General features: G+C 36.6%; 1 protein-coding gene, 2 long non-coding RNA genes and 2 pseudogenes across 3 annotated transcripts in view; all 5 read left to right on the top strand.

The window, feature by feature from the left end:
- LOC140523388 (uncharacterized) overlaps positions 1-1,257 on the top strand; it is a 3,694-nt gene extending 2,437 nt beyond the window's left edge. Inside the window, exons 2-3 of the long non-coding RNA XR_011973377.1 lie at positions 1-23; positions 161-1,257. The exon at positions 1-23 is cut by the window's left edge and continues 142 nt beyond it. This is a non-coding gene — a long non-coding RNA (uncharacterized lncRNA). The remainder of the gene's footprint in view (positions 24-160) is intronic.
- An 11,358-nt stretch (positions 1,258-12,615) lies between these two features.
- On the top strand, positions 12,616-15,320 carry LOC140524304 (bromodomain testis-specific protein-like; annotated as a pseudogene).
- LOC140522085 (bromodomain testis-specific protein-like) lies at positions 14,593-22,730 on the top strand (annotated as a pseudogene).
- A 4,733-nt stretch (positions 22,731-27,463) lies between these two features.
- Positions 27,464-29,226, top strand: LOC140523387 (uncharacterized). Its single transcript, XR_011973376.1, has 2 exons — positions 27,464-27,613; positions 28,929-29,226. It is a non-coding gene; the product is annotated as an uncharacterized lncRNA (long non-coding RNA).
- Positions 29,227-54,468: 25,242 nt separating this feature from the next.
- On the top strand, positions 54,469-62,422 carry LOC140522084 (uncharacterized). The gene is made up of 6 exons (XM_072637121.1): positions 54,469-54,728; positions 55,306-55,420; positions 55,572-55,745; positions 57,279-57,385; positions 61,181-61,318; positions 62,248-62,422. Exons 1-6 carry the CDS (start codon positions 54,499-54,501, stop codon positions 62,420-62,422), a joined length of 939 nt encoding a protein of 312 aa, XP_072493222.1. The 5' UTR covers positions 54,469-54,498.
- Positions 62,423-72,089: the final 9,667 nt, after the last annotated feature.

Genomic DNA, 72,089 nt, shown 5'->3' with positions numbered 1-72,089 from the left:
AGTTGGACAGAAATGTGAAATAGGTGAAACTCCCTTAATTTAATTTTTTCTGAGGAAGCTCTGCTTCTTGGCACCTTGGCATTTATTTTGAATTACTAAGGAAAATCAGAATACATAATTTTGTTTTGAGTAACATTTTTTTTCTGTTTGTTATATTTAGATTCCTAACGGCAATGAGAAAGAAAAATGTCTGTTGAATAAAAATCTAATCCTACACGACGAAGTTGCCAAGCTCAAACTCGAACTAGACACAGTAATAATTAAGGATGAAGAAAAAGAATGTCATTGTATGGAAGATATAAAAGTTTGAAAAGAAAAGATTGAGGAGCTTCAAAAGAATTACAACTGAATGAAGAAGTCTTAAGAAAAATTACATTCCAGTGCAGTGGAAAAGTACATGATCTGACGACTGAAAATGCAGTTCTGAACTTTAAATTGAACAATGCAAAACAGAGACAGAGTAGAGAGAGTAATTGCATCATGAAGTTCCCATGCGATTTCTGCTGTTCTCGATCATGAGGAAAGTGAGTCATCAAACTAGCCCATGAACATTCCTTTCAGGGAGAATGAGATGAGTGGCTTTGTTTACAACACAAGCTATCATGACACCCCTAGCTTAAGAGAGAACAATGGTGTCCTTCCTCATGAGCTGTCTAAAGCTGAAAGAAAAACCAATAGTTTAGAGAATTAGCTGTCTGGTGCACGATTGCCTCAGGGAAAAGACACCCATTTAAAAAGCATACAGAGAGAATTAAACCTTGCCCAACAGAAGAAAAGGAACTTCAACACACAAATCAACTGAAAAAGGGGAAAGTGAACAAGTTACATTATCAAATGGGAATCTATCCAAGAAAGATTAGCACAAATTCAGAGTGAAAATATGTTGTTTCAGCAACAGCTTGAAGACACCCAAAAGAAAACCATGACTAAAGAAAAGTTCTTGACTGAATCCCAGGTACTGTTCATTGATCTCTTGAATATAGTTTGTGCTGACACTGAAAAACAAGTTCTTACGGTAGAATAGAGAAGTAAAGTGTTGACCAGTGAATGTATGTACTTAAGAGAGCAAATGTGTATATATGAAAATGTGAAGGCTGAAAGAGAGGTAGGGTTTTAAAAATTCTGCTTGGGTAAACATGTAACTTTTTGAAATGAAAGTCAAAATTGATTTGATGAAGATAATTTAAGCATTGAATTTTCAGCAGGCACGCAATATTATTAACTTTTACTGTCAAAATTTTGAAATGTAAGAAAGAAGAATGAGAAGCAATAGTATGATAAAATAATACAATAAAAATGCATAAGTAAGTGTGAATTTAATAATAGTAATGAAATGTAATACAGTAAAATACAGGTAATTAAGTTCATAAAAGTAAATACTTAATATATCAAATTAAAATTTTTATGAAATAGAAATAAATTTTCATAAAGAATATATTTATGTAGAAATAAATAAAAATAAATACATAAAAGTATAAAAATAAAATAAAAAAAATAAAGTGTCAGTATCATCTTTTAGGTAAGATGACTCACTTTGCTTAAAGAAATTGTATAGTCAATGAAATTTTTTTTTCATTAGCATAGATAGTGTTATCTCTTGGGCATAGATATTGATTAATTTATTATTCTCATTCCTTTCCAAATATTCCATTTTCTTAATGAAATACAATAAATTATTTGAAATGCTAAAACTTCTGAAGAATCCTACAAAATTTTGCTAGGAATAATGTAGCAATTAAAATCATATATCTCCCTTGAGATACTCGTGAGTATTACCGTTACCCTTTTCATAAGATTTTTAAAATATTCATCAGTCTGACGAGTTTTTATTCATACTCCTTTGAACTAGTTTTAGAAACATTGAAGAGTGAATCATATTTTTAGTGGAATTCCAATGACTAGTCTCTAATTTTCTTTAAAATTTAGGACAGTATTTCTATTAAAAGGAATATAATTATGCACTAAGCATTAATATTTTTTGTGTTAATAAACTTATTTTTTTTTTTTTTGCAGCTACAAAGTCAACCAGTACATATTTACTTTTTTTTTTTGGATTTTTTAAAAATTTATTTATTTAGCTTTTAACATTCATTTTCACAAAATTTTGGGTTCCAAATTTTCTCCCCATTTCTCCCCTCCCCCCGCCCCAATTCACTGAGCACTCTAATTGCCCCTATTACCGATCGACCCTCTCTTCGAACATCCCTTCCTTCCCTTGTCCCGATCTTCTCTTTTGAACTGTAGGGCCAGATAACTTGTTATACCCCATTACCAGTATTTCTTATTTCCTAATAGCAAGAACAATACTTGAGAGTTGTTCCTAAAACTTTGACTTCCAACTGTTCTTCATCCCTCTCTCCTCACCCATTCCCTTTGGGAAACAAGCAATTCAATATAGGCCATGTCTGTGTAAGTTTGCAAATGACTTCCATAATGGTCGTGTTGTGTAAGACTAACTATATTTCCCTCCATCCTATCCTGTCCCCCCATTGCTTCTATTCTCTCTTTGGATGCTGTTGCTCCCCAAGAGTGATGACTTCAAATTGCTCCCTCCTCCCAATGCTCTCCCTTCCATCATCCCCCCCACCCTGCTTATCTCCTTCTCCCCCACTTTCCTGTATTGAAGATCAGTATTCATACCAAAATGAGTGTGCATTTTATTCCTTCCTTTAGTCGAATTGATGAGAGTAAGCTTCATGTTTTTCTCTCACCTCCCCTCTTTTTCCCTCCACTGAAAAGTCTTTTGCTTTCCTCTTTTATGACAGATAATTTTCCCCATTCCATTTCCCCCTTTCTCCTCCCAATGTATTTCTCTCTCACCACTTAATTCCATTTTTTTTAAAGATATGATCCCATCCTCTTCAATTCACTCTGTGCTGTGTGTGTGTGTGTGTGTGTGTGTGTGTGTCTGTGGGTGTGTAATCTTACCAACTACTCAGATACTGAAAAGTTTGCAGAGTTACAAATATTATCTTTCCATGTAGGAATGTAAACATTTCAATTTTAGTAAGTCCCATATGACTTCTCTTTGCTGTTTACCTTTTCATGCTTCTCTTCGTTCTTCTGTTTGAAACTCAAATTTTCTTTTCAGCTCTGGTCTTTTCATCAAGAGTACTTGAAAGTCCTCTATTTCATAGAAAGAGCATTTTTTCCCCTGGACTAATATACTCAGTTTTGCTGGGTAGGTGATTCTTGGTTTTAGTCCTAGTTTCTTTGACTTCTGGATAATCACATTCCATGACCTTCGATCCCTTAATGTGGAAGGTGCTAGATCTTTTGTTATCCTGATTTTATTTCCCCAGTACTTGAATTGTTTCTTTCTAGCTGCTTGCAAGATTTTCTCCTTGACCTGGGAACTCTGAAATTTGGCCACAATGTTCCTAGGAGTTTCTCTTTTTGGATCTCTTTCAGGTGGTGATCCGTGGATTCTTTCAATATTTATTTTGCTCTCTGGTTCTAGAATCTCAGGGCAGTTTTCCTTAAAAATTTCATGAGAGATGATGTCTAGGCTCTTTTTATGATCATGGCTTTCAGGTAATCCCAAAATTTTTAAATTGTCTCCCCTGGATCTATTTTCCAGGTCAGTTGTTTTTCCCCATGAGATATTTCACATTATCTTCCATATTTTCATTCTTTTGGTTTTGTTTTGAGATTCCTTGTTTTCTTATAAAGTCATTAGCCTCCATCTGTTCCATTCTAATTTTTAAAGGACTATTTTCTTCAGTGAGCTTTTGGACCTCCTTTTTCATTTAGCTAATTCTACTTTTTAAAGCATTCTTCACCTCATTGACGTTTTGAAACTCTTTTGCCAATTGAGTCAGCCTATTTTTGAAGGTGTTATTTTGTTCAGCATTTTTTTGGGTCTCCTTTAACAAGGTGTTGGCCTGCTTTTCATGCTTTTCTTGCATCTCTCTCATCTCTCTTCCCAGGTTTTCCTCCACCCCTTTAACTTGATTTTCAAATTCCTTTTTGAGCTCTTCCATGTCCTGAGACCATTGAATATTTATTTTGGTTGTTTGGGATACGGAAGCCTTGACTTTTATGTCTTTCCCTGAGGGTAAGCATTGCTTTTCCTCATCCAAATGTATGGGAGGAGACATCTGCTCACCAAGAAAGTGACCTTCTACAGTCTTATATTTTTTCCCTTTTTTGGGCGTTTTCCCAACCAGTTACTTGACTTTTGGGTCCTTTGTCAAGAGTAGGGTATTCTCCGGGAATCTGTGAGTTTTCACTTCCTCCAAAGTGGCACAATCAAGCGTGTCCTGCTCTGGATGCAGAGAGCGATTTCTATGCCAAGAATCTTAGCAGATACTTCTCCACTGGCACTTGGCCTCGAGTTCCCAAGTCAGCACTTGGGGCTGATTTTCAGATAGGCTGGATGGCAGGGCCACCATTCAGTGTGAAGCAAAGAGCAGCTAGCCCAGGGCCTCCACCCAGGGCAGAGGCAAGACTCAGCTCTTCAATGGCCCCAGGGGTTTTTATGCTCCAACAAGGGAGCTTCCATAGGGGCTGCTGTGCAAGATCTGTGGCCACTGCCTGCTGCCAGAGCTATGGGGAAGCCATCTCCCTTCCTGGTCTGCTGATTGAACCCCATCACTGGCCTTTGGTGCCTGTGGGCCAAGGGGTCTGAGGCCTCACTGTTGCAACTGCAGATTCAGCCCCTGAGGTGTCCTCACTAATCTTATTTTTTAATTGTTTGGGCGTCCCTACTAATTTTTTTTAATCTCAGTATTTTTTATTGTTTTAATAATTATCCTTGCTCAGTGGCCAAAATTGCAGTTTCTAGAATCATTGCCTTTTATTTGTTGAATATGCATTGCCCCTTACAATCTACTAGCAGTTCTCATTCTCTCTGATTCATCATCAATTCAATGGGGAAACACGTCACAAAAAAATTTTTAAATTTTATTTTTAGTATATATGGTCATGAATTTGAATCCAGTCCTTCCATACTACAATTCAGTTTACTTGTATGTATTTAGTTAATTAGGTCAGTTTTATTTTCACAAGTTTTTATTGCCATCTTTCTGCTTTCTGCTTCCTTCAAAAATTTACTAGATGTTATTTAAATTTAGTGTTTCAAGGCACTTAATATTATCTAATAAGAGAAAAAAAAGCTTTAGTTCCTTTTATTTTTTGGTTTCATTTTCTCTTACTCATTGGTGCATTCACATACTTTGCTGTATGGTGAAGTGAAGATGATATTTTGTAGCATATCTCTCTTTGCATTTGTGACTGTGTATTTCTGTGCATATTTGGACATATGGATATGTGCATATGGATGAATATATTTATGTATGTAGAAACACTGACCTTGCAATACACTGTGTATACATAAGTGGGAAAACTACCCTATTTTTATTGTTTTCATTTTCTCTGTCCATTGCCTACAGCCAGACGTGTAATTCCTATTCTAATGGATAAGTGAATTGCTTTGAAGCCTTGGCAAAGAGAGTTGAACATGTGAAAGGTAGTTAACAAGGATATATGTTGCAGTTTTGGCTGCGAGCAAACTAAAACATACTTGTCAAGTGCTTTTACTAAGCCTGATAAGGATATCAGCGCCTATGTTCATTCTCCAGGGGAAACTATGAGAGGAACGAAAATGCATCCCTTTCTTATGCATGTCTTCCTCATTGTAAAGGCAGGGGCAGAGAAAGAAAGTAGTTCACGTTTCTGAAAAAGGGAAGGGGAAACCCCTAATGTTTCTATCAAATATAAAAACTATTGATTATTCCCACTCCATTACATCACCTTCCATGTCAATTTCAGATAAAAGAGTTTAGTCCCTAGGTAACTTTGGAGGTCTTTTAATTTTTCTCTGAAAGAGGTGATGGGGAAATCAGGTTGAATGCATTGCTTAATGGGGAGTACACTGAGCAAGAAGAAGACAGCATTTGATCCATGCTGAGTGGAGGTGAAGTTGTATAGTTAATTGAGGTTTGTAGTCTCAGGAGACAAGTTCCAATCCTTTTCTCTCTCAATGACTGCCTTTAGGACCGTGAGTAATTCATTTAACTTCGTTGGGCTTCAGTTTTCATGTTGGCAAAATGAGGTGCTTGTATTAAATAGTCCTTAAGATATCTCTAGCTGTAAATCTATGGTAATTATGAATATATAAATGAAGTTAAGTTGAAAGAGAAAATATTAATTTCTGTTCATTTTAAAAGTGTGTTCGTTTTTTTATGAGCTAATATCATGTCATGGAATCATGAACAGAAATAATTTGGAAATATTTCACTCAGGTTACAGTAAGAAAGCTTCAACAAGAACTTGCTGATTCTTTGTGATATCATTCCATGACAGTAGTTTCACAAGTTGCATCATTTTATCGAACTGATTTTGAAAATAAGAAAAAACTACAGAAGAAATTAGATGAAAGGAAAAGTAATGTATGTATGCATAAAATCTATAATTTCTCACTGGTTAAAGGAAAGTGTGTTGAGTGTGCTATTTCCTTTATTTCATCAATATTATAAATTTTCTGAACACTATGCCTGTCATTTACACTCACATAAAGCCAGACATAAAAACTCCACCAACTGTACACTTGAATTTTAATATATTAAATTAAATTATATTTAATAATTTTTTTAATTTTTCATTTGTAACATATTTCATATCACATAAAACAATTCCCACCTTTGGTCGGGTGATATCTCTTTTAAAGTGTTCACAATGTAGACCACAATGTAATTTTTTTTGGCAGTATCCAACTGAGATACTAATGATAACTATGTATGCTAACTTCATAAGCCCTTGTCCTAATTGTCTCCACATTCCTACTAAGAAGTAGACGACCTTAGCTTACTGTTGTTGTTCTAAACTCCTAAGCCTAATAGCTTAATTTTAGACTTGACCTTGGATGTTCCCCTACCAACAAGCTATAATTTAATTGATCTCGTATTAGGCTTACCACCCTTTTGACTAGAGGAAATTGCCACTAAGTGTTAGGACATTGCAGCGAAAAACAAATCTCCCCAAATTCCTGTCAGTTTCAGGCAGGAATAGATTGTCAACTTGCATTCACTGAGGCTTCGAGTCTGCCAGCTATCAGTGGGGAAATTGAGTCAGGAGAATCCTACCTCAGCCCAGGCTGTACAGCCGCTCTCCCACCCTTCCCATGAGATCACCTTTTTCAATTCCTATACAGGCTTAATGGCATCATGGATTGGAGGCTCAGATTACTATTTTGCTATCCATATATGGAGTTAGATTCAGAATAACAGTCACTTAGTAGTCTCATAGCATCTTCAAATAGCAAGTTGCAATGACCACGATTTCAGTTATGACTATAATTTCACATTGGCTAAGGCACATCTTTTGAGAGAAGTCTTAAGTGACTTCCATGCCGTTCTATACCTGTTTTAGTTCCCACTTAAATAACGATCATAAAAACAAATTTACCAATCAAACCTTAACCTTTCCATCAATGCCCATTTTACCCCAGGTTACCTGACTCTAGGAGGTTTAGAATAAAATGCATTTCCCCAATCTAACCATGTCTCTGGTGTAGTCTCAGTAATTAATTCTGTCAATTGTTTTAATGTTAAGTGCTTTAACATCACTTTGTAACATGTCCAATTATTCTCCCTATCTCTCCCGTCCCCCCACCCACTAATTCCCTGCATTCTGATTACCCCTTCACTCAATGAGCCCTCCCTTCCATCACACCACACCCTTCCCTTTTCCCCATCTTCTGTCTTATCTTGTAGGGCAAGATAAATTTCTGTACCTCACTACCTGTGTTACCTGTTTATGGGTTATATGCAATAATAATTATCAGCATTCCTTTCTACTGCTTTGAATTCAACCTTCTTTCCATCCCTCTCTCCTTCTCTCCCTCCCTCCCTCCCTACTCATCCCCCAGAGAAGGCAAATAATTTAATACAGAGTAAATACAGGCCGCTTTAAAGAAGACTTCTATAATAATCATGTTTTCTAATACTAACTATATTTCCCAGTATCCTGTTCCATTCCCCGGTATGTTTTATTCCTTCATTTAACCTTCTTCCTTCCCAAAAGTGTTTATTTCTAGTTATTCCCTTCTTCCATTTGCCCTCCCTTCTATCATTCCCCTCACCCCTCTTGTTGCCTCCTGTGCTCCATTCCTCTAGCATAACAGAGATTTTTATACCAATTTGAGTGAGCATTTAATTTCCCTCCTTTAGACGAATGTAGTGAGAGTAGCATCACTTACCCCCTGTCCTCTTCTCCCTTTTCTCCTCCATGGAACTAGATTTTTCTTTATCTCTTTATGAGTTATAGCCCATCCCATTGCATTTCTCCCTTTCTCCTCCCAGTATGTTACTCCCTCACACTTCAGGTTTTTTCTATATATTATTTTTGTAGATATCCTCTCTTCTGATTCAACACAGCCTGTACTCTTTGTCAATGCGTGTGTGTGTGTGCATGTGTGCATGTGTATACAATCCTTCCACCTACCCAAACACTGAGAATAGTCTCAAGAGTTACAAATAATTTCCTTCCAAGTAGGAAGATAAACACTTCAGATTTAGAGAGTTTTTTTATGACTTTTCTTTCCTGTTTATCTTTTGAAGCTTCTCCTGATTTTTGTGTTTGAAAGTCAAATTTTCTGTACAAGTCAGGTCTTTTCAACATGAATGCTGCAAAGTCCTCTATATCACTGAATGACCATTTGTTCTCCTGAAGTATTATACTCAGTTTTGCTGGGTAGCTCATTCCTGGTTTTAATCGCAGTTCCTTTGACTTCTAGAATATGCTTTTCCTAGCCCTTCAATCCCTTAATGATGAAGCTAACACATCTTGTGTTATCCTGATTGTATTTCCACAACACTCGAATTCTTTCTTTCTAGCTGATTGCTGAATTTCCTACATGACCTTGGAACTCTGAAATTTGCCATGATCTTCCTAGGAGTTTCTCTTTTCGGGTGTTTTTCTGGAGGTGGTAGGTGGATTCTTTCAATGTTTATTTAGTCCTCTCGTTCTAGAATATCAGCACTGTTTTCCTCAATAATTTCATGGAAGATAATGTCTAGGCTCCTTTTTTGATCATGGCTTTCAGGTAGTCCAATAATTTTTATATTGTCCTCCCAGGATCTATTTTCCAGGTCATTTGTGTTTCCATTGAGGTGTTTCACATTACCTTGTATTTTTTCAAACTCTTTTTTGTTTGTTTTCCAACTTCTCGGTTTATCTTACACTCATTCATTTCCCTGAACTCAGTTCTCCGTTTCAGAGAACTGTTTTGCTCACTGAGCTTTTGAACCTTCTCCTTCTTTTGCCTAATTCAACTTTTTATTGCCTCCTTCTCCTCCCTGGCTTTTTGGACCTCTTTTCCCAATCGAGTCAGTCTCTTTATAAAGGTTTTATTTTCCTCAGCATTTTTGTGGTTGTCCTTGAACCAGGTGCTACCTTGCTTTTCGAGTTTTTCCATTGCCTGAGTCTACTTTAAGTTCAGTTTGGAGGCCCTGGAGGCAGAGGTCTTAACTTCCTGTGACAGTAAGTCTTGTTCTTTCTTGTCTGAAAGGATGGGAGGAGACAGCTGGTCACCAAGAATGTAACCTTTGATGGTCTTACCTTTGTTCCCTTTTTGGGGCACTTTCACAGCCATTTACTCTCACTCAGGGATGACGTTTAGATCAGCTGCTCCCTACTGCCAGAGGCTTTCAGTTCAGCTTCTTGAACAATGGACCCAGGTTACTTCCCACCCTCTGTGGCTTCCCGTGTCTGCTCCTGGCCTCTGCCATCACTTTGGGCTATTGCTGAAGAAATCCCTTTACCTCTCCCCAGCTGGGAAATCCCTCCCCCATTGACTTTGGGTGATTTCTGTGTTGCTTGTGGGTTGAAGTAAGTGGGATCCTCCCTGTTAGGAGCTCTTCCCAGAGGTCTGTTCAGGTCCTCTTCCTCCCAGTGCCGCGTGGCCAGGGTTGAGCTCTGCTCTGCTCAGCGTCCTGTGAGATAGACCTTTCCTGTAAGCCTGCAGGTTGCCTTTGACTGGAAACCTCTTTTGCTCTGTTGTTCTGAGACTTCTGTTGCTCTACACTTTGTGGAGAGACCTTTTTACCGTTATTTTGTGGGCTGTAGGGGAAGTGCTAAAGTATATGCATCTTCCTACTCCTCCATCCTAGCCCCACCCAATATTTAATCATTTCACAACATTCACTCTTTATGTGGTTGCCAATTTTGTTTTTCTAGCCTTACACAAAGAATCAGGTGTTTTTCCAACTGCCAATAATAAGTAAATCATTTCTATCATACTTCATATTTAGAAGGACCTTTACATTTATTTCCTGATTTATTCCCCCAAACAGCACTGTGAAGTAGAAATTATTTGTCTCCTTCTCTTCGAACTACTCCTTGAATAAAAGCAAAATGTCATTTCGTCAAAATTTGTAAATATATAAATTACACATGCAAAATGCCATTGAGAATGAAAGTAATTAGGTGGAGAATCTCATTATTATCTTCTACCTTAATCAAAGTGACCTCACCATGCTGATTTCCAGCTCCATACGTTCAGCACCCTCTTCTTCTCACTTAGTTACACTTCCCTATTTAGTATACCTATCTAAAACCTATCTACTCTTCACTTCAAGGTGCCTTTGAATTACAAAAGTATGATTCTTTTGCCATAACGCTTTTTGAACTTTTCATACCTATTGAATTCTTAATCTCCTGAATTCCACTTAGATTTGGACAAACCATAATTTAGTGGTTAACTTTATACTGATTTCCTTATGGTGTTCACATCTGTTAACAAATTATCATGTCCTGATTCTAAGTCTGTTTTTTTCAACTAGATTGTGGTTCCTTGAGGACAAGAATTATTTATTCTTCATTTACTCAATAGAGCTTCCTTTTCCCAGAGTGTTGGCAGTATAAGTAAGTGTTATTACTGTAATAGTAAAAGAAGTTGTAGTAGTTGTTCTAGCAGTAGTAGTACTAGTTGTAGAAAAATAAGAACAAGGAAAGTAAATGTTTATTTGTTGATTTTACCATGAATTGAAAGTTTACCCAACATTAAATTTGTTCTAAGGCAATAATGGGCCTAAAGCATTTTTTTGTTTTTCTGGTCTTATTTTTTATGCATTTTCAATTTCCCAGAGACCCAGTGGCAAAATAGAAATTCAGTATAAAATTATTTCATTCTCAACATTTTTAGTATTAGAAATTGTTACGATGAATGTGAAGTTAATCGTAGAATAACATGGCAGTCAAAGTCTCACAACCTGCTCCTTTTATTACTATAAAATGCCTTTCTCCATAATCAGTTGCTTTCCCACAGTTACATGTATTATGTAGTAGGCTATTTATCATGATACCAGCCCAAAATTATAGAAATAGATATTTCTGATAACGTTCAAAACACAGTTTCAACCTAGTATCCATCGTACGTGGAAAACTAAGCAAAATCTATGTCAAAGCAGTCAAAAAGAGAACTTTGGATGGTGAGAATTTTCAGAGATACATTGGGGAATTTTGTATAGAGATTTGAACCTAGACTTACAAAGATCTGCCTTCATATATGGTCTTACGTGCGAAGGCATAGCAAGGAAGCAACAATTTAGATTCCATCTCTGGCAACATGAAATTGGTCATTTAATTCACACTCAGGGGAAAGTGGCACCATTTCTTGTCTAATTTTCCTGATGATGAAAATGTTCACTACGTAAGACTTCAGTGAAATGATAGTTACTTTCTTCATCAAAACTTATTTCATCAACCAGTGACTGTTAATTATGCAAATAGTACTATGATAGATTCTGAACAGGTTACAAAGACTTGGTGTAAGACATGGCCTCTTACCTTGAAGAATTTTCAATCTCACTGGGAAGCCAATACAAAACAGAGGAAATTCATTTATTATACAAGGTAGAATTTAAAGAAGTATTAAATAAATGCTATACCTGTAAGTATTTATATAAAGGAGAGATTATTATAGTTGGAGATTAGCGCAGGTGATGTTGATCCATTACTGGGTTTCCAACGCCAAAAATATTCCATATAAATTTGCTAAGTTAGTATCTCTGCTGGAAGAACAATTGCCGAATACCTACATTATATATGCATATATCTATATATCTATATATATATCTATACACACACATGCATATATATGTATATATGCGTATGTGTGTATATCTGTTCCTCTATATATATGTACACAGAAACATATGCATGTGTACATACACAAATTGTCCAAAATCTGCGTCTGACTGTGACTTTTACCAGATTTTGAGTCCTACCTCAGTCCATTGCCATCCACATGATTTTCAACAAATGGCTTCCTGTTTCAGGCCTCTGATTCCTCATTTATTCCATGATGTGCTAACTCATCTCTAGTATCCCTTTCTGCTCTCACAATCTATAGTTCTAAAAGACTAAACTGCACTTCTGTTACACACCTAGCAATGGATATGAATTGGACTGAATAGTTGTTGAGGGTCCCTTACAATTTTGAAATGATATCCTTATTCCCTTTCGTTTTCAGTAGCCTCCTTTTCTTAGAATTTTTATCTCTTTTCCATCCTTTTTCACATTCTATATTCCAGTTAAAGTTAAAATGTCTCTGCGGAATTCTGAAGAAAAAAGTGATGAAAAACTTTACAATATTGTTCTCCCCAGGTTGAAGAAGAGCAAAATGACACTCAAAGACAAAGGCAGAGTCTGAGTGTCAGTTCTTTGCAAGATGGAATTCTGAATAAGCCTCCATGAGTGAACAAAGAAATAGAAGCTACTACTTCCAAAATGAGTCAGGCTGGTCACCATTTCGAGTGAGCAGTAACGCCGATGGGTGAGTGGCGATACAAATACATGGAAGACAACACTCCATCAGGAAAAAGCTGTTCAGAATGTCTCTGTCAAGCCAACAGATGGCTATTGCCAACCCCCTTCCACCAGAGTACATAAATGCCAGAAAGACTGGCCTCCTCACAAACCAACTGCAGTAATTGCAGAAGATTGTCCTGAAGGCTCTATGGCAGCACAGTTTCTCTTTACCCTTCCAGCAGACTGTGGATGCGGCCAAGCTCACTCTCCCAGATTATCACAGCCTCCTAAAGCTCTTGGGACATAAATAATATGCGGAAGCCTCAGAATGTATAGAAGACTTGAAAATATTGTTTTGCAATTGTTTTGCAAGCCAGGTGATGACATTGTTCTAATGACACAAGTCTTAGAGAAACTGTTTCTGCAAAAACTGTCTCAAATGCCTTCAGAACAACTAGTGGCAGGTGGAAAGGAAAAAAAATGAAAAGGTACTCAACAATCTTCAGGAGTTTCCACTATGAAAGAAAAACCATTCCCTAAGGCATCAGAAAAGGTAGCTAAACAGCAAGTGATTCCATCTCCTCTATGTCCTCAGACGTTACTTTCTGCATTGCACATTGCTAAACTAGCTCCACCAAGCTATAACACACAAGCTGTAACATAAGTGAAAAGGGGTGTGAAAAGGAAAGCAGATACTATAACCTGTATAACGTGGATAGATACAGCAAGTAGTGAATCTTCATCAAGCCTGGTTGAGCACAAATCTGCTAAAATACCACTTGTAATAGAAAAAGTAGTGAAGAATATCATACCAGATTCTCAGCAAAAATATAGAGTTGGGAACATGTTAAATTAACTGAGTAATTAAAATACCGTAATGAAATTCTTGAAGAAATGTTTTCAAAGGACGAAGTAGCATATACTTGACCTTTCCATAAGCCTGTTGCTAGTACTGCTCTAGGACTCCATAAGTACAATGATGTTGTCAAAAATCCAATGGACCTTGGCACAACTAAAGAAAAAGGTATAACCAGAAATGTAAGGATGCACGTGAATTTGCTGCAGATGTTCAGTTAACGTTTATGAATTGCTGCAAGTATAACCCACCAGATCTTGAGGTGGTAGTGATGGCAACAACACTTCAGATGTTTTTGAGATTCAGTTTCCAAGATCACAGATGAACCCATTGCAAGAATGTCTATGTGCTATATAGAAAAGGATGTCACCAAAGCATTCTGTAGAGAAAGTAGCAGTGATGCTTGCCAGGCCTAGAGGCCTGAGGGCTACCCGAGTCTTCTTACCTCTATCCCGAGGTCTTCGGTTGGCCAAACCGGATGCTCGTATGAGAGAAAGAATGTTCCAGAGTCGAACAAGGGTTGAGCTTTATTTCAGGGTCTAGTTACAAGTGCAGGGGAATTCTTCCTTAGGAGGGAACGAAGAATCTCCCAAGGAGGCAAAGATCTTAGAATAAGAGATTGGAAGTAGAAGTATAAGTGGGGAGAGAGGGGGAGGGGAGAGAAGAGAGAGGAAAAGCTGAGCCTTGTTGTCCTCACCACTCCGCGCCCCTCCGCCCAAGAGAGCTTTCAGGCTTTCCTGATCCTACTTAAACCCTCCAGCAGCATAGTTTGCATCTGAATTCCGGGCTGTTAGATAACAATAGTGTGCCCAGATCCGGGACAATGTCGAGGGCGGGGAGAGCTCTCTCCCATCACGTTTCTCACGGGAAGAGGCGGAAATACACGAGATAGCTCGGTTCACCTCGATTCCCAGTCGTTTCCTGGGGGGTCTCGTGAGAACTCTAAGATTTAGAAGTTCCCACCTTTACCCGCCCGAGACTGTCCACCTGGAATTGAGCTTCCATCCCCAGCAGATGCTTCCTTTGAAGACAACTCTTTTGGAGAGTCTCCTGATGAGAGAGTGCAAAACTGCAAGAGCAGCTTAAATGTGTTCATCAACACCTGCAAGTTCTGTCTGAAGGACCTTACCAAAAGCTGAAGAAAAAGAATAAAAGATCTAAAAGAGAGAAGCAGAAAGAAACAAAAAAAAAATGTATCAATAAAGATGAAAGTGAAAGGAAAAAAAATTAAGCAAATAACTACAGAAAAAGCTGAAAAATACCCTGCCAAACATTTCAAGGAACAAATGTTGGCAATAAATCTGAGGAGGAAGATAATGCTAAGCCTAGGAACTATGATGAAAAAAGGCAGTTAAGCTTGGCTATCAACAAACGCCGCAGAGATAAACTTGTGTGAGTCGTCCATATAACAGAGTTAGGAGAGCCATCTTTACTGAATTCTAATTCTGATGACATAGAAATTGATTTTGAAACACTAAAAGCATCAATCCTGAGGGAAATAGAAAAATACGTTATGGTGTGGGAAAGAGACCCAGGAAATCTCACACTGTGAAAACACAAGTGTCCAAGGCCATGCGGGGGGCAGGGGGGTGCGGGGCACAAGGTTGAGCCAGAAGAGCAGCAGCAGTGACGGCGGTGGCAGCAGCTCCTCAGGCTGGGGTAGCAGCAGCAGCAACTCGAGCTCTTCTGATAGCAGGGATTCACGTTCAGGTTAGTGTCCCTTTTCCATCTCTCTGTGTAGGTGGCACACCTGTTCCTTGAAAGACCAGAACTGTTCTCTTTATGGAGTATTTGTTGCATCCAACAGGAAGGTGTGATTTGTACTGCCAGGTCCATTTGCCTTGCTTTCTATCCCAATCTTTCCCTCCCACCTTCAAGTATGTGAACTTGTATAAGTCTCTCATAGACTGGTAATGTCCCAGAGATAATTAACAGTTGATGAAAACAGAGACGATTGCTTAATAAAAAGTTTGAAAATGTGAGATCTCCATCAACTTATCACAATAATAAAGGGTCGCTAAAGGCATGTCACTTCATAGTGACTGTGACTATCATCTGGTTCCTCATGGTAAGCAAGCCTAAAAAATGTTGTCTCTGGTGTGGGATACTTCATTCATAAATCCTCATCAGCAAAATGGGGAGGATGACTACAAATATGTCTCTCAAAAGGTTCATCAAAGTTTTAGGTGACATGATGTTTTGAAAGTACTTTTGAAAAACCGTAGAAGGCCCACATAAATAATTAGGTTTTGCTATTTTTATTGTAACATCGTGACTAATCCGTGTGGGATAGAATGGATAGTGCAAAAGAAATCAAATATACCGAAAGCAGACAGCTTTGTGGGCTGAAAATTGCAGTCCATATTTTCTGACTGATGAAGCACTTTTAAGACCTGTTCTTTAGGAAAATTGAGTCTGACAGAAATGTGAAATAGATGAAACTTCCTCAGTTTACTGAAAACACTATCCTTCTTGGCCTCCTGGGGTTGATTTTGAATTTCTAAGCAAAACTCACAATTCATGAATTTATTTTCACTAACATATTTTCTGTTTATTATGTTTGGGTTCCTGTTAGGAATGAAAAAGAAAAATATCTTTTGGATAAAAATGGAATCATACAGGATGAATTTCCCATGTTCAAAGTGGATGTAGATGCAGAAACAATTAAGGATCAGGAAAAATAAAATCAATATGTAGAAGACATTGAAGTTTTAAAAGCAAAGAATGATGAACTTCAAAAGGAATTACAACTGAATAAAGAAGCATTAATTAAATTCATATTCCACTAGGGTGGAAAAAATAAAAGTTCTGACAACTGGGAATGCAGTGCTGAACTCTAAATTAAACAATGCAAAGGGAAGGACAGCAGTCTAGAGAAAGAAATTGCATCATACTGTTCCCTTCTGATTTTTGCTCTTCATGCTCATGAGCCAAATGGGACATCAGAGAGAGCTCTTGAACATTCCTTTCAGGGACAACGTGAAGAATAGCTTCGTTTACAACACAAACTAAGTCATGACTTTTCTAGCCTAAGAGAAAACCGTGGTTCCCTTTGTTAAGAGCTCTCTAAAGGTGAACATAACCACTAGGTTAGAAAAAGAGGTGTACCATGTACATGATTCCCTCAGAAAAAAGACATTCATTTGAGAAAGCATACAGAGAGAATTACACCATGCAAAACAGAAGGCAAAAGGAATTTGAAAACACAATTGAGCAGGAAAAGGATGAACCGATCAAATGCGTTGTCAAAGGGGCATGGTCAAGATGCTGGAGTAGAAGCATGCACCTCTAGCACTCTCCTCCCACAGCCCATTAGATACGTGTAAAAATTAAATCTAAACAAACTCGAGAGCAGCACAAGCCACAAAATGTAAGATTGAAAGAGATTTCCAGCCCTGAGTAGCCTTGAAGTCCACAGAAAAGGTCTGTCATGCTGTGCAGAGTGAACAACAGAATAGGTAGCACAGTGACAGGGACAAGACTGGAGCAAGCCTCAAGAAAGCACCAGCAGCAGCTGCAGGTCCCATATTCCTCAACTCACAAATGCCAAAGACAGCTTCAAAGGTCAGTGAGAAAGCTCTTTCATTTGGGTGAGAAAGGAATGCAGCAGTCTAGGTGCAGGACCCAGGCAGCTGCATCTTCCATTGTTGGAGCCCTGGCCTAAACCCCTGGGTGAACTGAGAAACTGATGTGGATCTCAATCCTGAGTGGGGACCTTGGGGTTAGAAGGAATGGTAGCTGGTGTGGTGGAGCTAGTGGAGTCTCTGTAGAGGGAATACTGCTCACTGACCAGACCAGAGGCCAGGAGAGGAATCAATCCCTCCCCCTTATTTTTGCCACCTCGCAGGAACTGAGAACTTACATGTAACCAGAGTAGACCCTCCTCTTGAAAAAGGATTCAAAAGTCAAGAAACTGGCTGGGGAAAAGTTCAAACAAGGGAAAAACCATGAGTATAAAAGACTATTTTCTTTGCGAACGGGTATTTCTTCCATTCTTTGGATGAGGAAGAACAATGCATACCATCAAGGGAAGTCAAGTCTTCTACATCCTAAACCTCTAAAATACATATGCAGTGGTCTCAGGCCATATAAGAGGTCAAAAATGATTTTCAAAATCAGCTAAGAGAGGTGGAGGAAAATTGGGAAGTGTTATGAGCGTAATGCAAGAACATCATGAAAAACGAGTCAACAGCTTGCGAAAAGACAACCAAAAAAATACTGAAAAATTTAGCACCTTTAAAAATAGACTACCTCAAATGGCTAAAGAAGCCCAAAAAGCCAATGAGGAGAAGAATGCTTTAAAGAGCACAATTAGTGAAATGGAAAAGGAGGTTCCAAATCTCACTGAAGAAAATAGTCCTTGAAAAATCAGAAAGGAGCAGATGGAAGCTATTGACTTAATGAGAAACCAAAAAATTACAAAACACCACCAAAACAATGAAAAGTAAAGAAGATAATGTGAAATATCTCACTGGAAAATCAACTGACCTGGAAAACAGGTCCAGGAGAGACAACTTAAAAATTAAGGAACTACCTGAAAGCCATGATCAAAAATAGAGCCTAGACATCATCTTTCATGAAATTATCAAGGAAACTTGCCCTGATATTCTGGAACCAGTGGGCAAAATAAATACTGAAGGAATCCACCAATCACTTCCTGAAAGTGACTTGAAAAAAAAACCCACCTAGGAATATTGTAGGAAAATTCCAGAGATCCCAGGTCAAAGAGAAAATATTTCAAGCAGCCAGAAAGAATCAATTTGAGTATTGCAGCAATACAATGGGGACAACACAGGATCTGGAAGCTTCTACATTACGGGATCAAGGTGCTTGCAATATGATATTGCAGATGTCAAAGAAAATAGGACTAAACTGAAAGATCACCTAGGAAGTGAAACTGAATATAACACTTTAAGAGAAAAAAATGGTCATTCAATGAAATCGAGGACTTTCAAGCATTCTTGACGAAAAGACCAGAGCTGAATAGAAAATTAGACTTTCAAACACAAGAATCAAGAGAAGTATAAAAAGGTAAACAGTGAAGAGAAATCATAAGTTATATACTAACCTGAAATATTTACATTCTTACACGGAATGATAATATTTGTAACTCTTGAAACTCTTCTCAGTATTTAGGTAGTGGAAGGGATTATACACACACATACACACACACACATAAGTAAATATATATGTATATATGGAGAGAGAGAGAGAGAGAGAGAGAGAGAGAGAGAGAGAGAGAGAGAGAGAGAGAGAGAGAGAAAGAGAGAGAGAGAGAGAGGGAGAGAGAGAGGGAGAGAGGGCAGAGATTGACTTAAATAGGAAGGGATGATATCTAAATAAATAAAATTAAGGTAAGGCAGAGGTGAGAGGAAAAAAGTGAAGCTTGCTCTCATCACGTTTGATATAAAGAGGGAAGAACATGCAAACTCAATTTGGCATGAAAATTTATCTTACACTACAGGAAAGTACGGGGGAAAGGGATAAGTAGGGTTTGGGAGATGACAGAAGGGAGGGTAAATGGGAGGAGGAAGTAATTACAAACAATCAGTTTTGAGGAGTTTTAGAAATGACTCTTGTGAATTGTTTTTTCACATAACTGGGAAATAAGAAATGCAGGTAATGGGGTGTAGAAAACTGTATGGGGTATAGAAATGTATCTTGCCCTACTGGAAAAGAGAGAATATAGAGATATGGGAAGGAAGGGGTGTGATACAAGGGAGGGGAGACTGGGGGAAGGGGTCATGAGAATGTACACTGTTTTGGGGTGGGGGAGGGGAGAGGTGGGGAGAAAATTTAAAACTCACAATCTTGTGGAAATGCATGTTGAAGATTAAAAATAAATAAATAAATTGGGAAAAAATACGCAAAAATACATCTTGTCAAAAACGACCTTATCCAAGAAATACGTGCCCAAATTCAGTGTTCAAATATGTTCCTTCAGCTACAGCATGAAGACACCCAAAAGACAGTCATCCTTCAAGAAAAGCTATTGAGTCTTGCCCAGGTACAGTTTCTTGATCTCTTCAATAGAGTTTATGCTGATACTAAAAAGGAAGTTCTTGTGATAGAAGAGAGAAAAAAATTGTTAAATCAGTGAATGTAACCAATTTAAAAAGCAAACATGTAAATATGAAAATGAGAAAGCTGAGCAGAGGTAGATCTTTAAATAATGTATCTGATAAGCATTTAACTTTCAGAAATGGAAGTTAAAGTAATTTTGATCAAAATAATTGAGGAATTTGAATTTTCAGCAGGTAGACAATTTTAACTTTATTGTAAAAATTCTGCTATGTAAGAAAGGAGCATGAGAACCAATAATATGACATATGATAAGAAAATAATGACATAATAGTCTCTAAGTTAATATGAATGTAATAAATTAGTGGAATAAAATAAGCGTAATTAAATAAAGAAATGACAATAATCTTAAATAAAAAATAAAATAAAAAATGAAATTATACAAATAAAATTTTAAAATCATCTTTTAGGCTAGATGGCTCACTTTGCTGAAAGAAATTATGTACCGCATGAAATTTTGACAATAAATATTGATAGGGGAAATCATTAATGCAGAAGTACTGATAAATTTATTGTTCTAACAATATTCCTAATGTTCCATTTTAATACTGTAATGGAATAAATTATTTGAAGTGCTAAAACTTAAGAAAAAGTCTACAATGTCATGCTAGGAATAATATCACAATTCAAATCAGACATCTCTTTTGAGATACTAGAGCATATTACCATTACATGTTTTACAAGAATGTAACCATGCTGAACAATCCGAGTAGTTGCAACTCAGACTGCTCTGAACTAATTTTTGAAACACTAAAGATTGTATCATATTTTTAGTGAAATTCCAAACACGAACCACCACTTTTCTGTAAAACTGAGGACAGTAATTCTGTTCAAAAGGATTTTGTTTATGCATGTAGCATTAACTTTTGGGTGTTACTGATCTTATTTTTTAATTGTGCTTCCCTAGAATTTTTTCATTTATCTCCATTTTTTTTTATTGCTTTGACACTTATTCTTGCACAGTGTCCAAAATTGCAGACTCTGGAAGATAATCTTGATTTATGAAATCAGTAATAGAAATTATTTCGACATATTTCTATCAGGCTAAAGTCAGATACCTGCAACAAAATTTCGTCTTTCCCTCAAATATCAATTGCAGACAGTAGTTTCACAGCAAGTCACATCATTTTATCGAATTGATAATGAAGATCAGAAAAAACTACAGAAGCAAAAAAATAAAACTAAAATCAAATTACGCAATTAATAATTTGTCCCTGATTAATGAAAAGTATATTCAGTATGATGTTTCTCTTTTTTCACCAATATTATAAACGTTCTGAAAACTACTACTACTAATACTAATGCTACTGCCAATGCTACCCCTACTACTAGTACTACTAGTACTACTGTTGCTGCTACTACTACTACCACTACTACCGCTACCACTACTACAACAACTCCTCCTACTCTACTCTTCAACTTCAAGAGACTTTTGACTGAATGTTTTCCCAGGCTCCTTTTTGGACTTTTCACCTGTCTTGACTTCTTAATCTTCTGAATTCCACGTGTCATCAGATAGCACATAATTTAGGATTTAAGTGTATATTCATTATGGTGTTCACATCTGTTATCAAACTATCATTTCTTTTTTCTAAGTCTTTGTAACTCAACTAGAAAAATGTTCCTACAAGACAGGGATTACTTATACTTTGTCATTTTTGAAAGAATTCCTTTTCACAGCATGTTAGCAGTAGAAGTAATTTTATTATTGTAGTAGTAAAAGTAGTACGAGTAGTTGTGATAGTAGTGGTAGCAGTAATTCTAGTAGCAGGAGTACGAGTATTAGCAGTAGTACTAGCAGTAGAAGAACAAGAACAAGAAGAAGAAAACGAAAGATTTATTTGTGGATTTTGCCATGAGTTGAAAGTTAAGCTAAAATTAAAATTGTTGCAAGGTGACATTTGGACTAAAGCACTTTGAGTTTTTCTAGTCTGATTTTTTTAAACAAATTTTCAATTTCCCAGAGCCCTCAATGGCAAAATACATATTCCATATATAATTATTGTATCGTTACTATTATTATTTTTGGAAATTGTTACAATGAAGGCAAAGTTAAGCGTAGAATAACATTGCAGTCAAATTTTCCTAAAGAGTTCACTTTATTACCATCAAGTAGATTTCTCCATTCTCGGTTGCTTTCCCATATTTGTATGTAATTATGTATGCTATTCATCATTATGCCAACCAAAAAAGTATGGAAGTGGATAATAGCGATGTTCTTCAAAACACATTTTCAGCCTAGTATCCATCATACGTGATAAAGTAAGTGAAATTTAAGCCAATGTGGTCAAAAACAGAATTTTTGAGGATGAGATTCTTTTCCACTTAGAGGTACTTTGAAGGAATTATGGATAGAAAGTTGAGCCTGGGGTTAGAAAGATCTGATATCAAATGTTGCCTCAGATGCTATCTGTGTGATACAAGTCATTTAATCTTTCTCATTTGGGGGATAATAACAACAGCTGTTTCCCAGGATTGGTGTAAGAATCAAAAGAGATAATAATTGTAAATCTCTTAGCTTTGTGGCCTTTATTTTAGGCATATATTAGACACTTAATAAATGCTACTGTCTCTGCTCCAAAAACATAGTGACTGACCATTCCCAATTATGTAAAACTAATCACGGCCTCCCACATTTTCATAAGCACTTCCTAATTTTAAAAAAGTGTTCTCTTCACCTTGTTCATTTCAGTTTACTTGTCTTAACTAAGAAATTATTGTGAGGGCCAGTCTCATTCCTATGGAAACTTTTTTCTTTTGCATTTTCATGTTTCAGAAATTTTTCTAAGTTTCAGAAATCAGTATAGCAAAGAAATAAGCTTTGTTTTCCATTTAACTCCCCTATCACTCATTGTCTTCATTTCCCTCCTTTTAGGAGCACACTGATGGAAATAATAACCTTCCAAAGCTTTTGGCTTCAGGCTGCAGTCAAAAAACTAGGTGTGGACCGAGCCCTCGAAGGTAAAGCAAGGAAGCAATAAGTTGGAGTCCATCTTTGGCAGTACAAATTACCTCATTTTATTTGTGATCAGGGAAAACTGGCACCCTTTTTCGTCTAATGTCTCAGAGCATGCAAGTTTTCAGTATGTCAGCTTTCAGTCAAATTACAGTTTCTTCCTTGTTCAAAACTTACATCATCAACTAGTGCATGTTAATTATGCTAATTGCACTATAGTAGGTCCTCAGTAGGTTGCAAAGGTTTTGTGTAAGACATGCCCTTTCTCCTTGAAGAATCTGCAGCCTCAATAGGAAGCCAATGCAAAATAGAGGAATTTCATTTTTAATATAAGATAACACATAAACAACTATTGAGGGAATGATATACACATAAGTATTTATAAAAGGGAGAGATCACTACAATTGGAGATTACAGTGGATGGGATTAATCCAGTGGTGTTCTTCTTAACACAAGAAACACTCCATGCAAATTTGCGGAGGTAACACCTCTACTGGAAGAGCAATTGCCAGATACTTAAATTTTATGCATGCAAATGTACTTATGTTTTTATGGATCAACTATCCTATGCCATCTGTTACGTCCTCAGTTGTAGCCATACATAAATGAACACATTTTATGTACCCGTGACTAGTGCCGCTCATATTCCTTAAAATGAATTCTGTTTCCTCATTAACCAGTTCTTAAACATGGGTTTTATCTCCTCTGATTGTTTTCCCATGGTACTGGCATCTTAACACTTAAAACACAGTCTTTCTGTGATCCTTCTGCTTTTTTTTAGAACGTCTTCAACATCTATATAAACACAAAAAGCCATACCCATATCAACACATCTTTTTTATTCAATACTGTAGAGAAATCTTTGGCAAAGTCATCACATATAATATAAAGAATTACGTCCTAATTTAGTTATTAGTTTCTATTTGTATGCGTATTTTCTTCAACTAAGATTAGAAACTTAAAAGGTATTGCATATCTATGGCATCTTTCTCTCCCTTTATAAAACGTGCCTAATTCTAAGGACCTCCCAGAGCCAACATGATAAATGTAATGCAGTCAACATTCAATACAGCAAATGTTTCATTTTTTTTAAAGACACTACTAAAATGCCTTAAAAATATATGTATTGAATGTGTTAATCACTCAGGGAAGATGAAATGATTAAGCATTTTGGGTCAATGGCTTGTAATCTTCTGAGTGATTTAGATATGATAAGGAAACATGAATAAAAGTTAATAAACATGTCTTCATTGTGAAGTTTTAATTAAAACGTTCATTTTGAAAACAGATAGTTTTGCAATTTTTAGGAAAACTTTTCATGAGAAAGTCTCCTTATTAAGCCATAGTTGACCACTTTGTTTCACTTGTACATAGATAGGAATTATAATTACTCCTTCCCTTTGCCAATCAGCTCACCTTCACTTCATTTTATTTCATTGAATCGTGTGGCGTAAGATCTATACATGTGTTCTTACTTCTGCAGCTCCTTAATCAACAATTTGTTTCACCCTTCTGTTCTCTGCAACTATATCTATGAATATGTGTGTACTCAATATTACTCAATGGTCTTACTTGCTCTCTGTTCATGGCTTGGACCACCATAGATGCTGGGGTATCTATATCACCATATAATTCCCTTATGAATAGAAGTTTATTTTTGCCATTAAAAAAAAAAAAACAAACTAGTCTATATTCAGACTGTAGTCAGCTGATTGTGATGTCATTTCCAGGAATCAATCTTTTCTTTTCTCATAATAACCAATTTCATTTCTTCTTTGTGTGTCGTTTTGTTTTGCTTTGGGTAGTTACCTTCAAATTCTTCTGGAAAAAAATCATCAGAAGAGACATGCAGACAGAGAAATATTCTAAATCATCGTAAAAGCCTTTGTTCTCTTTCATTTCTCAAACGTGAGTTATGTTTTTCAGCATACCTTCTAGAATCCCCTTTTCTTCCATCTTTCTTCTGAAGTCACTAAACATCAAAAGAAGTTACGATTTGAATAAATACCTCTTTATTTCTCACAGAAGGTCTCTTCTTTGCTCTATTCAACACATTATTGGCATGGAGGTAACAATTATCTTCATGGTGGTCTTTTTATAAAGACTTGTCGTAATCATTGCTGTATGTGATGGCCAATTATGTGGAAAGATGGATCTTGTTGCTTTGGAGCACGTAGTGAAACCAACAATGATCGATCCCTCTAAGCTATCTTTCAGTTTCACTAGAATTTTATTTTGTCTTCTCCCTTATTGTGGTGACTTCATTAAGGGTGTTAAGGATTTTTTGCAATAACAGAGCAATTTCTCAGTCATCGTACACTGAAATTACCAACGGTTAAGTTAATATTCATAAAATGACTTAAACTATGATTGTCTCAATACCATCTCCACTGCGTGGAAGGAGGGATGTCGTTGAAAAGGACTAAAAGCCATTTATGCTTTTATCTAAGTAAGTACGAAGCATATACACACTACCTACAAGGTCATTTGTTTTACACGGTGGGCAAATGAACTCGGAATTAAAATAGGACTTGGACGCACTTGAACTGAGCTTTCAAAAGATACTGGGAATTCTGAAAGACCCAGGGAAGGTGGGATTATATGCCTGGCATGGGAGAAAGTCTTTGGAACATCTTGGAGATAGAAGATGGAATAACATGTTTTTCTTTTTTAATTATTATTTTATGTGTTTCCAGTGTTCTACAATCACTTCCATATATCTTAGATTTTTTTCTCATCCCTTCCTCTCCGTCCTCCTCTCTGCACCCGCCCTCCATGAGAAAACATACAATTTCATATGGGTTCTATACATACATTCGTACTCAATTCATTTACATCTTATTCGTGTTCCTTAGAAGAATTAAAACGAATGGGAGAAATCATCAAACAAAAGAAAACATAATACAAAAGAAAATATTCTCCTTCATTCTGTGATCCAATTTCGTAGTTCTTTGTCTGCATGTGAAAGGCGTTTTACCTTAAGAGACCATTCTGAATTTTTTAAGTCCTTGCATTGCAACGAAGGACTACGTCCACTAGAAACATTTCTCACACACTGTGGTTGGTGCTGTGCGAAAAGGATTTCTGGTTCTGCTCCTTTCACTCAGCATCATTTCATACAAGTTTTTCCAGGTCTCTCAAAGTCTTCCTCTTCATCATTTCTTATAGTACATTAACATTCCATTACCGTTAAATACCACAGTTTATACAGCTGTTCCCCAATTGATGGTCATCGCCTTGATTTCCAGTTTTGGGCCACCACAAAGAGAGCTGCTATGAATATTTTTCTCCATGGACACATACATGTGTTTCTTCTTCATCCCCGAAGAACACCTTCCCATCAAAGAATTGATGACACTTGAATTTGTTCTGAGTGAGGGAGGGCTGTGAAACATCAATAGAATCACTTCGTCCCCAGAGCCATCTGAATCTAGTGAAGTGATATTCCTCAGGAAGCCTGGAGATGACCACAGATGCAATGGGAGACCTTGGCACTTTTAGGCCAATGGCTATACAGGTATTCCCTTAGGGGGACTCAATGTTCATTCATTGAATAGGCCTCTTTAAGAAGTAGTCAGAGTATGGACACTCCTGCCTTCAGAGTGATTATTAAGATTCCAAATACTAAGCCCCAAAATAAACCCTCACCTCAGAGCGTAGATACTCTTTTCAGGGCTGAAGGGCAAGACTATTGTGACTCTGTGCCTCGTTAGAAATTAGCAAAACATGTCTGAGGCCCATTAATGGATGGGGAGGTCTTGAATTCTTCCCCCATGATTCATTAACCTTACATTAACCTTACGTTCAGCCCGAAGGGCATTCTCGACTTTTGCGTAGGCAACAGACATTATCATTACTTAAGTAAACACGAAATAATTCCCACAAACCCATTTTGAACTTCACATTTGCAGAATACAGAACAGAAAAACTAATTACGATACTGGCCATAAGATTGGAGGCACAAAATTATAGTACATGAGAAGTCGGCATACTCCACACCAGGTCACACTCAATACAAACCAAATGTCCAAATAATGGTGTATGTGTATGTTGTAAGAGTGACCTCATATCTGTCTATACTATTCAAACTATTTCATTTGTCTCCTGAAAGGGAAACTATACCACTTTAATCGTTATCAACAGTGATTTCCCATTTCATCTTCTCTTCCTGTATCTATGAAGGGGTTTTAAGAATTGAAGTAATGAATGAGGAAACAATCTTTCCTTCCTTCTTTATAACTTAAAGATGGAAATAGAATTTATCTTAGCGTGGTTTCTAAAATCTGCACAAGGAGAATGCATGTATTTTGAATCTCAAATGAAGTCAGTGTCTGCCTGAATAAAGAAATAATTCGAATGTAACAGACAATGGAGGAGCTGCTTTCATTTAGTACTCTCTGCCCTTCCTTGGCGATAATGTATTGTATTTCATCATTTCCAGGAATTTTCTTCTCTGTTAAGGACCTCTTACGGGTCATTTTGTGTTTAGAATGAAGCTTAATGAAGACAATTTTAATGTTTGAAATTAACTATTTTGAAGCACAGGATATGAAACTGATTTTATTTTTAAAAAAAAATGTTATATTGATCCAATGAAAATAAAGAGGGCACAATTTGCTCAACACAGAAGAAAATTGTATTCCCAACCTGAGACATGACTACTGTGCTAAAAAATGTTCACATGTCTCTTTGCATTTAATCGTGAGAAATTCATGATTGTGTTCATAATAATATTAATTTATTACGTCAGTAGCTTTTCTGTTGAAATTCTAAAATCAAATATACTGAGGTCTTAATTTTATTAGTCATTTCTTTGGATGTCTATATTCTTTATATGAATTTTTGAGTTCTGTGTATTATCTTGACTTCCTTTTTCCTCATTTACCTCACTGGTCTGACTTGGTTTTTCATTTGACTTCAGATGTGACAGGAGTTGGAAGAAAATATAACCAGGGAACTCAATGAAGGTATGTTCTAACAGCTCACAAATAAAATGTTATATTTAGATACTATACCTGATTTTTAAATATGGTGGAAAACTTCCACAGAGGTGCTGTTTCATTTCCACATCCCTCTTCTTCATCACGTTGATGCAACCAGGGACTCTTCTTTGCAGATGAAGTGCAAGATTTAGCAGCTTCTTTCCAATAAGCTAGAAAGGTGGCACAAGCCCTCTTGTGTCTGTTTTCAGAAGAGAAGCCTGGTCAATTAAAGAGAGACTCAGATGCTGAAGCCTGGTCAGTAAGTAATGAATCTTTGGCCACCATATCCCATGAAACAGAAGGAAGAATAGTGCTGAGTTCTCGGTAGCACCTTCTGATCTTCAAATGAGAAATGAGTCACATTGGGCGAATGCCCTCAGGATGATAGAGGATTAAGGACTGTCTGGATTAGAAAGCTATTGAAGTCATATTCAATGCTGAGAGTCTATTGTTCTGTTTAATCCTGTGATTCTACGATGATTTCATAAGGGTGAGGAGACAGGGGGCAAACGGTACTAAGAATGACAGGATTGAAAAACAGTTTACAAATATCAATATAATTGTTAGAATCTCAATGGACACTCTTTGTCCCATGACCAACAGTACTGAAAATCAAAGCAAAATTTTTATTGACGCCCTGGTTATCAGTTTAACCAAAAGATACAAAGAAGTTGCCGCTAACTGCTATTGTGGTTTTTATTTTATTGAAACAGGCAAATCAAATTATTGGCATGATTGATTGTGTGGTGAACTCAAAAGCAAACACCAGCATACTTAAGTAGGAAGTAAAGTTCAACATGAGCATAAGTAAAGAGGTTTTCATGAACACCATCCTGATTGTTATTTATATAGTGATTTCTACAGCAAAAATTTAAAAGAAGATCATAGTAACAATTGGCTGAAATCAAGGCAACACACATCTTAAGTGTAATAAGAAGATGAACTTTATTATAGCACTTGAAACATTGAAAGCATTGTGTTTGAACTTTAAAACACCTTGTAGGGTAGATGACTTCCCCAAGAGCTTGAGTTCAACTCATCCCTATGATAAGATACATGCTGCCTATGACACCATGACCAACTTCCTTCACTTCAAAGGGCTCAGGACACTCTTAGGCTCAGTTGTACCAGTGACAATTTTCATGCTTCTCACACACAGAATTCCTTCATATAATGAATCCTTTGTCCCAAGGAAAAGTAAAGAATTACACACATACATATATGTGGTATGTGTATATATACACACATATGAACATACATATATATAAGGTCAATTGATTTTCCTTCGTTCCTTTCCCAGCAGCTACTGATAAACTTTGATTACAAACCTTGACGGACTTCTCCAATAGACAACAGACTGAAAAATCCTTGAGAATGTCAAAAATGAATCAACATCCAGAAATACGCTTAGAGGAAGAAATAATGTTTATGTATCAAATGAACTATGTTTGACAATGTTTACTGCTTTTCCATTAAATATACAAATGTGAAAAAATCTTGACTTCGAAAATATGTTGTCATGTTTTAATATGCACCAGGTGTATATGTATGAAAATATGTTTGTACAATCCTTTATTAAAAACGTTTATTTCACTATATTTTTAAGAGTGTCCCTCAAATTGTTAGTTGTTGCAGGAATTCTAGAGACCACTAAATTGGCTAGAACACTTTAATTACCTATCGTTGAACATTATAATGTAATTTCTATTTAAGAAATAATAGATAAGACAGGTTTACTTCTTATTCAGATACAATTGCTAAACTAGTTGTCATTTTTAATTAAAAAAGAAGACAAGCTTACTTTCAGATGTATTTTTCCTTCCATTTTGTGTACTGGAGAACACTGGTCCGACATATATGAGTTCCTGCTGCTGATTGCTAACATCTTAGTGCATCAACGGAGAGTTAACTGCGTATTGTTTTGATTCTCATCTCTCTAACCAAGAATGATTTAGGGCATTTTTCCTGTCACCATACATAACGTTAATTACTTCCTCTAAAAAGTACCTGTTCATATCGTTTCAATGTGTATCAATTGGGGAAGGCCTTGTATTCTTCTCAACTTTGAATCAGTTTTCTATATATTTTAGAAATGAGGCCTTTCTCCAGGCAAAATTCATAAGAATCCCAGTTTTTTGCTTCCCTCCTAATTTGGGTGCATTGGCTACGTTTGTGCAAAATTTTTTCAATGTAGTGTAATCAACATTATGCATTTTGCATTTCATAATATTCTCTATCTCTTATTTGGACATAAATGTCTCCATTCTCCTTCAATTGACAAATAATCTATTCCTTGCTCCCTGATATTTTTATATAGTATCAGCCTTTATAGCTTGATCGTGAACCATTTGGACTTTTTTGGGGGGCATATACTGTCAGGCATTGGTCTATGCCCAGTTTCTGCCATGCTATTTTCAAGTTTTCCCAGCAGGTTTGGCACACAGTGAGTTTGTATCCCAGAAGCTGGAATCCTTGGGTTTCTCAAACAATAGGATCCTATAAGCATTGATTAATGTGTCTTGTGTACCTAACCTATGCCTAACCAACTATGTCTTAGCTAGTACCAAGTAGTTTGGATGATTGTTGCTTTTTAATAGAAACTGAGGGGGCTGTTGTGCAAGATGGGAGACGGAGAGCATGTACTCACCTATGCTGTACCAGAAATTCCTTCAGATATCTCTAAAAGGAGAATCTGAATAAATTTGATTTTTCACCACCTCCTCCTGCAGCCTTCCCTTCCTTCTTTTGACCCCACTCCCTTTTACTCTCCTTTACCCTTACTACTTCTTTCCTCCCTTTTATCTTCCCTCCTGTTTCTTCCCCCTTCCCTGAGGTTAGCTCCTTAAGTGTGGGGGAGGTGTGATCTGGTCACAGGCTATCTCCTCTGTTGCACTGAGGCAAAAGTAAGCTCAGGGGATGGTGATCACAGCTGCCCTATTGTCTTCCCGTTTTCTCCTGGAGTGCTAAGACACTCCTAGATGCTAGTCTGAGTTCCCACCCCTTCTGGGGCCTCTCTCACGGTGCTGAGGCTCGGCTGGGTCCCAGTGCAACTTTTCTCTGCCCTGGGTCCTCTGACCTTCTGGTTTGCCTCTGCCACAGTAGGAGAAATCCCCTTTAGCTATATTCCTAGCCTCAGCTGTTGGGAGACTATTTGCCCCCTTTGCTGTTCCTGCTGACTCAGGATTTTTATGGGGAAATATTTTATGGTTCTTTCACAGTCATCAGGGTGGGAGGAGAAAGCACTTACTGATCACTCTGCCATCCTGGCTCCCAGGAGTTCAAGTAGGTTCACCTTGTTTGATCTGAGGACTGAAAGTCTCAGGAGCTGCTTTGCTGATATCTGGCACTCAGTAGCTCTCACTGGCTTGGCTTTGATGGCCTCCCAAACATGGCTGCAGCTCTGTCCATTCTGCCTGCTGCTATCAGGTTTCCCGGGGCCCCTCCACTCCACTGTGCTGGCCACACTGCACTGTGCGCTGTGGGTTGACCCCCGCAGAACCGATCCTTCCTGTGAACCTTCCAGTCTGTCCTGGGCTCTGAATCCACCACAGTCTGTCTCTCCCTGGATCACACACCTCCAAAATTTGGACAGATTCTGCCTTCAGAGGTATCCGAAGGAGTTTTGCCAAGAGCTTACGTGAGTCGTTCCTTTCACTCTAATATCTTGACTCTGCTGCCCTGTTACAATTACCCTGAATCAATCTGAGAGTGGCAGAATCCACTGTGAGATAGAGTGTGGCAGATTTCCAACCTAGGACGGTCTGGAACTTCGATGGGAAGAGTCTCTAATATGGGGCTGGTGGAGTGTGGAGTGCACATGCTGCATCAGCACAGAACACACCATAGTGGAGCACCTGGCTGGACTGAAACTGAAGAAGGTATGCGAATTCTCCAATATATCAGCGCAGAAAAGGAGTCTTGTGTAAGTGAGGGAGAGAGATGTACAGGACCCTTGGTAACAGCAGCAGTCACTCCTGTGACTCTCAGCCCACAGATCCAAAGTCTGTAAGTTATCTACTTGAACTTCTGGGAGCCAAGATGCAGGAGTGATTGTTCAATGCTGTCCCCTTCCTCTTGTTGATCTTTGAAAAACCCTTAAAATAATTCCCCAGGAGAAATTCTGGAACAGTGGGATCAGTCGAAGTCGAAAACAGTCTCTTAGCCTGTGAGGTTAGGAAAATCTCAAAGGGCTGGGTGGTCCCTCTTGCTGAGGCTGAAGGGGACCAGTACTGTAGGTGTTCTGGAACTAACCTGGAAAATATATCCAGGAGAAAAAATGAAAGAATTCTTGGTCTAACAGAAAGGCATGGTGCAAAAAAGGACCAGGACAATATCTTCTAAGAAATCATCAAGAACTTCAGCGAACAAGGAAGAAATGTGAAACCCCAGTGCGTTGGAGTCCGCAAACCAACACCAGGAATCTATACATGCCTCAGCATCCCAGGGGACTAGGGAAGACAGTAGTGCAGACACGTTCACCAACCACCGAGTGTTCCTATGCTCTAGTTCGACAGAGGAGATCTTCTGTGGCCAGACCACTCCTCCCACACACTTAAGGCAGCTAGCTCTCTGGTAACTCCTGGGTAATCTGGAATGATTTCACCTGGCCTCTGCTTTCTCACAACAGCCACCTCAGGGTCAGGTAAGCTACAGCTTTTATTCATTCATTGATTCATTCATTGATTTCAAGTGTTTATTTATTTTTAGTTTTCAACATTTATTTCCACAAAATTTTGAGTTCCAAATTTACTCCCCATGTCTCCCCAACCCCACCCCAAAACACTGAACATCCTCATTACCCCTTCACTCAATATACCCTCCCTTTTATCATACCCCTACATTCCCTTGTCCCTGTCCTCTCCCTTGTCTTGCAGGGCAAGATAAATTTCTGTACTCCATTATATTCCCTTTATTTCCTTTTTCCCAGTTGTATGCAAAAACAATTCTACAAAATACGTTCCTCAAACTTTGAGTTCCTACTTCTCTACCTTCTCCCACTGAAAGCTACAGTATTCACTGTAACGTATCTGGGATTCTACCTGTCAGAAGAAAACCAAGGACTATATGAACACATTGACAAAACACTTTTGACACAAGTAAAGTCAGATCTCAGTAGGTATTAAAGCATCCGTTGCTCATGGGTAGGCTGAGTCAATATAATAAAATGACAATTCAACTGAAATTACATTATTTCTTTAGTGCAATACTATCAAACTACCAGATAACTATTTCCTAGAGCTAGAAAAGATAGAGATAGAACCACAATTCATCTGGAAGAACAAAAGGTCCAGAAAATCAAGGGACCTAATTAAAAAAATGCGAGTGGAGTGGGGTAGTACTTCCAGATCTCAAATTGTATTACAAGCAGCATTCATCAAAACCATTTGCTACTGGCTAAGACACAAAGGAGTAGACCCGACCAGGGGAAAAATATAGGTACACAAGACACAATAGGCAATGAATATACCAATCTACTGTTCGAGAAAGCCGAAGATTCCAGCTTCTGGGAAAAGAACCCCCTGTTCGACAAAAATTGCTGGGGAAACTGGATAGCAGTGTGGCAGAAATTGGATAGAGATCAAAACCTGATACCTACACAAGAATAATGTCCAAATGATCTCGGTATAAAGATTGATACTATAAACAAATTAGGGGAGCAAGTAATACTGTATTTGTCAATTTTATGGAGAATGGAAAAATTTTTGACTGAAGAGAGGGAGAACGTTATGAAGTGCACAATGGATAATTTCCATTATATTAGCTTGAAAAGTTTTTGCAGAAACAAATCCAATTCAGCCTAGATTAGGAGGAAAACAGGAAACTGGGAAAGAAGTTTTGCCACTGGGGTCTGTGTAAAAGGTCTAGTTTCTACTATATAGAGAGAACTGAGTCAAGTGGACAAGAATACAAGTCATTTCCCACCTGGTATGTGGTCAAAGGATAGGGATAGGCACATTTTAGAGTAAGAAATTAAAGCTATTTGTAGTCACATGAACCAATTCTGTAAATCAATACTGATTAGAGCGATGCAAATAATAAAAAAACTTGGAGGTGCCATATCACGCTTATCAGATAAGCTAACATGAGACAACACGAAGATGATAATTGTGGGAACAATGTAGGAGAGTTGGAACATTAATTCATTGTTGGTGGACCTGTGATCTGATCCAGTCACCGATGAGAGCCATTTAGAACGATGCCCAAAGGGCTGCAAAAATGTTCATACACGTTGATATAGCAATATAAGAAAGGGTCTCCCACGTATAAAAATATTTAAAGCAGCTCTATTTATGATGGGCAAATACTGGAAATCAAGGGCATGCCCATCATTTGACGAATGGCTGACCAAGATGTGATATATGAATGTAAGGTAATGCTCTTGTGTTATAAGAAGTGATGAACAGGAAGACTTCAGAGAGGCCAGGAAAGTCTTACAGGAACTGATGCTGAGTGAAAGGAGGAGAACCAGGAGAACTTTGTACACAGGAACAACCACAGTGTGTGAGGAATTTTTCTGGTAGACTTCGTCCTGCAAAGCAATGCAAGAACTTCAACAATTCCCAATGGACTTTGGAGGCAAAATACCTTTAACATCCACAGAAAAAACTGTGGGATTCATCACAGCATGAAGCACACCATTTTTTGTGTGTTACCTTTGGTTTGGTTTTATGGTTTTTCCCACTCATTTTAAGTCTTCTATTCAACACGACGGAGGTGAAATTGCATTCAATAGCAATGTATTGTATAGGCTCTTTAATACCGCTTGCTGTCTTTGCGATGGAGTAGGGAGAGAGGAGACAATGAGGACGAGGATGCTGAAAAAATCTAAGGTAATGGGAAGTGATTGGACAACACTGAAAGCAAATAAAATAATCAGTAAAAAACCCCAAAGAATGAAAAAATAGAAGACAATGTGAAATAACTCTTTGGAAAAACAACTGACTTGGAAAATAGATCCAGGAGAGACAATTTAAAAATCATGGGACTACCTGAAAATCGTGATCCCAAAAAAGACCCTAGACACCATCTCTCATGGAATTATCTCAGAAAACTGCCCCGATATTCTCGAAGCAGAAGGTAAAAATTACACCTCCTGAAAGAGATCCAAAAAGAAAAACTCTTAGGAATATTGCAGGCAAATTCTAGAGCTCCTAGGTCAAGGAGAAAATACAGCACCCAGCCAGAAAGAAAAAATTCCAGTGTGGTGCAAATACAATCAGGAAAGCAAAACAACTAACAGTTTCTACATTACGGGACTGGGGAGTTGCAATATGATATTGCAGAAATCAAAGGACCTGGGATTAAAACCAAGAATCACCTACCCAGCAATATTGAGTAGAACACTTCAGGGGGAAAAGCGGTCATTCAGTGAAATAGAAGACTTTCAAGCATTCACGATGAAAACCCCAGAATGGAATAGAAAATTGGGCTTTCAAAGACAAGAATCGAAGAAGCATGAAAAGATAAACATGAAAGAGAAACCATAAGGGACTTACTAGAGTTGACATGTTGACATTCCTATATAGAAAGATAATATTCCTAACTCTTGAAACTTTTCTCAGTATTTGGCTAGTTGATGGAAGTACACACACACGCACACACACACACACACACAGACATGCACAGATAGGCAGAGAGAGAGAGAGAGAGAGAGAGAGAGAGATACAGAGAGAGAGAGAGAGACAGAGAGAGAGAGAGAGAGAGAGAGAGAGAGAGAGAGAGAGAGAGAGAGAGGGCTGAGGGTATGTTGAATAGGAAGTAATGATACGTAAAAAATAAAACTAAGAGGTGAGAGGAATATATTGGGAGGAGAAAGGGAGAAATGTAAGGGGGCAAATGATCTCCTATTGAAGAGGAAAGAAAAAGCTTTCTCAATGGAGTGCAAAAGGGGTGAGGTGGGAGGGAAAAAGTGAAGCTTACTCTCATCACATTTGGCTTAAGGAGGGAATGACATGCACACTCAATTTCCTATAAATATCTATCTTACACTACAGGAAAATAGGGGAGAAAGGGATACCTGGGGTGTGGGAAGGCAAATGGGATGAGGGAGTAATTAGAGGTAAACACATTAGGGCAGGGACAAAACCTAAAGAGAAAACAGGAATAAATACAGGGCAGGATAGGATGGAGGGAAATATAGTTAGTTTTTCACAACATGTTTATAGTAGAAGTCTTTGGCAAAACTCTGCTAATAGAGCCTATATTGAAATGCTTGACTTCTGAATAGGTATGAGTGGGGAGGGAGGAAAGGAGAGAAGCTGAAATTCAACGTTTGGGGAAGCAACGTTCAGAATTGCTTTGCACACAACTGGGATGTAAGAAATAGTGGTAATGGGGTATAGAAATCTATCTTGTCCCATCATAAAACAGAGAAGATGGGAACAAGGAAAGGTAGGCGTGTGATAGAAGGGAAGGCAGAATGAGGGAAGGGGCAATCAGAATGCAGGGTGTTTTGGGATGGGGGAGGGGAGAGACGGGGAGAGAATGTGGAACTCAAAATCTTGTGGAAATAAATGCTCATAAATAAGAATTTGTAAAAAAGAAAAGACCAGAGGTGAATAGAAAATTTGACTCTAAAATACAAGAATCGAGAGAAATATGAAAAAATAAACAGGAAAGCCAAGTCTTAAAGGACACATTAAATCTGAGTTGCTTACATTCCTACGTGGAAAGTTGTTATTTTCAATTCCTGAGACCTTTTACATTATTAGGGCAGATAGAGGTAGTATATATATATATATATATATATATATATATATATATATATATATATATATATATATATATATATATATATATATATATATATATATATATATATATATATGTGTGTGTGTGTGTGTGTGTGTGTGTGTGTGTGTGTGTGTGTATACACACATATACATATATATTATATGTATATAATTCCATATGTCTATGAGTAGATTCAGATATGTATGGGTATGTAAATATTTATATTTTATATGCCTATGTGTGTCTGAGTATGTATATGTCTGTGTATATATATATGTATATATACAAATATATTTGCATACATATGTGTATATATGTATACACACAAACAATATAGACAGAGGAAAGAGGATGACCTGAATATGAAGGGAGAATACCTAAAAAGATGAAATTTACTTTTGAAGGGAATGTATTATGAGTAAGAGCAAGGGAGAGGTAGAATGTAGGAAATCATCTCATATGAAAAATAGAAGGGAAGGCTTTTACAACGGAGGAGACGAGGGGTCGGGGATGAAGGGAAATAAGTGAGCCTTACTGTCATGGGATATGGCTAGAGCGGGGGAATAACATACTCTCAACTGCATGTGTAAATCTGTTTTCCCCTACAAGAAGGCAAAGGGAAAGGGCATAGGAGAGGGAAGATAATATAAGGGAGAGCAAATTTGCGAAAGGGATAATCAGAAGCAAACACTATTGTGGCAAGATAGGTCAAGGGAGAGAATGGAATAAGTGGAGGGCAGCATAGGACAGTGAGTAATGTGGTAAGTCTTTTAAAACCAAACTATGTGGAGGTGCTTTGCACTGTTAGACATTTATGACCTATATTGAATTGCTTGTTATCTCAATCGAGATGGGTGGAGAGGGCGGGAGAGAATATGAAACTCAAAATTTTAATACTAAATGTTAAATATTGCTTTAGCATGCAAGTGGAAATGAAGATGTACAGGCAAAGGACTACAGAAATCTATTTTTACTTACAAGAAAATAGAGGTGAAGGGGAATGGAAGGAAGAAGATGGGTACTAGAAGGCAGGAGAGACTGGAGGAATGGGTGGATGGGGTGCATGCTGTCCTGGAGTAGGGGCTGGGGAGAGGTGGGGAGAAAATTTTTAATTCAAATTCTTGTGGAATTATATGTTGAGAACTGAAAAATAAATAAATTACATTTTTTTTTTAAAAAGATGTTTGTTGAATTTCACTGAATAGATTGGGATCCTTTCATTTTCAGTCTTCAAAGGACATTCTTCAAGAAAAAGATAAATAAAGGATGCAAATATGTCTCTCTTTTGTCCCCTGTTAAACGACTGGCTGCCTCTGTTACAGAATTTTGTATGATTTTAGCATAGGATTGGGGATATCATGTTTCCGGAGAAGATTAAACGTTTTTTCTGAGTCAAGGACTTTTAAAAATTAACAAAGATATCCAAACACGTCCATTTAAGAAGGTATGGTCTGCTTGATAACAACCTCTGAAAACCTTTTCTTCCCTTATGATGCATACATCCAGGATACCTTGTATGCGAGCACAGTTCATTCCTATGGTTTATCATGATGAGGACTGTGTGTGAGGCTTAATTGCTGCTGTATTTTTGAGTCACATTTTAAAAAGGAAAGGAGTCTCTCACTCCTTCTGAACTCTTTCCTCCTTTTAGATACCTTGAAAACATATTCCTCCGTACCATGAAAATTTTGTTGTATTCATTTAATTAATTGTAAATTTTATCGTTATGAAATTGTTCTCGATATGTTGGTTAGATCCAAGTGTTCTTCCTAGTTTTATCTGTTCAACTGCTGTTGCCATTTCCTCACATTCTGAACTGGGCATAGAGGAGGTAGAATTCAAATGTTGTAGTTCCGTTATCACCACTGATCAGAAAAAATATTCAGACCTGCTCCATTTCACGTCTCTATATTGTTCAGCCACTGTAACTTATGAATCGACTTAGAACCCTAAGAACTCCACACTAACTTTTCTGCCTACTGCTTTTCCCCCTCACTGTTTTGTGAGTTTATGCTGTTTGTCATCTTATGTTCTTTGGCCCTAAGCACAGTGCCTAGCATATAGTAAATGCTTATGAAACTCTTGTTGATTGGTTAACTTTCTACGAACTCTTACAATTGGGCTTGTAGTCTAACTCTATGTTGCCCTTCCCTTCCCTGGCCATCTCTGACGGGCAAGAAAATCAAGTTTCTGGACATTCTCATTGTGGTAAGTATTTTGACTTCACAAAGCATCAAGCTACTCTCAGAAAGCAAGGTATGGGATTGTAAGAAGGTAAGCACAGAGGTATAGTGCTGGTAGAGCAGCAAAGTAGTTCAATCATTTTGGAAAGCAGTTTGGAGTTGTGCAAATAAAGAGGGTATGACATTCATACTTTCTGAGCCAGATATTACACTATTAGGATCTTTGACAAGAATCAAGTCCTCATCCATAAAAAAATATTTATCGCACTAATTTTTGTCATAGAAAAGAATCGAAAAGAAAGTAGATGCCAAAGAATTGGAGAATAATTAAACAGATTGTGGTACATGAATGTAGTCAGATATTTATCTGTGCTATAATAAACTGCAAATATCATGAAAACAAAGAATCATGGAGACATTTGCATGATCTGACTCAGAGTGAAGAAATCAGAGCCAGGAAAACAATATATACTTGGACTATGGTAATGTAAATGAAACCACAAGCACAAAATAATCAAAAGTGAATGTGGTAGAATGACAAACAAGCCTGTCCCCAAGGAAGAGTTAAAATGGCACTCCCACCTCACTCATTTACACTGGTGGGAAGTTCATCAGTGTGGAATATTGGTTATGTTTCCAGATTTATTTGTTAAATTGAACTTTTCCTAGCTGTTCTCTTTGTTATAGTTTACTTTGAAAATACTATTTTTTATGTGAGATGGCTCTGGAGGTACAGGAAAGGACACTAGGAAAAATTCTGGTGATGGAAGAAAGCAAAATATATTGAAGAAATGAATTTTAAAAAGAAATAGATGAGGGTCTATATCTTTCCCTTTGACCATTTCAAAATACTTGACATTGAATGTTGATATTTCTGGTGTTGCAGCTGATGTAATTCCATGCTATATCCCCTTTTTTTCTTCAAAGATAATTCTACTGCTTTTCTCTACCAAGATTAGCCTCTACCAAGAACATGATTAAACCACATATAGATAATTCGTTATTAAGTAATTATTATGACAGTAACCCATGATTTCCTTTCTTATAAGGTATCAATGTCTCCATGTGTGTGTATGTCTCTGAATGTGTGTGTGTGTGTGTGTGTGTGTGTGTGAGAGAGAGTGAGTGAGTGTATGAATGTTCACTATATTTGTTGTCTTCCTACTCGACTAAGGAAAATATTCATGTTATATAGGTGTAAGACTTTTGAGTGGTCACTTTGAGTTCTTGATTCTTAGGTATATTTTCGCACGTAGTTTGTGTTACAATTCCCCTTTTCCAATTTATCACTGCCATTAGCCCGTGCGACGGTGGTGAATCTTGTTAAATTCTTCAGAGTAGAATTTTCATATTTCCTCACTCTCTCTTGCATATTTCCTTATAGTCTACTACATCAATTTCTATATATTATCTCACTGAGTTGTTCTGAGGAGTGAACTTTGTAAATAATAGCATTTTGAGGTGCTGAATAAATGGGAGGATATAGTAAATATAATAAGTTAATGAGATATGATAAGTTCCATATGATTTAATATGATGCTATATAATATGGCATAATGCAATTATAATATATGATATAATAAAAAGATATCATAAAATATGACAGAATACATCATGTGATGATGTAATGTGATGTCATTTGATGTGATGTGATGTAACGTGATGTAACATAACAAAATATAAAAATAACTATAATATATTGCAATGTAATGCAATACAACCTAACAGAATATATGTACGCTAGTGTCTTGTAACTCTTTTCTGAGCAATGTTTGATCCACTCACTGAGACTATTAGACGATCAATGCCCAAATCAAATGAACTTTCTAATTTTGTACCCATAATGGAACTAGTGATGGGAAGTATGGGGAAAAACAGAAAATGAAAAGAGAAGTCTATATCCTCATCTCAGCAGACTGCAATATCTAATACCACTCTTTGCATCGCTGCTCCAATGGAAAAAAAAAAGCTCCTAACCGTTTTTCTCCTTAAGCTTACAACAAGGGCAAGGGTGGAGGGGAAAGAGTAGCTGTGGGAGAGGAGGTTCAGATTAATAGGAATGTTAGGAATTCAGAAGCTGTTACATTGAAGAATCTGCGATTTACTTTAAAATATTCAGGAATTACTAAAACTCCTGTCTCATTTCTTTATTTTTGTTGCTCTCTATGATTAATCATAATAGGATGACACACCTTAAACATTTTGATGAGCAAGAGGTATAGGTGTAAGAGAAAAATGATTGCATAGGAAATTGGAACTTTGATCAGATATGTAACTTTAGTCACTTCGTTTCTCTGGATGTCTTTGTAAATGACTTATACTTGATTAGCTCTGAAGATTCCATTGTGACCTTCATAACCAATGCCATTTGAAATATAGCACATTGTTAGCCTTTTGAACATTCACATAGACTCTTAAAATACAGATTAAGAACCTTTGAGTTGTAATAAAAATTTCAACAGTTCTAAAGTAATTCTTCATATCCAAAGTGCAATATCTGTTTTTCTTAAAAAGCTAATGCGTTACTTAAAAAAAACACTTTGAAATTCCTTGGACATAAAAGATCTATCCTGCATCAGAGTTATTTTTCTCCTTTCTGACTTCACGAAGGGATTCATTCAAATTTTTCAAGCATTTGTCATGAATTATTTTGTACTATCTATGAGTTCGTTGTACTAATAACCTTAAAAGGATCGTGCATTCCAAACTTATATTACCTTCGTCAAGGAGGAGAAACTTTTACTGGTTGAGGCAGTTTCTTTTCTTTTTTGGACCTTATTGTAGGAACTCTATTACACTAGGTAAAGTTTTCCGGTCACTGAGGCTTATAACCTTGGCATCACTTGGACTGTTTCTTTGCATTTATACCACATATCAGATCTCTTACCGAGTCTTGTTTCTACCTTAAACATCCTCTCTTGTATATATCCCATCATCTTCATACAGACCCTCATCGACTGGCTCTTGGACTATTCGGGAACCTTCTTAGTGGATCTGCTGGCCTCCAGTCACTACCTTCTTAAAGTCCATATCCTATTCTGCAGACAAAGTGGTCTTCCTAAATGCTAAATCTTCTAATCATTTCATTTCTCTACACATTAAATTCCACTGGCTCGTTTTTAGCTCTGAGATCAAATACAAAATCCTCTGCTTGGTTTTTCAATAACTTCATAAGCTGCCTCCTTCCTGTGTTTTCAGTTGTGTTACACTTCTCCGTACACTTCTTACCCTTACAGATATTGTCCCTATTCCTCATCACGATTTTATATCACAGAAATACGAGTCTACAGCATGACAAACAAATGCTCTTTAATTGTTCATTTTATCTTTTTAAACACTTCTATCACTTGTCTCCTTAAGGACATGCAAAATTTTATCTCATAATTTGTTAATCGTTAGATCATAAATGCCACTTTCCTCCACTGCAGAAACATTGAAAATATATCTACCCTATTTGAAATAATAATCTATGCAAGCTAAAGGGACATATAACAATTAATAATAAAGCAGACATTAGGCTGACCTAGATGTTTTTAAATAAGTCGTTTGACTTTACAATCTCTTCCCATATATGTACCTTCCCACCCTGTCTAAAGAATGATTTTTTGATCAATTTTTCAGAAGATGTAAAATCCCTTCCCCAGCACCCCTATCCTGTTACCAAAGCTTTCCAGGACCATTGAAAGCTTTCTGTATTACGTAAGGAGGAAAGGTGCATTCTTTTGTTTTCTTTCTGACAATTCTTTGAAAATATTCTTTACACACATGGAAAATCAGTCTATGAAAAATGGAAAAGCTGCTAAAAAACCTGAGCATTCGGCTTCTACTCTGAATCTGAGAGCCACATGACCACTAATAACACATTCTGTTCAGAGAAAGGCTGAAGACCGAGGCCTACATGTCCAGGAGTTGGAAAATATTCTATTATACTTAATGCTTTAAATTAAGAGAAGCAGGCACTCTTTAATGGGGAAAAAAAACACAGATTGAAGTCAGATCATTTGGATTCAAATCCCATGCCTCATATTTCTAGTATGAATGTGGATAGTCAGTTGACATTCCTCACCTGCATTTTTCTCATATCTCAAATAATGGCGTTGGTTGAGATGTCCTCTGAAATCTCTTATACCTCAAGCTTTATGATTCTAATATTTGATTGACCACAGCAAAAGAATACTCAACAAAATGCAAGTGGCATATTTCTACATATGTGGTTAAGATGATTTGATGTTGAACAAATGTACAAATGAACAAAATGTAGTCACATTTTAGTTGTTTAATTATTAATTCTCTGGTATTTCATTCTCTTTTTTAATAAAACTAGTAACTCACATTCAAATAGTCTTCTAATGTTTTCATTAATACTCTTAGTAGTATTCTTTTCAATTACATGTATAGTTCTCAACATTCACGGTTGGGATTGGAAGTTCAAATCCCTGTGGACGGTCTCGGGTGGGTAAAAGTGGGACTTCTAAATCTTAGAGCTCTCACGAGACCCCCCCAGGGAACGGCAGGGAATCGAGGTGAACCGAAGTATCTCGAGTAATTCCGCCTCTTCCCGTGAGAAACGTGATGGGAGAGAGATCTCCCCGCCCTCGAGATTGTCCCGGATCTGGGCACACCTAGTTACCTAACAGCACGGTATTCAGATGCAAACTGTGCGGCTGAAGGTTAAGTAGGATTGAGGAAGCCTGAAAGCTCTCTTAGCACGTGAGGAGCCAAGAGGACAGTAGGTTCCGCTTTTCTTCTTTCCTCTCTCCCATCCCCCTCTCTCCCCGCTTGTACTTCTACTTCCAATCCCTTAAGATCCTAGCCTCCTTAGGAAATCTCCCGCTCTTCCTCCTAAGGAAGACTCCCCTGCACTTGTAACTAGACCCTGAAATAAAGCTCAACCCTTGTTCGACTCTGGAACGTCCTTTGTCTCATATGAGCATCCGGTTTTGGCCAACCGAAGACCTCGGAGGTAAGGTAAGAAGACTCGGGTAGCCCACACAGGCCTCTAGGCCTGGCAATTCACTATTGTAAAATTTTATGTTCCAAACTTTTCTCCCTCCTTGATTTTCCTCCCTTCTGCCCATGACACCAAATAATCAGATCAAGTTTAAATCAGATAAAATATTTAAAAAATGACAATTCAACCTAAATTAATTTCCTTATTAAGTGGCACACCAAACACAAGATAAATAACTTCTAGAAATAGAATAAATAATATCCAAATTCATTTGGAAGCACAAATGGTCCAGAATATCAAGGGAGGTAATGAAAAGAAATGCTCGGGAAGGTGGCCTATCTCTTCCAGATCTCAAATTATATAATAAAGCAATAACTATGAAAACCACGTGGCTAAGAAACAGAATCTTAGATCAGGGGAATAAGTTAGACACACAAGACACAAAGTCAAGGAATGTAGCAATCTATTGCTTGATGAACCCATGGGGAAACGAGCAGGAGGGAAGAGGAAAAAAAATCTAAGTTATATGGATATGACTGTACAACACTGTAAACAAAGAAAATTAGAAAAAGAAGAAGAAGAAAAGAAAGAGTTTAAGATGAATGAGTCAATTTCTTATTCTTCATGCTGGGGGAAGGTCTTTGATTCCCTAAAATAGAAAAGCGATGCAGAGGACATAGTGCACTAAAAAGGTTTTCACCCACTTACTGGAGGAATGAAATGAAAATCTTTAGACTACTAGAGTCTTTCCTTCCCTTAAACCAACACGAGCCCTTTTTTCACAGAGAAAGTCCTTCACTTTTAACTCTATGTTGTATTATGAAGTTTCTTAATATTAGCGGTAATCATCTTGCAATCAAATTTTGTTTCACCTATTTTTGGTAATTTTCAAATCTCTTTTCAAATAGGTTCCGAATACTTTATGATTCAGTCCTCCTTGTCAGGGATATTTTTTTATCTTCAGGATTAGAGAAGCGGAGAATGAGAGGGAGCTCAGAATTTCTAAGAGCCCTGGAAAGACTGCACATGAAAGGCTTTCCATCATTTGCTTTCTTCAAACAGTCTATCTCCTTTTGGGAAGACTCCAATTCTTAGAAAATTTGTGTATACGTGAAATCAATATTTGTGTCTTTGCAGTTTCCACTGATGAGCAAAACAAGCTTGATATTTCTCACACGTGACAATTTGAAAATCCTTGATAGGTGCTTTTAACACACTATATTTAGATACATTTTATTGGACATGAATTTTATAATGGCAGAAGGTGAAAATTTTCTAACATACAAATCTAGATAGAAAGTCACTGGAGCCTAGAAGATTCATGTAAATATAAATTCCCCAACTTATCTACTGAGTTCCTAAGAGCAGCAAGAAACTGTGACTAGGACTTAAACAGAAAGTATTGCTTTGCAGTCATGGGGAAGATGTAAATCTCAAGGATGTAGCTCTCCAATGACCTGCTACATGTTCTAACTACTTCAAGAGGAATATAAAGAGAAGATATTTCACATTCTTCTATGTTATGGATTACCTTATTTTTCAACCTATTAATTTGTCTATCCCTTTCAGATTATACTTGCTCCACTTCCCCCTTGTCAAGAAAATCTCCTTTTTCAGATTCTCCAGATTTCTTTTTACTTGTTTCCAAAAGTTTTTTTTTAATCTGTGTGAATGAGCAGGATAGTTGAGTCAAACTCTTTATAGCTCAAATATTATATAATTAAAAAGTATTAATTTTGACCAAGTGCCTTAAACTATTTTGAATCACAGAGAAGGAAATAAATCTAAAAAGAATTCTTGATGTCATCCAACAACATTTTCTTAAAAAACAAAACCAGAGAAACAGTAGCCTAACTTATCTTTTCATCCCTATTGCAAGAGATGCATATTCAAGATCAGCTCTTCATTAATATAACTTCATTGTACAATATTCCCCAAATGAGTTTTGGTTATGTTTTAATATTTGTAGAAAGCCGGATAGCTTCCACCAATATAATCCAAAATCTAAAACGTAAGTAAATTTCTTTTGAAAAACGTTTTACACTGATGTGTTTTTGTGTCTTTGTAATTTTAGTTGCAGATCTGGATAAAGGAGCTAGCGAAGTATTTAAAGGTGCTACTCCACACAATACAAATGATATCATTTAATGTTATTAGACAGCAAAGCTGCATTTATAATGTTCCTTTAGTGGATGTAAATATAGACAGTCCCTAACATGAAAAGTCAATTAGAACATTTTGAAAATGAGGAAACCAAGGCCTGAAGACAGAAAACCCTTTGTGAAAACTCATATGGACAGCAAGGGGCTGAGCCAAGCCTGGGGATGTTGGAAAAGTCACCTTCAAGTGCAGGTATTTCTTAGTATATATGTATCATATCAATAGATATTATGCATGCAAATATATACTACACAGTAAATGTAGCTATTTGGCAACTGTTCTTGCAGTAGAATTGCTAACTTTGCAAATTTTCATTGACCATTTTTTGTGTAGGGAAGAACAGGACTGGCTTAACTACCACCTGCTCTAACCCCTGACTATAGTGGTCTCTCCTTTTTATAAATATTTACATATATACCATTCAGTGAGTAGTTCTTTATATCTTACCTTGTATTATAAATGAACTTCCACTATTCTGCATTGGCTTCCCAGTGAAAGGGCATATTCTACAAGGAAAGAGGACATGTCTTACACATAGTATTTGTAACCTGGTCAGAATTAACCATAGTTTAACTCACATAACCGGCATTCACTATTTGATGAAGTGTTGAAAAAGGAGGAAACAGTAATTTGGATTAAGTCTTATGTAGTAAAAACTTAGTTGCCAGCATAGTCAGGGAAATTAGACAGGAAAGAAATGATGCCAGTTTTCCTTGGAAGGCAATCATGTGAGTTAAGGCATAGTGCCAAAGATGGACTCTAACTTAGTGCTTCCTTGCTGTACCTTCTACTGCTCAGTTCACACGTACCTTCCCAATTGTAGCCTAAAGACAAAAGTTTTGGAAGGCTAGTATTTTAATCAATGTGTCCCAAAAAGAATGCGACGGTAATAAAAGGAATGGGTGGTAGGGGAGTTAATTGGGAAACATAACATATTTTATTCCAATATTGATTTCTGAGACTTAGAAATATTTTTCAGGTCATTCTAACCCAAGGCCAACATTCTATCCATAATTCCAGCAACGTACCTCCAAGCAGAGAACAACCTCGTCGTTGAAAATTTTATTTTTCGGTGTGCTGGCATAATTTCTATTACTTTACCATTGAAAATGGGTACAAGACTGAAAATAGGTTTTGAAGTATACCAAGTATATATATTTTTGTAATTTTTGGCTGGTGTAATGATGAATATATTACATTTAAAAGCACAAAAATGTGAGACACAACTGATAATAGAGAAATGTATTTTGCAGTAACAAAGGGAACATTTTAGGGAACTTGACTCTTCTATGCTTTCCTTAGCCTTTACTATAATAATTTTAGTAGTAGTAGTAGTAGTAGTAGTAGTAGTAGTAGTAGTAGTAGTAGTAGTAGTAGTAGTAGTAATAGTAGTAGTAGTAGTAGTAGCAGTACTAGTACTAGTAGTTCTAGTACAAGTAGTAGAAGTAGTAGTGGTAGGATTGGTGGTGGTAGTAGTAGTAGTACTTGTAGTAGTGCTATTAATATTAACAGTAAAAAAATTTTTACTGAATTTCTATTTTGCCACTGGGAGACTCTAGGGAATTGAGAACTAATAAAAAATGAGACTAGAAAGACTCACAGTGGCCTATTCCAAATACAGTCCACATATGACCTTGGAACAATTTTAATGTTAGCTACACTTTCAACTCAGGGTAAAATCAAGAAATAAACATTTACTTAGCTTCTTCTTCTTCTACCACTATGAAGATGACTACTACTGCTAATGCCACTCCCACCACTACTACTACAATAATGACCATGATTTTTGTTTCCAACAAGCTGTGAAAAACAAATTCTATGGAAGATGACGTTTTATAAACAATCCATGTCCTGAAGAAATTACAGTCTAGTTGAGGAAACAAGCCTTAGGCACACAGAATGGTAGGTTGATAACAGGAACAATATAAGTCTATCAATATACAGTTAAATAGGAAATCATGTGGTATGAGATGAAAAGTGGAATTCAGAAGACTGTGAAATCAATAGGACTGAAAAGTCCAAAAAGGCATGTAGCAAACGAATCATTCTTTTGGAATTCAAAAGGATCTTGGAGGTGAAAGAGGTATTCGTGCATCAGGGTGCTGAGGAACAGATAGATTATGGATAGGTAGCAGAAATGGGGAAGTATAATTAAGCAAGAAGAAGAGCATGACTGAAGTTGTGGAGATGCAAAGCAACACGGTGAGATCATTACGAATAAATTAGAGAATATTAATAAGATTATTCATCTAATTAATTTAATTCTCAATGTCCGTTGGCATGCACAAGTTATATATTTACAAATTATGAAGAAATATCATTTTTCTCTTATTCAAGTGGTTTGATTAGAAGTAAGCAACTTCCACTTCACAGAACTGTTATGGGGATTAAATGAGAAAATAAAGATTAAGGAATTTCCAAATATAAAGTGATGGAAATGATTTAGTTAGTACTGTTACTTGGAAAACCACCTCATTGTTTGCATAAGGACAGAAAAACAAAACTGTCAAACACCTAAAGAGTGAATATAATTATCCCAATTGAAGAGTAGAAATGGTGGAGTTTATCAATCTTGTTTTATGTCCGTTTGAACGACAGACGCAGTGTTCAGATAATAATGGTAAAAACTGAAGTTACATTGAAAACACTTTCCATTAACCAATGAGCAACTATTGACTTTTTGAATTCATACGTTGCATTTAGTTTGATGTATTCCCTTCTGCAGTTTTGTTTCATATCTCCCAAATTATTTCCAAAAAGTGATTTACCCTCTAGTTAAGCTTCTGTCCTGGATGTTTTTTTGAATGAGTAAGTTCTAGTTGAAGCTTTCTTACTGTAACCTAATAGAAATATGTTCGCATTGTTTCTATTAATTAGTTCATAAATTCATATCAGCTTATATAAGAAGAATAAACCTTAAAAATTAACAGATATAAATATTATGACATGCAACATAATTTCATCAATGTATTCACACTTTTGGTAGATTTAGAACTAGAAATATTCTCAGGGACTAGTGAATACAACCACCTCATTTTGCAGATGAGAAAAGCTACACCACAGAGGCCAAATGAGTTACGCATGGCCATAACGGTTGCAATTAATAGAGAAATGAACTGCAATTTGGCCCCTGAGATTACAAGGCTCTTTTGACTATACCACCCATCCTTCATTCAGCATGGATCAAAGGCTATCTTCCTACACTCTCGGTATACTCCTCATAAAGTCATGCATTCAGCCCTATTTCCCCATTACCAATTTCTGAGATTTACAACACCTCCAAGGCCACCTAGTGGCTAAAATTTATGTTAGTGCAATTCACATGGAAGATGGGGCAAAGGAAAGGAAGAATTTATAGGTTCCTATAGTACATAGAAACTTTAGGGTTTTCTCTTTCCATTTTTCAGAAGAGTAGAGTACTTTATTTGAATAAGGACATTTATTGTAAAAATTGCGTTTTCTTTACTCACATAGTTTTCCCTGAAGGATGAACATGTGCACTGATATGCTAGTCAAGGTTGGTAAAAACACATGAACAGATTGATTTGGTTTTCTGGAAACCAAAAGAAAAAAAAAAAGAAAAAAGAAAAGAAAAACAGAAAAAAAGATCGTTCACTATCATTCACATCTTGAACTGTCCTTGGCAAACATGCAATTCAATTCCTTTTTCTGCTAGGATAGGAAGTACACTCTTGGCTGCAGTCAATAAATAGGCAGAAAAAGGGGAAAAGATGTTAATTCCACCACTTAAGTAAAGGGAAATCATTTCATTTCATTTCATGCCCTAATGTAGCACAACTGCATACATACATGTGTGTGTATTTACACACAACACAAATACACAGTTGTATTTTTAGAGATATATACAGATATGCTATAAAATCCTATTTATTTCACTATACAATCAATTATGGTACATATTATTAATAGCAAATAAAACTGAAAAGCAAAAGAAATTAATATTTTTCCGTCATTAGATAAAATTAAGTATCATGTAAAAAAAATTTAACTAAAATCTAGGAAGTTTTGGAAAGGAAACATAAACTAAAGGAAGCCAATATAAAACTGTGAAAAGAAAAATGGGCATAATGAATTGAATGCCTAAAAACAAATTAAGTTCTAGCATGAAATCATGAGATTCAATCACATGATCGTATATATTAAAATTAAATATATTTATTATTATACGAAATTTTTTTTACCCAGCACAATTTGTTGTAGTCTGGCCTCCCACTGCATGTGCGAACAAATCTCAAATAATAAGAACTGCTATTATACCACAAAAGACTAACCATCTTCAAAAAATAAAAGGCAATCATCCAAGAAACTACAATTGAGTGCATTTAGCAAGAAGTGTTAGTAAAACAGAGAAAAAATAGTGAGATAAAAATATGGAGTGGCAATGCAAAGAACATTTTTTAATTGGAAATATTAATGTACAAAAAATACTTATCCTTAATGCAGAATCATAATATCTTTGAACAGCATCACCGTCGTAAATTTTAAAGGGACGTAGTGACAGCATTTGGAATAGCATTAAAAATATGATCCAGGGATTAATATTTCTAAAATATTTCCAAGTGTTTTGAATTGAAAATAGATCGACTGATAAATATTTTCAAGTAATTATGAAAAGTGTAACTATATTATTCCACACAATCAAAATTCAGATGTACCATTTCAATTATTCCATAATTGCTAGCATAATTTTTCAGGATTTTCTTCAGGTATAGCATTTCATGTAATTTATTCCATGGCAGAATTAAAATGGAAAAGTAGGCATATTATTAGAGCAATCAATTCATCAGTATTTATGCACAAGGGATTAACCCTATGTGTATTTATGAAAGCCACATTTCATGGGCTACATAATTTCATTATCAAAAAGAGTCATCTTATTTGAAAGATGATTTTTAAATTTTATTTTCATACTTTTCTTTTTAATTTTATTTTTATTCTATCAGTTTTATATTTGAAATTATTTCCATTTAGTAATTTAAATATCTATATTCTATTACATTCTGTTTAATTATTTTTTTCTTATAATGATTAGGTTCATATTTTATTACACAGTGCTACATTATTATTTTAGTAGCATATTCATCGTATTATTGTTTCTCATTCTCCTTTCCTACATATCAGTATTTTTTCAATGAAAGGTAGTATCATCTGCAGGCTGAAAATTCAAATCTTCTTTTATCTTGATCAAAATTACTTTGATTTTCATTTTAAAAAGAAAATGCTTATCAAACTGTACCACATAAGGAGCTATCTCTTTTTCTGCTTTCCCATTTTCATATTTACACATTTGTTCTCTTAAGGGATTATATTCACTGATTACCTCTTTATTTCTCTCTTCTACCATAAGAATTTGCTTTTCAGTATCAACACGAACTTTGCTGAAGACATCAATACATTCTACCTGGTCATCACTCCATACCTTTTCTTGAATGATGCCTTTGTTTTGCGTATCTTCAAGCTGTTGCTGAAGCAATATATTTTCACTCCAGATGTAAGCTAATCTTTCGTGGATAGATTTATGTTTGACAATATATTTGTTCAGTTCTTCTTTTTACACTTACTTTGCGTGTTCAAGTTTCTTTGAGTTATGTTGGGCCTGTTTTACTTCTCTCTGTGTGCTTTCCAAAATGGCTATCGTTTCTCTAAGGTAGTCATGTACATGGTATAGCTCATTTTTTAGACTGTTGGCTTTACTTTTAGGTGTAGAGGGCTCTTGACAAAGGACACAATTGCCTTTCCCTAACCTAGACAAGTTATGGTTTAGTTTGTGCTGTAAATGAAGTCACTCATCTCTTTCTCCCTGAAAGGTATGTCCAAAGGCTAGTTTCGATTTCTCACTTTGTTCATGACCTCAATAGTAGAAGGGGTGGTATGATTTCATTTCTGTCTCAAGCCTTTCCTATTTTTCTTTGTTGCATTCTCTACCTTAGTGTTCAACACTACATTCTCAGCTGTCCGAACATTTACTTGTCCACTCTACTGGGATATGATTTTTGTTACTGCTCCTTCATTCAGTTGTAATTCCTCTTGAAGCCCATATTTCTTTTCTTTTCAAACCTCAATTTCTTCTGGATCTTGATTTTCTTTTGCATGATCATTAATTTTTACTGTATTTAGTTCCAGTTTGAGCATAGCAATTTTGTACTGTAGGGTTCCATTTTTGTCCAGCAGATATTTTTCTTTTTCATTACTATCATTCGAGACCTAAATACAATTAAAAGGGGAAAAAATGCTATTCAAAATTAAATTGTATATTATGAGTTTTCCTTAGAAACAAATTGTTTCCTCAGAACAAACTCCAAGGGGCCAAGAAGCATACGGAGAAAAAGTAAATCGAGGGAGTTGCACTTATTTCACATTTCGGTCAGACTCAGGTTTCCCAAAGAATAGGTCTTAAAGGTGCTTCATCAATCTGAAGATGTGGGTTGGATTTTTAGGCCTGTAAAACTGTCTGCCTTTCAGCATATTTCATTTCCTTTGCTCTGTCGATGGGACACCACACTGATTCATCCTACAGTAATGACAAAAATAACAATACCTACTATTTGCACAGGCATAGTAGGGTTCTGTGCAAATGACTTTCATTGCATTATCTCACTTCAGACTGGCAACACACTTATGAGGGCAATATTCATATTGTTAAATTCATTTTACAGAATCAAACTTAGGTGAGGAGAACTTGTGAAATGCCACCCCCACCCATATCATCACACTCAGTAGGTTTTAGTAGCAGTATTTCAATCTAGGGCTCTTCACGCTCGAAGACTAACACTCTTTTGCAAAAGTTATTTTCCTCTTAGGTGTTGAAGATAAGAATTTGTCCTACATTAAGAGTCATTATCCTGGTACAATCATCTCAGCTCCAAACCAACGAAATGGTAACTGTCTTAAACTTTCCTAGTACACGTCTTGAGAAAAAGGTCTTTTCTGGGAGAACTGTAGCATTTTCATTTTATCATTGATTTAAAACTTTTAGAAGTTTTCTAGTCTGAACATCTCTTTTAAGGGTGGAAAAAGTGAGACCTGGAGTGTGCTCAGTAGATAGTAACCTAAACTTCCTTTACCATCAAATTTCAAAGTACTAGTGAAAGAATTATTGAGTTCAAAGTATAAAAATTTGATGTTGCAGTCCCATCAGTTCAAGCAAACTGGGCCCCATTCAGGATAGGTTGGAAAGCTATATCAAAATGCTTAGAAGATCCATTCTATGAGATTCCTTCTATAAAGTCAGGAGGAGAGCATGAATAGGGAGCACTCCAGTACCCAGGCGGCAAAGGACTACTAAGGGCTAAATGATTTACTTCCTAAACGATTTACTTCCAACCGATGTTGGATAACAGAAATGCAAAATCCTAAATTTGGCATTTGACGAACTTGAATTTTTATCATACAGAGCAATGATGAATGTCAATTACTGAATCATTGTAATGGAAGGAGCCTTATTTTAGAAATCTAACTGAAAGTTATTCCTATTACAAATCCTTATGTTCCTTCTCTTTCATGGAACATGTGTGAGACAACATCGTGAAGTCGATCAAATTATTATCATGCATTTTATAACTCTTTCCCTCTGCCTATGAAAGCAGAAACGGATGAAATCAATTAATGAAGGAAGGAAAGAAATTTGTTTGAGATATCACCTTCTATTGGTTGCATTCCTTCCTCCCTGTAGGTATTAGTGACACTGATGAGCTGCCCCTTTCTGATTCTCAGAAAGGGCAGAGGTGCTCCCTCTGTCTTCCTTCGCTTCTAACCACTCCCTCCTTTTTCTTTCCCCTTGCTCTTCCTACTGCTTCTGGGCCTAGTTAGGTTCCATACTTAACTGAGTATGTTCTTCCTTTCTTGAATCATATCTAATGAAAGTAAAGTACAAACAATGCTCATCTCCCTCCCTTCTTTCCCTTTACAGTCATATATTTGTGTCCCTCTTCAAGTGGAGTAATTTACAATTTTCTGTGTCCTCCTTTCCCCTTCTCTCATTGCAATCTTTTTGTGCTGCTTAATTCCTTTTTTTGTCACATCTGTTAGTTTATACCCACAGCCTCTGTCTATGTCATTATAAAGATAAAATTTTCAAGATTTTTAAATGTTAGAATAAAGATAAAATTGTCAAAATTGTCAAGAGTATTGTTGTCCCACATAGATGTGTCAACAGTTCTCTCTTATTGAATAAGCTGATGTTTTTAAAATGTGTTTTTCTTGTTTATTTTTTCATACTTCTCTTGAGTCTTCTATTTGAAGGTCACATTTCCCATCAATCTCTGCCCTTTCATCAGGAAGATCTGGAAGTCCCTTCTTTCATTTAATATCCATCTCCTTGACTGAAAGATCACCCTCATTTTTGCTGGGTACCTGACCCTTGGATATAGTCCAACCTTCTTTGCCTTACAGAATAGCATATCCCAAAGCCTCTGACCTTTTAATGTAGAAGCTCCAAGGACCTTCGTGATCCTGACTGTAATTTCATGGTATTTGAACTGCTTCTTTCTGACTGTATGCAGTATGTGTTCTCATTGACCTGATAATTCTGGAATTTGACTACAATGTTCCTTGAGCACTCGTGCAGGCTTAATCTTTCCCGTTGGGCGCGTGCGCATGCCTTGAGCGTCTGTCAAGCTCACGCGCACTTCGGTCTCCCTCGAGGCGTTGCTAGGGCTCCAACCATCTCCAGGATCGATTCCTTTCTAACTGTTGCCCTGTTTGGACGCAGTTTCCTTGGAGTCTCTGACTATCGAAGTGTTTTGGAGAGTAAGAGAGCTCCTGGAAAAGGCTGAGGGACTCCAAGTGAGTTCTCCAGACCATCTCTGAAGCCCGCCCTCAGGATGAGGAAGATTTTCAAAATCTTGAGAAGGAGAGAGCGGTCTCCATCTGGCTCCTCCTCTCCCAGGAGAGACAGCGAGGTCCGACCCTTGGGCCCAGGTGCTGGTTATGTCATCAAAATGAAGGACCTCGGGAAGATCCATAAAGCTGCCTCCTTCGGGGATGTGGCCAGGGTGCAGCACCTGCTGCTGCTGGGCCAGGCACACGTGGACGATCTGGATAAAGAGAAGCGGTGAGAGGGCGCTGGGGGTGAGAGAAGGGATGCCCCCCCTCCCCCCAGGAACAGTCTAAGACAACCCCCTCCCCCGCCCTCCCACCACGAGTCTGCGTGTGCCTTGGCTAACTCTTGGAAAAGTTGTCCTTTGAGCACCTGGGCCAGGGCAGGCGCAGGCTCTGCCTCCTGGAGATTGGATCCCAAGTCCTGACTGCTGATGACCCCTGACCCTCCTGCCTGCCCATTTTTAATGGAGGGGAAACTCTTTCCTTTTACTTGTAGTCTGCTTCCAGCTGACCTACTCTTTCTCAGTGGCGAGGTGGGAGCAAATGCTGCTCTCTTCCAGTGAAATGTTCTTCTGAGTCTGCTATTTATTTCCCAGACGTTTTTGTTCATCATATCCGGTCAGAAGAACTAATGCACATTGTAGATGTCCTCGGGTGAGAAGGGTGGCCACTTATATTTATTTGGGCAGTGATTTCGATTTCAGGCAGAGTAACAATAATGCATTTTATGTTAGAAATATAGTACCTAACAAGAGTACAATTTTGATTTTCGTAATTACCAAGCAATGACTTAGCTCTCATTTTCATAGCACACCTCTACACCTGGCTTCTGCAAATGGCCATCCAGATGTTGTGTCTCTCTTAGTAGAGAGAAAATGCAAAATAAACCTGCGTGACAAGCACTATCAGACATCTTTAATGAAGGTATGCCCTAGTTAACCTTCCTGGTCGATAGAATGCGTTTTGATTAAGAAAATGTGCTTTACTAACTTATTTAAATATCACTAATGATGTTTTAGTATACTAAATACTTTTTAGAGTATTGATTGTCTCTTTCTCTACATTCCATTCACAGGCAGTACAGTGTCAGCAGGAGGAGTGTGCAAGGATCCTGCTGGAGTATGGTGCAGATCCTGCTCTGATGGATACCGGTGACAACACTGCACTTCACTATGCTGCCTCTGGACTTAACACAGCAATAGCAGCAAAGCTGCTTAGACATACAATAGACATGGAAGCAAAAAACAAGGTAGAAGTCTACCTCTTGTGTGAGAAAATATTTTCTGAGCTCAAATGGGTAAATCAGGTATTTTCCAATTCACATTATATTCTTGGAAGCATTTCTTTAATGCAAGTATCTTAAAATCCATCTCTAGTCAAAGTTCATTGGCCTTGGGAATTTTCTGATGGCCAGGCAAAATGGGGAGGAGACTCCATTCACATCGGAACTCTTAATGAGGAACTTCCCTCGACTGCTTTGGACCAGGGCCTGTTCTAAGATTTAATCTTCGAGTAGGGTTGTTAACCTGGGATCCATTAATTAAAAAAAAAATCACCATTTATTTTATAGTTCTTTCAATGTCATTGGCTTCCTTTGCACTCTCTGTATTTTAGGTATTTAAAAGCATTATTCTGGAAAGGGGTGCATGACACACACACAAAAAAGTGATGAAAACTTGACTGAGGGAGTGGTTTGTAATGCTGAAATGTGAAGTGACTTCCCAGGCTCACCTAGCCACTCTAAGTGTCTCAGCAGCAGGCCTTGAATCTCTGTTTCACTAACTTTGAGTTTGGCTCTCCATTCATTCCATCACATCTGTCTCTCTAGAATTTTCTTTGCATGCTATATTAGGTCTGGTACCCAGAATTTAAAGGTTCCATCAAATATCTGTCTGCAATACTTTACATATAAACCTTTACTTATGATAGTACAATGTTAATTGGTCAGGAAGAAATGTCATAATGTTTTAAAAAATAATCTTTTAAAAATTTGTTCAGCATAAAACTGCAGACAGACATTTCACAAGAACAAATTCTTAGGCGTATGTAGGTGTGTTTTTTTTTCTCTGTTTCCTACACACTATATCGTTTCCTTTCTAGACTTATTGAGTATCTCCTGATTTTTAAGAAAAGGTTTGACTCTTCGTCACTGCTGCTCAAGAGAGAAAATAAAAATCAAAATATACATTAGGAGAGTTGTGAAGGGAGGGAAAATATCAAGAAAATGACTTTCTTCAAGGTTCAGCACCTTAAGGCAAGATTTTCTTGAGTTTTTGAGGCTGGTTGTACACACTTCAGGGGAAAGGATGAAGAGAACTAGGCAACTTGAAAACTGACCAGAATTTAGTTGTAGCTTGGCCAAGTACTGGGGAAATAAGGGTGACTGCACGCAGACAATCATTGATCATGACATGAAGACAGAGGAAAGGAAGGTACCCCTAAAAGATTAGGAAAGTCTCTTACACATCCTGGTTTTCTATGTCCTGATCACAAATTAATAACTGGAAGCAATCCCAGAGGCTATCTAACTTCATTCCCTCATTTTACATGTGAGGAAACTAAGGCCCAAAGAAGTGAAATAATTTACTTACGGTCACATGGAAATTAACTAACAGAAGCTGGATTTATGCCCTGCTCTTCTCATTCCAGAGTTCCATTGTAGCCTACTTCCTTAATATGTCATTAGCAAGTTCACAGGATGTTCACAACATGCCTTCAACTGAATTCTATCATCTAAACAATTCTTGCATACCTAAACTTGATCTTTAATATGTTTTTGCAGGAAGGCTGCACACCACTTTTGCTTGCAGTTAAAGAAAATAACCGAGATATGGTCGATCTTTTCTTGAAGAATGGAGCAAATGTGAATACATCAGATAGGCATGACAGGTACGGTAATTAAAGCTTCCAAGAAAAAAAGAGGTAACTGTTATTAGAGGAATAAGAACAACTTCAGTCAGGGAACTCTTAGTGAGCAACAATAATTGAAATTGTTCATCACTGAGAAAGGGTGACAATGTGCACAAACATCAATTATGAAAAGGGCTACTATTTATGCTTCTGCAGCAGAGAAAGCCATTCATGTGGGCATGCCATCCACCATCAATTAGTGATTTCTTTTTGCAGGTTTCCCTGTTTGATTTTCAATGACTTAAGATCATCACATAGCTGTTGTGTGCACTCGTGATGCAATTGATTCTCTATATGAAATAATCTTCATGTCACCCATGAGAATTGATGTGTGTAATTTTTCCTTCTTCTTCCTTTGATTGTCCTTAAGAATATGTGCATTGACAAATACAAATCAATACAATAATAAGATGACTGACTTTAATGATCCTGTGACCTTATTACTGTGAATATTTATGCCACTGGCTGAGATTTTAGTCTTTCCATACTTTCTCATGCTACATGATTTTTGTCCTAATAGCAGAAATTCTACATAGAGGATCCATGAAAGGCATTGAAGCCTTCTCCTGGTTCTTTTAATATTTGAGGACGATGGAAGCACTTACATTGTCACGTTTTCTCTCTTTTATTCTTTTAAAATTTATTTATTTTTAATTTTCAATTTTTTGCAGTTTTCAAATTTTGAGTTCAAATTGTTCTTCCTCCTGGGCCTCCCCCTTTCCCAGGATGTTATGCAAACCAATATAGGCTGTACATGTACAATCATATTAAACCTATTTCTACACTGCTCATGTTTGACAGAAGTAGTAGAATAAAAGAGGAAAATCTGAAGACAGAAAAAAACAGAAAACCAAAAGAGAGAGAAAATAGTATGCTTCCACCTCCATTCAGACTCCATAATTGCTTCGCTGTAAGTGAATAACATTTTCTGTCATGAGACTTTTTTCCCCGGTTTTCTCAGCATTTTTTGTCAACTAGCGAATTCAGAAGCTGGAATTTTGGGTTTCTCATATAGAAGATTACTGTAGTCATTGACCATGGTTCTTTGATACCAAACATATTCCACTAATCCTACACTCTGTTTCTCAGCCTGTTCCAAGTGGCTGTGATGATTGTCGATTTATACAATAGAATTTTATATATGGTAGAGATAGACCACCTTCACTTGTATTATTTTTGATTAATACCCTTGGTATTCTGGACCTTTTGTTCTTCCCGATGAATTGTATTTTTTTTATTTCTGTACAATAATTTTGGTAGTTTGATTGGTATGGCACTGAGTAAGATATTACTTTTGGTAGAATTGTCATTTGTATCATATTAACTTGGCTTACCAATGAATAACTGATATTTTTCAGATAAGTCAGATCTGACTTGATTTGAGTGAAAAACGTTTTGTAATGGTGTTCATTGTTGGTTGGTTTGTACTGGAAGAGAGAGTCCCAAATATTTTATATTGTCATAATTCTCTTTCATCACTCAATTCTTTGCACACTTTTCCTTCTACCTCTATTATATGATTTTAATTTCCTTTCTGAGCTCTTCCATGAGCTCTCTCTGGGATTGAGATCACATCTCTTTTTTCTTTGCGATTTTGCCTATACGTGTTTTGGCGTCATTCTCCTTCTCTGAATTTTTTTCCTCCACATTCTTTGTGGCCACAATAACTTCCTATGGTCATTTTTTCCAATTATTTTTTGCTCGTCTTTTTTTCCCCTTTCTTTTCAATTTGAGCTCTGCTCACAATGTGGAAAGGGCACTGTTTCAGAATTTTATAGCAGGGTCTCCAGGTCCTGGCTGTTTACCTGGTGCTGCAATGTTTTGCTGACTCGTGTGGGAGCCCTCTTTTACAGTGGTTTGCTCAGGGGATGGGAGTGGGAATGACAGGCACTGCTGCAGATAGTAGGGTTCTGGCAGCTTACCTGATGCTGTCCCGGAGTTCTACTGCTGATGTTTGTCATGTGCTATGACTGGTGGAGTGTTCTTGAGTTTCCCTAGATATACCCTGAAGCTCTTGTCATTGTAACCATCGGTGGTTGCCTGTTTGCTTAATCACCTGTAGGGATAGACCCTACCTGTTTGGCTGAGTCTATTCTGAGGCATGTCAGTTCTTAGAACTGGAGTCTGCCCACTCCCTATACTGGGGCTCAGAATCTACCATTGCTTTGTTGAGATGGGGCTTGCTGCTGGCCTGTTGGGATACTTCCTGTCCTGGAGTATGCTCCCTTTTACCCAAGTGAGAAAGAACTTCCCTGTCAATCTTCCAAGGTTTGGGGCTCTAAGATTGTTTCACCCTATACTTTTGATGGTTCTGCTGTGGCAGGATTTGTTTGGGGGCAGTGTTTTATGGTTGTTTCGAGGTGAATATTGGAGAGTTATGGCGATTTACTGCTTACTCCATCATCTTGGATCGCAAAACTAAATATAATCTTTTAAAAACAAACCTAATATTTTTAAATATAGGATAATATTTAGTGCTAATACTAGATTTCAAAACTCCATCAGTTTCAATCTTTCCCATAATCCTTTATTCCGCGCCACCCCCAAATATATTGTACTCGTTCCTTTTGCTATGTTTGGTATTGAGATTTTGGATCAGAGAAAAACATTTAAACAGAATCAACATTTCTACCTGCCATAAAGAGTTTATTAGCACTTGAATATACCTTAAAATATCCATAATTTCCCCATATAATGTATTTATATTACATGGATATTTTTGACACTACTTCCACCTTCCACAGAGTTAGCCTATTATATCGGTTATCACTGCGTGAGTGTTCATCCTTCCTTGCAGAAGAAGACCATGCCATCAGGGCAATACTGCCATGACTTGCAATTGACTTTATTTTGAGCGAGGGAGGGCTGTGCAGGTTGCCAGCCTCACTTCTCCTCCAGAACCATCTGAATCCAGTGACCAGATATTCATCAGGGTGACTGGAGATGACCCAGGATGAGACAATTAGGGTTAAGTGACTAGGCCAAGGTCACACACCTAGTGAGTGTCAAGTATCTGAGGTGAGATTTGAGCTCAGGTCCTCCTGACTCCTGCACTCGTGCTCTATGCACTGCACCACCTCGCTGCCCCATGAGTTATCACGAAGTAATCAAGGAGCAGTAAACCTCTACGTGACATTACTGATATACCTACAATACTGCCTTAGGCAGAAAGACAGTGAATTATTCAACATACCACAAACTCGGAACTTCAGAAGATCTCTGTTTTCATGATTTTGGATATTTTCTCTACTAGTGCAGCTTGTAATCACACTAACTCTTTATCAACTGCCTTCATGGGTTAATGGGCCTCCTTGAAATCCAATGGTCCTAGCTATCTGGTGATGAACCTTTCTTCAGTTACATGAGCTTGTCCATAAACATTACTTTCAAAGAACCTCCACTTTCCTTTCAAGGCTAGTAAACAAGTGGAAACTTGGTGTAGGCTCCCTTGAAAGTTCTTCACTTTTGTACACAAGTTACTCTGATGCACTACCTTCTTGTTGTCATGAAAATCTTGAATTGGACAGTTCCTGCTAGAACTCTAAGAGGACAAAAAAATACCCCTCTCAATCCTGTCTTTCCTTCTTTTCCTAACTGCCATTTTTCATGCTGCATATAAGCACAAAAAGTACTCATCCCTCACGAAGTATTCATGTTGCACATGCGTATAACCTCATATATGAGATATCCTCTTGTTGCAACATATCGAGAGAAATCTAATTACGTGTGACTCCTTTAAATTCTGAAATGTCGATGGTTTCTTTGTTATTCTAGAACAGCCCTGATGATTGCTGCCCGTTGTAAACCAACAGGTGTAGTCAGTCTTCTTCTTCAATATGATATTGATCTCTCTTGCCGAGATACATTTGGACAGACAGCTGAGGAACATGCTGCTTTCAGTGGTCATTCCATGTAAGTATCAACGTTTTAATTCTAATAATTTGTATGGAATTGCATTTAAAATCATTTTTCCTCCATACAAAGGAGACTGTCTGGGACTTTCATAGTTGCATAATATGGCAAGCATCTGGCAAGCATACTTCAAGGCACTGTGAAGAAGTTGGTCCAAAGGCCAATTTCGGATCTCCAAGTTCAGGAGGACATAAGCATGAGACGAGTTACAAAGTAGAGTCAGGGAATGTGAGATCAGATTTTTCAGAAGTAAGGATAACGAGGATGATAGGTGCCATTTTTATAGTTCTATAAGGTTTTCCAATGTTTTCCATACATTTTAGTATTTGGTCTTCCCAAAAGTTCACTTCACAAAAATTTATTTATAAAGTCTGCTTTAAAGACACGGTTTTTTTTCCTGTTTGTTTCTTAATCTTTGCTGATACCTCCAGTTATAGTAGATTTAAAGTTAGTTTTAGGAAAAGCCACATTATACGTTGGAAACCTGAAAGTGAGTGACAGCTAAAGAGAATAAGTAATAAATATAATAATCAACATCAAAATTTACAATGAGGCAGTTTGGTCAGGGGAAAGAGTGCTCTAATTGGAATCAGAGGACCTGAGGAGAAATGATGCCTCTCACTTTATGGATCACCCTGGAAAACTGTTAACCTTTTCTTGAACTCAGTTACTTAATCTAGAAAATAAAGTGTTTGGAGTAGATGATCTAAAGCTCTGAATCTATAATTCTCTATTACTGTGACTCTGAGTACATGTATATTAGGTTTAGGCTGAATAATTAGTTATACCCTACAGACTTTATCAAAAGAATAACAACAATTTTGCTGATAATCTGATATTAAAGTCTAAGGTATGCAGAGACCCGGTACGTATAATTTTATCTTGGTTGATGTACAAATATTTTGTTTTATCTTTTACTTTGTATATAGTCATTACGAACTAATTAATCAATATGGAAAACAGAAGGCACTTAATCAGCCCCTTTCACTCCAAATCAGCAGTTTGGAAAGGGCTTCTGATTCCAGATTTACCGTGACTGGACCTGCCAAGAATCAGGAAGGTAAGAGTGACAAATTTAAAAAAATAGCTAATTTTAAAAAATAATGAAAGAGCAATCTTTAATTTCATATATATTAAACATATATGTATATAAATATAGGTATGTATGTTCTTTTTCCATTTTATACTTTTAAAGGGTAGGAATTGGTCTATTTTTGGTTATTTACTTAATTATCGTTGTAGGTTGATTATCCTGAACAAAACAGCCTCAGGGTACTTTGTGTTATTAATATCTACTTTCTCCAAAAATTTCTTTAAACAAGTTACAATAACAATTTTCAGAAGTCTCCATTGTTATAAATGAAATTAATTAAATCATGTGAAAAATTTTGAACATATTTCACATGTATTATATGTAGTGATATTAGTTATTTTTGATTCTTAAACATGGGAAAAATAAGTATGTAAACGTCTCCTGTAACTATAGCATGTTCACGCACAGAGGCACACCGACACAGATGGGCTCATCTAATACTTGGACATATAAAGACAGAACGGTAAAACAGCTGGAGAGCAAAGCCTTCTTCCTTTTTGGAAGTGTATGAAAATCACTTATCCAAGCTTTGGAAATGGATACATTTTAAACGTTTCCAACATTTCTAAATGTTCATAAAGCTTTCAGTTCAGAGATACCAAAGAGGATGCAAAAGACACAGAAGTTAGGGGGAACAGGGGACAAAGGTTTGAAAGGTAATACATATATGTTCCTAGATTTTTGGTAGATATTTGCACATGTGCCCACTTCCAACATCATCCTAGGAACACTTCCAATCTCCTGATTCAGGCCGTTAAACTTTCAAAGAGAAGAGATTTTTCTGAGTGGTTGCCTAATATTGAATCCTGCCAGCTGGGCCATTGGGAATCTCAATGACCTGGGCTTGCAATAATAACTTCATCCCGCATTTATGAGTTTTCTCTTTCAAATCAATTTACCCTTTACCTTGTGAGAAAAGCAGTGTGGGTATTCTGTTTACTTCCATTTGAATGGTGATGAAACTAAGGAGCAGTTAGCTTAGATGCCTTGCTCATGCCAACAGAGCTCAAAAGAAAGTGTGATCATGCGCATATTACACTACAGATCTGAAAGAGATGAGCTATGTAAATCGTTCCTTAAAAGAAATAAGAAATCACAATGGCACAAGAAACAGTATTTAATTTTAAGTATATCTAGTACAGTCTAAAATCACATCCTTTTCTGAAAACATTCCTTGCTTATAGCTTGTCAGGTGATGAATGAACTTCATTTTTCTTCATTTTCTTCGTTTGTAAAATAGTATATCTCTAGCTACATACATGCAAATAGAATGAACTTTTAAGATTAAAAATGTCGAGTTTTATTCCTCAATTTCTATTATGTTATCTACAGAAAGAAATTTAATCAAATTTTTTGAAATTCCAAATCAAATTGTAACAAAAATAATTGTACTTAGGAATCTCAATGAAGGTGGAATGTCTATGAATTTCATCAAACAAGAAAATTTATAGTCTACAAGACGGAAATAAATATAGGGAAAACTGAAGGGATTGTTACTGATAGAACTATTCATAAATAGGTTTGTGACAGATATCTGAATGCAGACACTGACTTTATGAAATATATAATAACCAGAATCATTTTCTATAGAAACCCAAATCGTAGTGTAAGCGCAACCATAGTAAGGTTAGAATTTTAAAAGCTTCAAACAACTAGGGATAGGAATAGGAAGAAAAAAATTTCTTTTTTGTGATATATTTTTATTAAATATGTATGCTTTCCTTGAAATACTCATTCTGTACCATTAGACATTTATTTGTTCTATCTCATTTATGTTCATCAATGAATTAGTAAAATTTGTTATTTGATACACGAGTGTGGCAGTACAGCAAAGCATCATGCAGCATTAGACGAAATTGGTGATCACTTTTTTGAACTTGAGGCGTCACTGAGCTGTGACCATGAACCTCAAATCTTCGTTGTTTTGAGGGGAAGATGAGAGTAGTAATAAAGTGAGGACATTTTTTCTTGAGTTTTATTAGTAGTGAACCCTTTGCATACACATTTTCTTATAAATCATATTGGCAAAGGAAACCAGGCTCTTATCATGAAATATGAGTGTGATAGAGTTCCGATCCTGGGGCCTGGTAGTCATTTTTCGTTCCCTGAAGCAACATCTTCCTTCCTTGTAATTATTTCTTGTTTTCTTTTGTTCACATTAATTGAGAATAAGCCCAAATTATTTGTCAGAGAAATTTGAAATTTTCTAGTTTTCTGGCATTTTGACAAATTATTCTAGTCTGGGGTGGAGCATTCCCTAATCAGTAATTCTCATTTCTTTGATATTTTAATTCAGGGTTATGGTAGCAAAGTCACAAATTATCCCAAAACATTGCAGTCCAAAAGTCTTTTTTCTCTCTCTCCCTGATGATTGATATTCAGTTTTCTTTTCATGAAGCCATTACTTTAATTGAGTAATGTCATCTTGTTGCACAACTCTTCATGGGTAATACAAATTGGAAATGCTGACAAGTAAAAGTTGTCCTTCCCAAGTCAGACAGTGCTGTAGTGTAGCCAGATAAGACAGGCAGGATTTAGGACTAAGTGATCTAGTCCTGGCTCTGCCAGGTATTGTGTTGAATTAAGAAATCCAGTGCTCTTGTTAATTACTTTTCTCTTCTTGCCCTTAGTTTTAGGAAACAATGAGATGAATTTCAGTTTAATGAGTGGGTTATATAAATGTCTGCCTCAGGATAAAGCCCATATCACATAATTCTTTTTGGTGATAAAGACAAGACTTGTATTTCCGTTGGCATGAATTATCTCCTTCTGCAAGTGCAGGTTAGCACCTTCTGTGAAACTTCGGGTGGCAGAGAATTGACTTGAGCACTGAAAGGTGAAGGGATATATTAATTTTCACGTAGGCAATATCACAATCAAAGGTGCAACAATAATCCTATATACAAAAACTTGCACAGTAGTACCTGTTTCTTGATGCATTTACCTTTGTGCTCCCCTGCAGAAGGGCTCTACAGCATTACTCCATATTTCAGCGTACCAGAGGACCTGACTTTGACTATACATACATACATATTTATGTATGTGTGTGTGTATGTATGTATACGTGTACATATACATATATATCTATAATTGAAAATTCCCAAAGTTAATAAAAAGTTTTGCATATGTTCATTGATGCAACCAATTCCTCTTGTCAAACTAATTGTAAATACTTAATAAACAAGAAACCCCTGATAAAAAAAATGCTTTGAATTTAGTAATATATTGTGGACTGATGAATAGTAAAGGTAATTTTATAGTTTTGTATATTAAACAACATCTTAAGACGTTTTTGGACTGCTATATATAGTAAAGTCATTTAATATTTCAAAATAGACAATGGCTGATGTAGGAATTCAAAGATATAAAGTTTCTTCCTCTAAGGACATGAACGAATTGGGCATGCAGGTGAAAAAGCCAGAAAAAGAACAAATTGAAAATCCCCAAGTAAATCCCCAATCAGAAAGACTGAGAACCAGAAGAGAGATTAATAAAATGGAAATTAAGAAAACTATTGAAGTCATAAATGAAACTCAAAGTTGGTTTTATGAAAAACCACAAAATTGAGAAACCTTTGAGCCATTTGATAAAAAAAAAAAACCAAAGAAGAAAAGCAAATTACTCTATCAAAGATGAAAAGGGTTGAAGTCACCTACAATGAGCCGGAAATTAAAACATTAACTAGAAATTACTTTGCCCAACTGTATGCCCATAAATTCGACAATCTAAAGGAGATGGATGACTATTTTAAAAAATGTGAATTGCCCAGATTAACAAAAGGGGAAGTTGAGTACTTACATAACCCTGTTTCGGAAAAAAGAAATTGAACAAGCCATCCATCAACTCCCTAGGAAAAAATCTCCAAGGTTGGATGGATTAACAAGTGAATTCTATCACACATTGTAGGAACAGTTACTTCCAATATTATATCGAGTATTTGGGAAAATTGGCAAAGGAGTCCTCCCAAAGTCGTTTTATGATGCAAATATGGTTGTGATACCTGAACCAGGAAGGGCCAAAACAGAAAAAGAAAATTCTGGACCAATTTCTCTAATGAATATTGGTGCAAAAATTTTAAAGAAGATTTTAGCAAAAAAAAAAACACAGCAACTTACCTTGAAAAGAATGGTTCATTATTAGGAAAACTATTAACATTATTGATCATGTCAAAAATTAACAGAAACCACATGATTACCTCAAAAGATGCAGAAAATCCTTGGACAATATACAACACCCATTCCTACTGAAAAGACTGGAGAGCATAGGAGTAGATGGAACTTCCCATAAAATAATAAAACAATAAGTAGTATCTACCGAAAACCTTCAGCAAGCATCATATGCAAGGGAAATAAGCTAGATGTACTTGCAAGAAGACCAGGGCTGAAACAAGGATGTCCATTATCACCAATGTTATTTGATATGGTACTAGAAATATTAGTGGTAGCAATAGGAGAAGTAAAAGAAAAGGAAGGAATTAGAATAGGCAAAGAAGAAACTAAGCTATCTCACTTTGCAGATGATATGATGATATTCTTAGAGAATGCCAGAGGCTCTAGTAAAAAACTACTTGAAATGATAAATCATAAACAACTTGGCAAAGATTCAGGTTGCAAAATAAACAGATCTTCTGCATTTCTATATATGATTAACAAAGCTCAAGAGCAAGAGATAGAAAGAACAATTCCCTTTAAAGCTAGGTTAGACACTATAAAATATTTAGGAGTCTACCTGCCAAGAGAAATCCAGGGATTATCTGAATACAATTACAAAACCGTTTTTGCACAAATAAAGACAGGTCTAAGTAAGCGGAAAAACACTAGTTGCTCATGGCTAGGCCAAGCCAATGTTAAAAAAACATGACAATTCTACCTAAGTTAATTTACTTATTCAGTGCCATAACAATCAAATTATCAGATAATTATTTTCTATAGCTAGACAAAATAATACCAAAGTTCGTCGGGAAGAGAAAAAGGCCCAGAATATCAAGCGAACTAATGAAGAGAAATACCAGGGAAGGTGACCTTGATCTACCAGATCCCAAATTTCATTATAAAGCAACAATCATTAAAACCTCTTGATACGGGCCAAGAAACAGAAGGGCAGACCGGTGGTATAGCTTACGTCCTTCCGACGCAGTGGTCAAAGAATATAGCAATCTACACTTCGAGAAAGCCAAGGAACCCAGTTTCTGGGATAAGGACTCACTACTTGACAATAATTGCTGTGACAACTGGATAACATTGTGGTGGAAACTAGGGTTAGAGCATTGCCCAAAACCGTACACAGGAATAAATTCCAAATGGATACATGCTATAGGAATAAAGATTGATACTATAAATAAATTAATGGAGCAAGGAATAGTCTATTTTTCAGATTTATGAAGAAGGGAAGAATTTTTGACTAAACAGGAGGTGGAAAGCATTATGAAATTCAAAATGGAAAATGTTGATTCCATTAAACTGAAAAGCTTTCTACAACCAAACCCAATGCAACAAAGATTAGGAGGAAAGCGGAAACCTGGGAAACAATTTTTGCAACTAGCGTCTGTAATAAAGGCCTCATTTCTAAAATAGATAGAGAACTGAGTCAAATGTGCAAGAATAGAAGTCAATCCCCAGCCGATTATTGGTCAAAGGTTATGAATAGACAGTTTTCAGAGGAAGAAAGAAAAGCTATCTAGAGTGATATAAAAAAAGCTCTCAAGAAGTTTTGATTAGAGAGATGCAATTCAAACCAACTCTGAGATACCACATCACAGCCATCAGGTTGGCTAACATGACAAATTAGGAAGATGATGCATGTTGGAGAAGATGTGGGAGAGTTGGAACACTAATCTCTTGTGGGTGGAGCTGGGACCTGATCCAACCATTCTGGAGAACATTTTGGAACTATGTCCAGAGAGCTAAAAAATGTGCACAGCCCTTGACCTAGAACTACCGCTTCTAACACTGTATCCCCAAGAGATCACAAAAATGAGAAAGAGTCCCAAATGTACAAAAATGTTTATAGCAGCTCTCCTTTGGGTGGCCAAAACCTGGAACTCTACGGGATGCATATCATTTAAGGAATAGCTGAATAAAGTGTGGTACAGGAATATAATGGAATACTATTTTGCTATAAGAAATGATGAACAGGAAGATTAATGAGAGGCCTGGAAATAGTAATGTGAAAAGATTCTGAGTGAGAGGAACAGAACCAGGAGACCTTTGTACACAGCAACAACCACTATATGGGAGGAATTTTTCTGCTAGGCGTAGCACTTCATTGCAATGCAGGGATTTACATAATTTCCAGTGGTCTCTTAAGGCAAAATGCTTTCCACATGCGGGGAAAGAACTACGAAATTTCATCACATAATGAAGCAGATCATTTTCTTTTGTATTCTGTTTTGATTTGTTTTAGGATTTCTCTCATTCGTTTTAACTCTTCTATGTAACATGACCAAGGTGAAAATGTATTGAATTGGAATGTAAGTGTAGAATCTATAACAAACGGTATGCTGTCTCAGCATGGACATGGGGAGATACGGGGTTACAGGGAGGGGGGAATCTAAGATATATGGAAATGATTGTTGAATACTGAAAACAAATGATATTTTAAAAGTATACAATAATTTCAAAGCTTCAAATTCTGATTTCTTAGATATATCTCCAACATGTATATAGCTTTCTTTTTCATTAATGCTAAAATACATATGTGGAAAGGGTGTTTATATATTAATAACTTTAAATTACTAAAGGAGATGACTAAAACCATTTTTCTTTCTTGAAATAACTCTCAAAATGGCAAAAGTTTTTCCATCATGTCTTAAAAATATTTTATATAAGTTCTTTCCTATATGGATAAACAAAACGTTTAAAAAGTAGGTTTTATATTTTTATAGTTTTGAACATACACTTACCTTAATTTTAAATTTTCTCCGCCTGCTTCCCTTCCTCCCTCCCCAAGACAGTCTGCAATCAGATATAGGCTGTACATGTACTTTCCTATCAAACGTTTTTTCACATTAGTCATGGTAGTGATGGAACAACTTAGTGTTGGTTGTGAAGGTAAGAACATTTTACAATTTCCTAAAAAAATAACAGTGTTCAACAGAAACCAAAGACGTGTGTGTATACAAGAAGATACCACTGAAGTCCTAACCCATTTTCTCATAACAAAGTAGAGGTCAGCTTCATTTCTGGCAGGCCTTCACCAAAGAATCACTAAGTACCTATTGTGTGCTAAATATTCAAAGTTTAGATAAGTTTCCTCATTCAATGTGCAATCTGATAGGGAATATAGCCTACATAGATAACTCAAAAATTAATATGTATATTCATATATATATATATGTATATGTACATATACGTATATATGTGCTATATACGTGTACATATATATGCATATATATGTATGCATGTTTGAGAAGCACAGTCATATTGCTGTATGAGGTTCAGTCGGGGAAAGACTATCAACATTACAAAATAAATAACCTGTGTGTGAAGGTAGCATTTGAGTTGAGTTCTAAAGAATGAGTATGAATTCAGTAGGTAGAGATCATGGGAAAATAGGGAGATGAAATGAACATTTTCAACCATGGATACTCTGAGTAGAAAGGTATAAAAGTGACAGTGAAAAATCCAGTTTTTCTGCACAATATATACCTCTAAGAATTAAATATGGAAAGTTAGGATATTACACATTTGCAGAGGGCCTTGATTTTTTCTGTAGTCCACTCACTTAAACGTGGAACTTCAGTTTCATAACGTACAAAAAGTCATACTTCACAGGTTTGTTGTTGGGGGAGGTGTATTTTGTAAGCCTCTAAGTGCTATGTTATATAATCTGTGTTATTAATATTGGTTGGTAATAGGAGAACCATTGAAGAGATGGAACTGACTACGAGTATAAAGGTCTCAAGGAGTGAACTCTTTCATGAAAAGAATAGTCAAAATACGAAAATATTTCATAAAATGGCCCCAAATATCAAACATCTTGTAAATATTCTGCCTAGTTTTTATAATTCTTCTCTCAGCATGGCATATAGCATAGTGGACTGGACACGATGCCATGAATAGCTAGGTTCAGATTCTGCCTTTTACATGTTCCAACTGTGTGAATCTTAACAAGTCTTTTAACTTCTCTGTGCCTCAGTACCTTCTTTTCTTTGAATCGGTGAGCTAACCACTTCCCTCAGTGTCAGCTTCGCTTCTACTCCAGTGTGGCTACATCCAGCAACTGGGTTCTCTCTTGTTGCTTCACTTCAGTTCAACAGTGAATGAATATATGAAGAACTGGAAGTTACCAAGGAAAACCCAATAATCAAGTTCGTTGAAACTGTAACGACATAACGAACATTTCTAACTCTGGATTAGGTCTCAATTTGACTCCATATGTCTCTCAAGAATAAAGGGGCAGCTATTTTCTTTAGTGCTCAGAACCATTTTTGACCTTCCTCTGGTGTTTCAGGTATATTTTGTTTCAAGTTACCAGAGGTTTCGCCAATGAATAAATGAGGATGGATATTTCAATGTGTGAATATTACATACTTACTGATATTATAAATCTCTAAAGAGGAAACAGTGTTTCCATACAATTATGTAAAGCAAAACATATTTATATTTCTAAAATAATTCAGTATATTTTCATTATATAGATATTAAGTATATAATCCCTTTGATGAATCTTATTTGTCCCATCCAGAATACACCTCAAAATGTTTCCTTTTCACAAATATTTTTCTTTCATTGTGAAGAATTCTGAGCTTTGAGATTTTTTTATATCAATTAATTTGTCACTTAGAGATTGTGTTTCATTGCCTACAGTGCACACATAGAAATAGGTTATTGTCACCTTCAATGTAAATTTTTGACAACGCATTATTTTGCAATATCTGAGAATTTATACGTGGATATGATTTTGTCATTGCCAGAGTATTTGAATTCTAAGTATACTGCTACTGTTCTGCATATTTTAAAATACTTATATTTTTATTGACTTGCGTTTTTCTCTGCACAGATTTTATTAAACTTGTGAAAAATGAAGATGCAATACTTAGACATGATCGATCAGTGGTACGTAAAAAAGGACATTGTCCATTACTCACCAGGAAAGTGAGGAGTTTAGAAAAAAAGATTTGTGGACTGCGGGAAGAATTATCAGAAACAAGGCAAATGGTGTCTGACTTGGAGCGACAAAAAGCAGAATGGAAAAGAGAACTCCTTAGCACCAGGTATGGAACTCATGATTTTAAACAAATCCTTGGAAGCTTTTCTCTTACCGTTGAAGAAATGTGATAGAGGATTTGAGGTTAGGAAGGCCAAAATACCACCTCATTCAAACACTATTATTAATAAGCCCTACTTACTCATTTTTACTCTGTGGATATGAGGTAGAGATGCATTTGTAGTGAATTTTGAAAACTGTAACACAAGTAGCTGTGTTTCATTTTTTTCAACATGAAGTTAAAAATCATTTGACTAATCAATACTAATGGGAAAATGGATGTAATTTCATATGCATCCCCCTCTGCACTTTTCACCAGCGCCTTTGAAATGTATCAGAACTCGGGAATTTGGAGATAATCTTTTGTGCCAGCTCCATACAATTTATGGAATTTCTCTTCATTGAATACAAGAAGCAAAAGCATCCAAATGAATATATGATACACTTTTGATAGAATTAAAATGCCCTGGA

The sequence above is a fragment of the Notamacropus eugenii genome, chromosome 2 (genome assembly GCF_028372415.1).
Source record: "Notamacropus eugenii isolate mMacEug1 chromosome 2, mMacEug1.pri_v2, whole genome shotgun sequence".
Lineage (NCBI taxonomy): Eukaryota > Metazoa > Chordata > Mammalia > Diprotodontia > Macropodidae > Notamacropus > Notamacropus eugenii.
This window is presented reverse-complemented; position numbering and strand designations above follow the sequence as displayed.

Excerpts from the sequence above, each read along its gene's own strand:
- LOC140522084 (XM_072637121.1), top strand. The coding sequence starts at position 54,499 with ATGAGGAAGATTTTCAAAATCTTGAGAAGGAGAGAGCGGTCTCCATCT. Across the intron at positions 55,746-57,278 it reads ACATGGAAGCAAAAAACAAG|GAAGGCTGCACACCACTTTT; the intron begins GTAGAAGTCTAC and ends ATGTTTTTGCAG. Across the intron at positions 57,386-61,180 it reads ACATCAGATAGGCATGACAG|AACAGCCCTGATGATTGCTG; the intron begins GTACGGTAATTA and ends TTGTTATTCTAG.